Source organism: the organism of the source record quoted next, unplaced genomic scaffold (assembly GCF_019419815.1).
Source record: "Pyrus x bretschneideri cultivar Hongxiangsu unplaced genomic scaffold, Pyrus_bretschneideri_v1 Contig14, whole genome shotgun sequence".
Classification (NCBI taxonomy): Eukaryota; Viridiplantae; Streptophyta; class Magnoliopsida; order Rosales; family Rosaceae; genus Pyrus; species Pyrus x bretschneideri.
Window position 1 is genome coordinate 5,978,506 of NW_025999435.1, and position 71,764 is coordinate 6,050,269.

The 71,764-nt window shown below is 37.5% G+C and overlaps 5 protein-coding genes, 1 long non-coding RNA gene and 1 pseudogene across 9 annotated transcripts in view; 4 read left to right on the forward strand and 3 right to left on the reverse strand.

Annotated features, from left to right (window-relative positions):
- The first annotated feature begins 9,909 nt into the window (after positions 1–9,909).
- Positions 9,910–11,041, forward strand: LOC125475274 (annotated as a pseudogene).
- A 1,425-nt stretch (positions 11,042–12,466) lies between these two features.
- On the reverse strand, positions 12,467–16,175 carry LOC103937243 (E3 ubiquitin-protein ligase At1g12760). Of its 4 annotated transcripts, none has more exons than XM_009347170.3 (5): positions 15,286–16,175; positions 14,605–14,724; positions 14,372–14,504; positions 13,271–13,429; positions 12,467–13,094 (listed from the first exon to the last, which is right to left on the reverse strand). In XM_009347170.3, the coding sequence occupies exons 1-5, from the start codon at positions 15,855–15,857 to the stop codon at positions 12,921–12,923; spliced, it is 1,158 nt and encodes a 385-aa protein (XP_009345445.1). In that variant the 5' UTR covers positions 15,858–16,175; the 3' UTR covers positions 12,467–12,920. The 4 variants fall into 4 exon arrangements, with proteins under 4 accessions (XP_009345445.1, XP_009345443.1, XP_009345446.1 ...); XM_009347168.3 differs by having other exon boundaries at positions 14,605–14,727; positions 15,286–16,168; XM_009347171.3 differs by having other exon boundaries at positions 13,271–13,426; positions 15,286–16,165.
- A 6,446-nt stretch (positions 16,176–22,621) lies between these two features.
- LOC103937241 (replication factor C subunit 2) lies at positions 22,622–26,161 on the forward strand. The gene is made up of 7 exons (XM_009347166.3): positions 22,622–22,924; positions 23,810–23,916; positions 24,007–24,108; positions 24,371–24,566; positions 25,361–25,489; positions 25,572–25,766; positions 25,855–26,161. Exons 1-7 carry the CDS (start codon positions 22,772–22,774, stop codon positions 25,963–25,965), a joined length of 993 nt encoding a protein of 330 aa, XP_009345441.1. The 5' UTR covers positions 22,622–22,771; the 3' UTR covers positions 25,966–26,161.
- Positions 26,162–26,695: 534 nt separating this feature from the next.
- LOC103937240 (60S ribosomal protein L24-1) lies at positions 26,696–28,031 on the forward strand. Its single transcript, XM_009347165.3, has 3 exons — positions 26,696–26,884; positions 27,002–27,150; positions 27,713–28,031. Exons 1-3 carry the CDS (start codon positions 26,696–26,698, stop codon positions 27,864–27,866), a joined length of 492 nt encoding a protein of 163 aa, XP_009345440.1. The 3' UTR covers positions 27,867–28,031.
- A 1,276-nt stretch (positions 28,032–29,307) lies between these two features.
- Positions 29,308–31,173, reverse strand: LOC103937239. The gene is made up of 4 exons (XR_665790.3): positions 31,013–31,173; positions 30,780–30,839; positions 30,308–30,364; positions 29,308–30,175 (listed from the first exon to the last, which is right to left on the reverse strand). It is a non-coding gene; the product is annotated as an uncharacterized LOC103937239 (long non-coding RNA).
- Positions 31,174–54,038: 22,865 nt separating this feature from the next.
- On the forward strand, positions 54,039–56,970 carry LOC103937238 (RHOMBOID-like protein 2). The gene is made up of 5 exons (XM_009347164.3): positions 54,039–54,636; positions 55,568–55,731; positions 55,916–56,079; positions 56,220–56,470; positions 56,618–56,970. The coding sequence occupies exons 1-5, from the start codon at positions 54,356–54,358 to the stop codon at positions 56,727–56,729; spliced, it is 972 nt and encodes a 323-aa protein (XP_009345439.1). The 5' UTR covers positions 54,039–54,355; the 3' UTR covers positions 56,730–56,970.
- Positions 56,971–68,046: 11,076 nt separating this feature from the next.
- Positions 68,047–71,764, reverse strand: part of LOC125475275 (protein IQ-DOMAIN 22) — a 5,131-nt gene continuing 1,413 nt past the window's right edge. Inside the window, exons 2-4 of the mRNA XM_048579946.1 lie at positions 69,835–70,035; positions 69,023–69,100; positions 68,047–68,942 (exon numbers count right to left, since the gene is read on the reverse strand). Coding sequence (XP_048435903.1) covers positions 68,310–68,942; positions 69,023–69,100; positions 69,835–70,035 — 912 coding nt within the window. The 3' untranslated portion in view covers positions 68,047–68,309. The remainder of the gene's footprint in view (positions 68,943–69,022; positions 69,101–69,834; positions 70,036–71,764) is intronic.

Here is a 71,764-nt window from a genome sequence, read left to right on the forward strand (position 1 = left end):
GATTGTGACTAGCAACCTCCACTACTTATGAATATAAGTTCATAATGATTAAGTGAAACTCCCTTATATTCTAGCATCAAATTCATGCATACAAACTAAGCGGGCCCTCTTAGTCAACACACAAGAATAAGTTCTTAATCAAACAGTTAAGTAAATTGTATTCACAATTTATGAAATCACAACTGAAAGTAATCAATTCATATTGCAAATATAATCATGGTTTCAAAGTCTCCTCTAGCTAAAACAAGTTTAGCTTCTCATGTTTGCAAAACAAAGATAATTAAACTTAAACATTAAAAACAAAGATAGAATACACCTAGAAACACTCCAGGTGGCTCCTCCTTCCTTCCTTGCTGCGCACAATGGGGATTTGTGTGAATTTAGGCTCTTGAGGTGTGGCGGATGGTGTGGTGTGAAATTGTGGTAGAGGGTGGTGGTTTATGAGTGTTGCGGCATCATGTATTTATAGGGTGAAGGGAAGGCACGAAATTGGGCTGAAAAGGAGAGGAATTAGGACTCCAAATCACCAAAGAACAAGGACACTTTCAATCAGATTCCAAGGAGGACAAGGAATGGTCCTTGTGGCAGATTCTAGAACTTCTAGAAGGGTTACATGTGGCATAAACTTAGGGCACGAAAATAGAGCTTCTAGAACCTGATATTTGGGTGATTTAATGTGAAAATGAGTCCTCTTTGAAGCTAAAATTAAGGTAGGAAAAGATTAGGATAGGATAAGATAAGATAAGATAAGGTTGGATAAGGTTTGGATAAGATAAGGTAATTTGGATAATATTCCTTCTTTGTGGCTGATTCCTTATCCTCCAAGTCTTTGATTTAATTCTTCCAGATGTTAAGCACATTCCTAGCCTCTTTTGATCTTCAATTTTCGTCCATCCACCTTGCTCCATGCATATGCAATCCATTCCAAGCCCAAAACTGCTCTAAAATGCTCCAAATTGCACTTGTTTGCCAACTTTGTCAATTGAACCTGAAAACACATGAAAATAGCTTAAAACACTCTAACAAGTAGAAATTAGCTATGTAAATGCAAGAAAACAAGTTAACTAAGTCGCATAAATATGCTCCTATCAAATTAATCCTTATCTTTAATGCTTTGACTTTTCCTTGCCAAAGGTAGGTAAGATGTGGGTAGTCGTATTCAGCTGCTGGGACCTTCAGGGGTGTGAGCTGCGCATGGAGGAGCTTGCCCATTTATTGAGGGCAATCTTGTCTTTCTTGGGCAAAAGTCCATGTGTTGCATTTAGAATTTTTGGCATTATTTTAGGCTCCACACCATGCAACCATGCAAATCCCTTCTCTCTCATGTTAAACTGATAATCTTCTAATTTCTACACCATGCTTCGCTTGAGCAAGTCATTATCTAGATCATTCATGTTATCTTCAAGCCATTGATGTTACCGAGGTATTTCCTAAGACAAGCTAACTCTTTCGAGATATTTAGGGCTGAGACAGGACGGAGATTTGGGTTTTTGAACTTATTGGCCTAGCCCATTAGATGTTGTCGTTGGTTGGATTAGGATGGGATAAGGGATATGAAAAAGAGGAGGTTGCGACTGCTGTTTAAAAAAAAAAAAAAAAAAAAAAAGAAAAAAAAGATCAACTGGTAACTTCGACATGGTATATTACTTTTTGGGAGGTCGGGAAGACTTGTATAGGCGTTTCAATTTTTCCTGGACACCATCCTGTGATTTTCTAGCGGCTTGAATCAAACGCAAGACGTACCGTGTAGAATACAGGCCTAAAATTCATCCCCAATCACTGAGCCACGGCTGCTGCTTTTCTCCCCCATTTTTTCATCGGTTTTACTCTTTATTTTAGGGTTTTTGTTCTCTTCATCTATGGAGAACTAATCTTCCTAGCTATGGATGGGAGGGAAATTTATATTGCTATTATGTAGTTTTATTATTTTGATTCTATTCTAGAGTTTCAATGTTAATTTTACATTGTGGATGTTCAATGGAATTTTTTATTTATTCTATTTTGAATATCGGTTATGATTCATAGGTTCAATCATGTTTTTCCTATAGTTTTGTTTTAACATTCATGCTTTTCATGAATTGAATAAATTAGTAGATTGGTACAACTTCGGTGAAGTAATTTCTTAATATTTTGTTGTTATATGTAAAAATTATATTTGTGATTATTCCTATAAGGAATTGAATGGGTGTTTAGTTTTGAATATCTACAATAAAAATTACTTTTCAAGTAGAAATGGAGAAAACTTGACTACCACTCATTGTTTGTATCTCAGTTGAGTTTAAAAAGCAATCAAAATAGTGAAACTGCATGGTTGTATGTAGGTGGAACCATGATGCATTAATGTTTCTTCTAATTGTTGAATGTTTCTTCTATAATTGTTGAATGTTTCTTCTAGAAGCTACATTTCATTTAGTATTGTTCTTTATTTCAATTTCTATAAATTTTGCATTGTTTTTCTACATTCTTTAAAGAATTCGACACTCAGATCCTTCGAGTTTATACAGCTACGAGACACATGCACTTGCCACTTGGGTTAGCAAGCACAACTAAAACAAACGAATAGATTAATCAAGTATGTTGGTACGGCCAACGGTGACACGCCTGAAATGCCATACATTCATTAGAGATAGCCTCGGCCTTCGAATGACACCGAGTCTACCACGATCGTGGGAAAATTATGACTCCAACATGATTTGTTCTTTAAAGTCAGCACATTCTATCGAACACGTCATGTGTGAACGTTTCCTACAAATGTTGCAACTGGGACCAATCTAGTGCTTTTCCTAGTGAACTTCTGTTTTTATTTATTTTATTTTTATTTGGAACCAAGAAAAATTTAGTAAAATTTGGATTTGGATTCCATCCAGAATTTTTTTTTGGGAATCTTAAAAAAAATTACATTTTATCTGTTTATCGTATATCATGCAATTATAAATCATTTTGATATTTTTTATTTAAAATTAAACACAAACAATAAATGACAAAAACTGACCGTACAATATACGATAAACAAATAAAATATGCAAATCTGAAAAGGATCCTTGATATGATTTTTAACATCTACAAAAGTAGGGATAAAAACACATGAAATACTTGCAAGAATACAAGGATGTTGTAGTATAGATGCTCATGCAAGGTCATTCTTCTCAAAGACTATTTGGATAATTTATATATAAAAAAAAAACCTAATTCAATACTTAAAATTAAAAGTTGAGAAAAGAGATTTTAGACTTGAGTAATATTAAAAACGAATTTTAATTAAAAACAAATATGACAAACGAAAAGAGTTTTAAATACCAATTTATAAAAGCACTAGGTTCCACCATCACCTAGCAATCCTATGTATTTTTACCAATTATTTATGAACTACACATGCCACTTTGAAGGTTAGGTTTTCCTAATTTATATTCTACTTGGAACCTTCAACATAGAACGTATATCTAACATGCAACCCGTTTGGACGTTCAGATCAAATCTGAACATGAGAGACTTATTATGCTTTATGAAAACCCTTCGAAAAACCATGCAACCCTTAAGACTTGGTGTTCATCTTAAGTGATATTACAATTATTAATCACAAGAAGCCAGCATCAATTTCAGGGAACCTTCCGACCAAAATTGCATCAAATTACTTTTCTAAATATCCTAATGATGATCAGGCATTAAGATAATTAGATAGTTTTAATCACGGTGATCAATAATTCAAAGTATGCATGCAATCAATCTTAAGCAATTAAATAAAAATTACATATTCATGCTAAGGCTCAAGGCTTCGCCCTAGCAAAAGGAATCAGTTACGCATATTCATAATTAAAATCATAGAAAATATTATTAAGAAAAGGATTGAAAACACCTTAAAGTAGAAAATCTCCAAGAACCCTGACAATCACTCTTTGTCTCCAAAGTAGCATAAAAGAAAGCGTAGTCCCAAACTAGGGCTAACTAAAACCTTAAATATCTCCCTCAAAGCCAGCCACACAAACCCTAGGAACCAAGTCTCTTATTTCTACTAGGAAGCTAACTAATAATAAAATATATTAAAACATAAAGTCCTAATTAAACTAGGAGAAACTGCACAAAAACTGTCCAGCCATGTTTTAGCCTCAAATCTCCTCCAAATCTGCCCCATAATAGCTTATTTTGAAGATCATGATGTTCTGAACACATCTCCAAAAGGTCACGAATCCATCCGAGGTCATCTTGGACTCCAAAAATGCAATTCAAGCCCAAAATGTCACTATTCTAGTACTGCACATTGCTCCTTTATTTTATTGCCAGAAAATAACTGTTGGGTAGAAAAATCTGATATTTTGATATGATCAAGCTAAGTGACTCACGATTGTCCTCCAACTGGAATTACTCCAAAATTCGTCCACTTGACCATGATTTGCTCCAGAAGAAGTTGAAAGTTCTATATTGAAAATATAAATATTAACTAAAACATATTAAAAATAGGGTAAAATATATAATGTAAAACTGACTCATCAATCCTCATATATAATATTTGTAAGAGTTGCTTTCTGACGTGTCTTGTTATTTGTATATTTGTGCCGACCAATAACTTCTACAATTTAGCATGTAATTTTCGTGCACGACCTTAAGTGGATTCGTTAAAAGACTTGGATCAAATAAGTAACACTTGTACCAATTCCAACAATTATTATAACTTTTGAATCTACAATAAATTGTCTATTGATTTTTCTGCAGACTGATATACCTTCCCAGTTCCCACCATGCAATTGCGTTGCAAATTAATTTGCATGGAAAAATGCTCATCTCAGCAGACCAGAGACGGGCAGCTATCTGTAATCACTAATTAATTAAAACAACAAGAATAATGTGTATGACAAAACGACTTTCACACCCCGCCGTATGCTGCTCGACAACTTTGTGGAAAAACAAATCAAAAGAAAAGAAAAAGATTATTCGTAATTAATATTCATATATGTATTTGAGTCTATGAGTCAGGAGTTTTGGAGTATTGACTAAGGGCTAGTTTGGTATTATTGTGCTTTGGAAAAAAAATTACTTCTGTTGTGCTGTGAGAATAAGCAGATGTGAAATAAAGCAGCAGAGTGTTTGGTAAACTTTTTTGTAAAAGTGCTTTTAAAAAAAAAAAAAAACAGTACTATAGTGTTTGATAAACTTTTATGTAAAACATATGTAAAAAAAGCTGGTTTTTCAAAGCTGGGTTTTGCAACTTTGTGTTTTTTGCTTTTTTTCACCCAAAACTGTGAAAAAAAGCTGAAGCTGAATGTTTACCAAACATAAAAAAGCTCCCAGCTTTTTTTGATAGCCACTTTTTTCAAAATCACCTTAGTACCAAACTAGGGCTAAGCCCTTGACTTATTTTTCCTGAGTGCATGAATGCACCAACTGCTGCTAGAGACGTCTGTGCTATGCTTGTAGTGATATTGTGTGTTTGGGATGTTAATTAGACCATCTCCAATCAAAGGGTATTTGGTCAATATTAGCCTTGAAATTGAACAAAATAATCTTCAACCAAAGAGCATTTACAAATGGGCATACTCGAGGCTTAAATCAGCCCCCAAAAGGCCTAAAAAGTGTCACCCCTAAGCACTTAAGCCATCTCCAACTGACCCGGCCAAAGAGCCATAAGGCTAAAAATAACTCGAAATGACACGAAAATGGTCTCCAACAAAGGGCTAGGCCAAAGGGCCATAGGGCTAAAAATAGCTCGAAATGACACAAAAATGGTCTCCAACTGAGGGCTAGGCCAAAGGGCTTGTGGGCCCCACCGGGCCAAAAAACTGAAATCAAGCCAGCATGCTAGCCTCATCTAGCCAACCAGTCAGCCCTCTCCCAGCCCAACAATTCAAATGCAATGGTAACTTGGCATCAGCATGATGCCAGCTAGCAACAGCTAGCTGACGTCATGCTGACACCATGTTACTGTTGCATTTGATTTTTTTTTTTTTTCCAGACAAATTTTTTTCCTATAAATACTCAAGTCATTCCTACACCATTTCTCACATAATTTTCACCATTCCATGCTATCTTACCTCATTTTATTTCAATTCTTCATATTCTATTCTCTTACCTCTTCCAATAATCTTTCCTTCAATTTTTTCAATAATTCTCAAATTTCCACATCTGCAATGAAAGGAAGGGCTTGGACCCGAAAAGAAGATGAAGATCTTTGCAAGGCTTATAGATGGGTCTCAAAAGATAGTGTCAAGTTCTCAAACAAGTGAAGGTGTTTGGACTCGTACGTCCAAAAAGTACTATGAGTTCTACGAAGTCACCACTCCACCGAATCCCCGAAACCACAAGAGTTGTTCTTCAAGATGGAAAAAACATCTTCAAACAAGTTTGAATAAATGGCACCAAGCAGTGTTAAACACCCAAAGCAGACATGAAAGCGAAGCCAATTACTACAACGAAGTAAGTGTTTTCACAAGTTATTTTAAATATTTAATTATATTACATTTAATTTCATAAATTCATTTCGTTTAATTTTTGTAATTATATTTTCTAGATACGCCAAGCGGAGGAATTGTATATGGATGACATGAAAAGAACCCTTTAGTCGTCACGGTTGTTGGAAAATTTGTAAGGGGTAGGTGTTATTTCAAGATCCACCTCAAGAAAGATTTGGTCCTACACTGGTGTTCGGAAATGTTTCCTCAAATGCAGTTGGGAATGTACAAGGATCTCCTATCATTCAAGAAATAAGGTTAGAAAATCCGTCTCTGGATGAATCTTCCATACCTAGGCCTACGGGACAAAACAAGGCCCAAAAATTGAAGGAAAATGGCAAGGCAAAGAATGATTTAGCCTTTTGAGAGGAAATGACGTCCTCATTGCGATTAATTGTGGAGCAAAATGCCCTTGCCACGGAAGAAAGGAAGCATAGGCATGAAGAACGGGCAAAACAAATTCAAGAAGAGATGGATGATAGGAACATGCAAAGGAACACTTCGGAGTACACTCCAATGAGTAAGGCATGTTTTGATAGGAAAAAGAGGGAAATTATGGCCCGACGGGAGTTGTTTATATCCTACTATACTCCTACAGTGGTGGATGAAGATGACGATTATAGTCTTTAAAATGAAGTTGTTGTAGTCTTTAATATTTAAGTTGTAGTTTTTAAATTTAAATTGTTGTACTCTTTAAATTAAACAACATCAAACAACATTAAACAACACAATCTCCACCCTAATATTACTTGGGGGAGTTATTCAAACTTAAACAACATTTAACAACATAAAATTTAAACGCCTACTCCATGGTTCTTTTGGCCCAAAGATGTGCAACAAGATCCTGTTCTAGGTACTTGAATATGGCACGCGAATGTATCATCCCATGGCGCCTCATGTACTCATTTAAAGAGATAATACCAGTTCTTGGATCCAAAGGCAAATTAGGCCCATCATATATTTTCGCACGAGCTTTCATTGACCCATTTAAAGCATCTTGGTCGTCATCAAACTCTCCATCAATATAGCCATCTCACTCATCCTCCACAATCATGTTGTGTAATATGAAGCACGACATCATGATGGAGTTCAATTTATCTCGACTCCACCCTCTTGTTGGTTCCTTAATGATCTTCCACCGTGTTTGTAAAATAACGAAGCTCTCTCAATATATTTCCGGTATGCCTCTTGGTGTAAGTTAAACCACCTTTGGGCGTCATCCACGAGTTTGCAATTGCTTGGACCAGTGTCGCCCACTTTGGATAGATGCCATCTGCTAAGTAATACCACATATTGTACTGACACTCATTGATGTAGTAATCAAGTTGAGGTGATTTACCCTCCGTTAGGTTAGTAAAGAAGGGTGATCGCCTGAGTATTGTAATGTCATTTTGAGATCCTGGGACTCCAAAGAAAACATACTAGATCTATGTGTCAAACGAGGCAACCGCCTCTAACAAAATAGTTGGCTTTCTAGATCTTTTGCTAAATCCTCATTGCCATCCGATGGGACAGTTCTTCCACTGCCAATGCATGCAATCTAATGACGTTATCATGCCTGGAAAGCTACAGTCTTCAGCTTTGCAAATAAGCTGAGGCAGATATGCTTGATTTGGTTCACGGAGGTACTCCTCTTTGTAAATCTGAACAAATATATGACAGAATTCAGCAAAATTATAAGGTATGTAGACTCAAATATACCATATGTATCATCCATCTCATCAGCTGGGGAGGCATAGGCCAGCATTCGAAGTGCAATAGTAACCTTTTGATGAGGTGAAAAACTAGGGCCGCCTGCTATATCCATCTTCTGTCGAAAGTATAAATTGATATGTTGGACATCATGAAGTAAACACTCAAAGACATGACACCTCATCCGGAAGCGACGTCTGAAATCCACTTCTATGTACACTGAGTTGGAGTTGAAGTAGTTATTCATTAGAGTCTCATGCGCCATCTCTCTTTTTCGTGATTTGTAAGAGCGACCAACAATAGAGCCACCCCATTGAGGTTGTTCTTCAGTTTCCTCACACACCATGACCTCAGCCATTGCTGCCATATATGTTGTGTTACGCCATACTTCATCTTCTTCATTGGACTTCTCATATTCTCATCTCATTTGTGCCCATTTATCTTCCAATTTAGAATTGGATAAGGACCCCCAGTTGGAATACGAAGAGGATCCAAAGTTGGAATTCATTGCAAACTTAAATTGAAAAAGATATTGGAGATGGCAAAAATGAAGGTGTGTGAATTCTACCCCAATATCCAGCCAATTTATTAACATTAGAAGCTGAAGATGAGAAATGTCACTTATATAAGAATCCTATCTAAAATTTGCACAACCAATTACATCTCGACACATGGTACTCGAAATCATATTCGAAAAATTATTCAGATTACATAAAGATAAGAAATCTAGAGAGTTACTCACTTTAGTGACATGTGGCACTCGAAATCCTATCCGAAAAATTATTGAGATTACATAAAGATAAGAAATCTAGAGAGTTACTCACGTTAGCGATACATGTCACTCGAAATCCTATCTAAAAAAATTTTAAGATTGTATAAAGATAAGAAATCCGGAGACTTATTCATTTGGTGACAAGTGGCACTCAAAATATGTCCGAAAACCTTATTTTAATATGGTAGTTTAATTTAAGTAACCATATTAATTCAATTGAAATAATAAATTATGTTTAGCCTATGGCCCTTTGGCCCCCTCGGTTGAAGATGGTATAAAATATGGTTTGACACTGTTCATTAAAATATAATTTCTTGCAGAACTACAGGGCTAGAGGAAACCATTTGGCCATCCTTCCATTGGAGATGGCCATAGGCATTTCTTTTTGAGCTTTTTAGTTAATGACATGGTGAAAAGGTAATTGGGCATGCTAAAAAGTAACAAAAATATAGAGAGTAATATTTAGCCAATATGGTTAAAGACGGAAAAAATTAGTTTGTTACTATTCCTAAAAAAATTATATTTGTGAGGCCTATGTGGCCCTCCATAGTTGGAGATTGCCTTAGTAGTGTATATGATTCAAGTTTTCGATATTAGAGTGATAGTGTTTGGTGCTTGGTGTGGAATGTTAGGAGGTTTGGTAAGGCCGGGCAAACAAGGGCATGGAATAAGAACCTCTTGAGGGAGGAAATAGAGGAGAGGTCAAGATTTGAGATGATGCTACTTGAAAGAGCATTTTACCATTCGAAGACCTGAAAAAGATTTAATTGGTCCTCTATAAGAGTCGAATTTAATACATCTTACTTACAAAAAGAAAGAAATACTACTAGCTAGATTGTATTATTAAATGACGTCTTATTTATTATATTTACTAAGGTTGAAAATGTACTTTTTTGTTATGATTGAGTGACGTAAAAACAACGATTAGGACACTTTCGCTATTGACCGCGTGTGTATAGGATGAAAACATCAAAACAAGCACAAAAACCTCTCACTCAAGTTGACTTGACAAGCGGGAAAATTCCGTTGTTTTGCTTTCCTCAGTGTGAGCAAGTCTGAGTCATACATTGCTGCACATGCCTTAAATTTCCATATCTATTTCCCCCACAAGGAAACTGCACTGTAAGAAGCCTTGAAGCTCCCAATAATTCTCTCCTCTTAAATATTTATCCACCTCCCTTATCAAATAAATATATACAGCTTGCTACACACATACCCATATATTATATATAGACACCCTCCAAGTCCAATATATATAAGATCTCAATATATATAACATATATATATATATATATTTATATATTGTATATGTATATGTCACCATGTTGAAGCAGCACAACCACCAGTCACTGATGAAGATGGAGATCACAGTGCTATCAGCCCAAGGTCTGAAGACCCCATCTCCCTCTCTATTCTCCAACAAAATCAGACCCTTCATCACCCTCACCACTCTCCAGCCCACTATTGCTCCGCCATGCACACCCAAAACCAACGGTGATCGCACCCTCCACGTGTACAAAACAAGGGTGGATGACCAAGGAGGCGTCAACCCTACGTGGGGAGACAAATTTCACGTCCCTATTGATACAACTTTCTTCAACAACAGGTATTCTTGCATATGTCTCCAGCTTTTCACCAAGAGGCTCATAATGGGCCGGGTTCAGCTGGGTTGGTGCCAAATCCCGGCGAATGATATTGGGTTCCCGCCGGCCAGTTCGGCACGGTTCTTGAGTTACCGGCTACGGGCTAGGGACGGTTCCAGGACTAATGGGATTGTGAACCTTTCTGTGAAGTTGGAGAATTTGGGTCCGGTCACCGATCACCGGCCCTTAAACTCAATCACTGCAACGGCTTTTGGTATGTGTGGTACAGTCATTGGTACGCCTGTCACAACCCTACCGCCACCATTGGGTGAGTGCTCTGTGAGTCGTCAAGGTCGGAGAGGTCACATGGGTTTTGGTTGTAAAGAGGCAGATGGATGGGACCATGTCAATAATTTGCACTAAAACCACACACTTGGATGAACCCAACACGTCTTTACTTTGGTCGCGTTTAGTTGTTTGGTTTTTTGGGAATGTAACTTTTATGTCTACTTTCTGGAGATGAGATGAGAAATTATTATTACCTTATTTGGAAACGACGAAAAATATGATGAGCTTAATTTATTTATAAATTCACGTAAAATCTTTTTTTTTTTCTTTTTAACTAACAACGAGAAATGAAGATTTGAACTTGGATTACAAGCTAGTTGATAAAACAATGTTGTTTATTTCAAATGTTTTGAAAAAATGCATTCCTATGTTTAGCAAGTGTAAATTGATTTGGTATAAATTTAGTTTCACTTGAAATGAAATTTTGGAAAAATCAAAAGGAGCATGCAATAAAAATATTAGAGTACTAAATCTATTTTGAGAGCTCTATATAAAATTCATATTTCCACAGTATTTCTTAGGTTATAGCGTAAGGATTCCCTTCCTTGAGCTAGCTTATTACTCTAGAATATTACGCTACACCGAGATTCTATATTTGATTTCTCGTTTTCCCAATATTTTTATATTAAAAAGAATCTCACTTTTGACAAACAAATATATTGTTGTGTTTTTTCCTGGTGGAGAAGCTAGGGGTACACATCAAAATGCCCAATGTCGTGAAAAGATTGATACTTGAATCAAATCAATGACGAGAGTGAGGAGAACTTTCTTGCAATTTTCTTTCTAATAAGTAGTAGTGGTCGAGACGTTAGAAAAACAAAAACAGCCACTAGTTGTCTAGTATTTCCAAATGTAAAGATTAAAAGCTCATCAAATCCAATCAATTGACTTTCACTACATTGGCAATTCATCTTGGGCGGTGCAATCCACACTCATTTTTACTTCTTAAATACACTTTTTAATTTTGCTCATAGTATTGAACGAACTGACAAAAAAAAAAAGTTGACAAAAATTAACAAAAGTGTAGAAAAGATAATAAAAAAAAGTGTGAAAATAGCACCACCCTTTATATTTCCTCATTGGATAAGATCCATGACAACTTTACAGATTGGTGGGTTTAACTTACTATCATTTCAATCCCCCAATCCTATCATTTTGTTTAATTGATTTGATTGTGATAGGGCATCTAACTTGCAGTGGACAAACTGGCTGGACGCCCAGTCGGGGCGGGTCCAGAAATTCTATAAAAAAAGGAACGGGGCAGGTTCCGAAAATATCCCCATGTTATTTTGCCTCTCATCAATTTCGGTTTCGGTCTATTCTTACGTGATGAGAGGCAAAAGAATAAAGGGATACATCTTTGTTCAGGTCAAGTTTATTTCATAAACAATTGACTCATGATCATTTTCTTCGTTTCGTTACTCAACAAAACTTGGTTTATACGAACGCGTGTTACGTGTTGCAATATAAACAAACCGAGTAACAACACTACAGTAGTTACGATCACACCAAAAAATTATTCCGTGTTCTGATATAGCAGCCCTTTTTAAGTGCCATACAAAAGTAGACATTGGGATTTATGCCTTGTTACGACCTTGATGTGCACGACTGTAATTTGCAAGCACATGGAATGGTCCGGTCAGTAAATAATCTTACTAACTTGTGATAACACATTTCTACACAATCAAGTGAACTTTCTTTCGAAAGCAGTTTGTTTATATATATATATATATATAATTTACCGTGTAAATGCCCTGGCAACACCCATGTACAGAAGGCACCTTAAGAACGCCAGGGCAACAACGAAAACGATGTGCTGTTGTCATAGTCACTACTACGCCGACAAGATCAATGACAACTGCTATGCCTACTCTACAACAGCAAACAACATCAACAATGACAATATAGAAGACCTGCAGTGTGTCGAGGGCGAAGCTTTGCATTTGGTTACCCTCCAGCAGGACGTCTAAAGCCTGCTTTTGAGTTCAGTGCCAAGCTTTGCATATGATTACACTCAAGTCTGGAGCACGAATTTGTATGTAATTCTGCAGCGTGCCCAAGCATAAGTCTATGACGAGAAGAATTTTAAACTTCCCCTTGATCCTGGCTGCTACTCTTCAAGATATTGTACTTGCAGAGAGGACAGGTAGCGTTGATAAAAAGCCACTTGTCAATGCAGGAACAGTGAAAATGGTGGCCACAAGGAAGTTGCCTCAGTTCCACTCCATCGTCATAAGAAGAAAGGCAGATGCAGCACTCCTGTAAATTGCAATGATCATCTAACTGATGTGAGAAGAATTTTTTGAACAGTCCATTTGTGACACGAATACAAAACAAAACCAACTTTATGACAGCTGACGTAGACAAAATCCTCGTTGCTAAAAGAACGCAAGAGAGTAAACAAGACTATAAGTCAAAAATCAAGAGCAACTTACCGCATCCTCCTGAGAAAGAACATGTTCAATGGGTGAATCTGTACCACATTCAGTCATTACTCCTCCACCTTGTCCATCGCCGGCAACTTTCTCATTACCAACTTTTCCGAATTTGAATTTTGGAAGCTGCTCGATGTCTTCCTTAGATGCTCCATCCTGCTTCAATAGCAGGTCACACAAACATAATACGGGGACAAGAAGAATGCCATTGATATTAATGCTAAGAGCTAACAGCTACACTTCCGTAAATTAATAATTCAAATTACTTCCAAGTTTTAGTTAAGACAAAAATCAAGCACATTCCCATCAAATTTTTGTCAGGCCCAATAAATTTGATGCAACTAAAAGAGAGCCAGAAAATTTACTAAATGAAACAAATTAGTATAATATTAATAAATCTTTCATCCCCAAAGCGCTCCAAGAGAAACTACTATGCATCAAGTTTGGTAAACCTCATATATCAATAGAAGGAAGAGATCTATGAATCTTAATAGTTACATAGGGTGCTTCACGGAGACACCAAGAAATTCAACCATCTATGATTAGTATCAAATTCTAAGAAGGATATACCTGATAATTTCTAAGGTGATGAAAGTTAACAGTTAATGAAAGAAAGGAATGGTTTAATTTAGTGCAAACTGTTTTACCAACACGGGAACTTGCCCGTTATTTTGAGCTGATAAAGGCCATCCGCAAACTTTCTTCTATACAAAACATCAGAACTGAACTTTCCAACCCACCCCACATAAAGTTATGCTAAACCGGAAGCAAGCCCATACAATTGGGTCCCATTTTAGAGTCCAGATTCTCCAACTAAAAATCTTAATACATCAAAATTTCTGTTCACATTAACAAGATTCAACTAATTTTTGTTATTATCAAATATTTGGTAAATAAAGTTTGCTATCGCAGAATTATATAGAACGTGTCAGGTTCCGCTTTCATTTGTCAAGCCTCTAGTCTAGTACTTATAAACCAGTACTACGGCAATATTCACCTAACTTACGGAGTGGCAATGACAGAAAACACCAATAGTTATGAACATGAAAACCAACACAGCCCCACACACAGAAAAGAGAGATAACTGGGCATGAGAACTACCTGATCTGCGACAGCATATAAAAGTGCAATAATGCAGGGAAGACAGCAACAAACCGCGATACCAATGATGCATGCCAGCGCAACACAGAAAACGACAAAAAACACATCAAAACCCAGGAAGATTATACATAGCCTGCAGACAAAGCCACATTGCCATAGTTAAGAGTTTATCCTTGATTTCAAATAAATGGATGAGAGTGGGAGAGTGAGAGAGAGAAAGAGAGAGCCCAAACCAGTAAAGCTGCGGGGAGGCGTTTGCTAAAGATTGACCACCTGCCGATACCCAATAGAACCCAATGATCCACCAGATAAACGAAAACATTGTATTTGCAGATTCCAGGTGTTTAGCAACGCTGCTGAAAGATACAAGCAAAAACAATGAGAAGATATGAAATTACGATAAACGTAACAAATAACAGCATATGTCATCAACTTTTCACACAGTACTGGCTCCAAATATGACAGCATCCTACAATCCCAGTACAAAACCAGTTCAATCATCAATAACCGATTCTAACAGACAGGTAGCATACAAAATTTCAGATTTATAGAGCTTCAAACGAGAGAAAACCGATGCCATCAGCAATCCGTAAACGCAAAAAGGCTCATTTAACTAATTCCCTACTCTACATCATAATTTCGCATAAATACCGATCCCTCTATTGGTTTCAAAGAGATTGGGACCAAGCTACAAGTAAAAGTAACTTTTACTAAGAATCAAATGGCATGAACAACAATGCCAAAGACAGCAAAAACATTATAAAAAATAAAAAATAAAAAATAAAAATATCACCATTATTCCAGCAACATTTGCGCATTCGAATCATAAATTGCAGCAACTAACAGCAACCCACAAACAAACACCACATAAAAGAACAAACATTACAATTGCGAAGCACAGCTAACGTTGTTACCTGGTACCCTCCTCAGTCATATGATCAGCCAACGACACGTACTGCGATGACAAATCCCCCTCTCTCGACCCAGAACCCAAATTCCCAACACTCCCCACCCCTTCCTCCGCAGAATTCACCCCCGAAAACCGGCTTCTCTGCCGGGACTGCCGCCTCCGAAACTCGACGCAAACACAAACCATATGCACAACGCACTGCACAGCGTACCCCACGATCCACAGTCTCAGGGGCACATTCGGCAATTCGTCCCGGCTCAGAACCAGGACCGTCAGCGCCACGACGACGAAGGCGAAGTTCCAGATGATGTCGAGAACCACCACCGGCTTGGAGTACGCCCAATCACTCTGCCTCTCCTCCAATTGCTCTGCCGCGGTCTCGCGGACCAGCATCGACGGCTCGCGCATGAGGCGGCGGCTGCTGGCCTGGCGAAGAAACCGCGCGGCCTGCTGCAGGCTCTGTCGGCGCACCAATCGCTGGCGCCCCGAGTTCGAATCGTCAGACGACCAGCCCGAGTTGGTCAACAACGGCGTCGTGTCGACGATGTTCTCCGCAGATCGGTTTGGCGAGGCCATTTCGGTTTCGAATCAGAATTTGGGGATGTTCAGTTTCTTGCGAGGTCGTCGAATGGAATGCCCTGACTCGGTGAGTTGAATCGGCTCAACCCATGCGGATCTCCGAAACGGTGCGTTTTGAGCGGGAGCTCTGATCGTTCTATGGCGGTGAGAACGATGATGGAGACAAGACAAACGCCAACGATGACGATAACGTCGTTCGAATACGGACACGGCTTTGGAATTTTAACTCCGTTTTCTTGGTTTATTTGACCAGTGCTTGGTAAAATTGATTTGACCATACCGTACACGTTTCGTCTGGTATTTACAGTTTAACTCGAATTATTTCTTTTTTTTTTTTTTTTTGTTTTATTTTTGTAATGGTTCTTTTGTAAAATAACACAATATTTCGATGAGGAAAATAAATTGAGAATTTAAAAAAAATTCATAATTTATGTATTAAGTGGCTGCCACCATCACTATGGATGCCACCACCATCAAATATTGTTGTCTTTCTGTCGCTGCTGTCATCATTCACTATTATAACAATCGTCTCCATAATTAACTTTAAGAAAATAAAATTTCGTCATTTTAATTCTATTATTTTATTATTCTAAGTAATTTTAAAATTTTCATTGGTTATTTTATATTTCCAAGTCATTTCAAATTTTCTCATTGAGACATAATGTAAAAGCATAGGAAGTTACCAAAATGGTTCCACTTCCACCCACATTTAAATTCATGGGTACATAAGTGCATTCTTAAAGGAAAAATGCAAATAAGACTTTCTCAAAACTAAACTCTCCGCAACCTTATGTTTTGGGCACAAGTTTTTATAATGTTGGCACAAAAATTGTGCCAAAAATATAAAGTGACGGAGAGTCCATAAATAATTCTATTTTTTAAAGTCTCCTTAATATTTCTCTTCTTAACGAATAGAGAACTTAACTTACATCCCATCCAAACATGGACAGAGTGCAGAACATTTCATTGTGCAGCACATGCAAAAGTTGATACAACTAAAAAAAAAACCTCCAACATAATCTTCATCATATTCGGTCGGAATGTTTTGATGTCCACTAGGGAATTGATCCTCTCCGGATCTCCTCATTAGGCATCCCAGAAATCAAGTGATACCAACCATTAATCAAAAATTGTATGATCACAATTTTTTCTTTTTTATATTTTTCATGCAAAACTAGGCTGCATTACTGTTGAAAATATAAAAAAGAAAAAAAACTTTGGCCATACAATTTGTGATGAGCGGTTGATGTCACTTGATCCTCAGGATCCCCAGTGAGGAGATCTAAAGAGGATCTAATTCCATCCACTAATAAATATAATGGTGCTAAAAATCATGTGTAACTTAACTCCCTACCGCACAAACAAGCGTGTGAAGTATGGGAGGCGGGTGGGATGCCTCTTGAATGCATGTACTACGCATTGATTAGAGCAGCGGTGATCGGTTGAGGTTTCTTGGACAAGTTGGTGTATGATTTTGATGGAGTTCATGGGATCGGATTGAATATTAATTGTATAATATAGACGAATTAGTTGTGCTGTAAAGTTGTAATTCAGACAATTATTTACTGACTTGATAATTTACAATTTTTATGATTGCAAATATGTTTCATATGGATCTTCAACTTTCTGCGGATTTTGATGTTTCTTTTCTCTATATTAGTAGTTCAATTAACTTACCCAAATCGCCATTACGTTAATTCTTTGGAAGGCGGGCGTCGAGGTCGTGAGGCGTAACAGCGGCTGAGGCGCAGTCCTTGCGAAGAAGATGACCAGTTGCGTTTCGTAATACAACGCTGCGTCTCATTGACACCTCATTACCCTCACATTTCTCTGATAAAATAAAGTCAAAATTTAATTAAAAAAAATAAAATCACGTATGTCTCTACTACCGTATTATTATCACTATCACCACTTCACTACCATCATAACTATCACTGCCACCCCACAACACCACATTCTCATCTATCATCTTTTACACCACTACCCCTACCACCATCGTTGCCACTATCATATTGGCCTCACCATCACGACCATTTTTGACACCATTACCACCCTCAACGTTCACATCTTGATTCTCTTGATTACATTGTTGGTTTTGCAACTAGGTGTACCAAGAAATGTGATTCAATTCATATGCAATTTAATGTGATAATTCTTGAGTGATTGAATTGTTTTTTATTTTATTTTTCTTTTGATTTTCAGTTCAACGATGTCATAGAGAACGAAGGAGACGCCATCAATAGAGTTACAGATTTGGGTGTCTTCAGTAGAACTAATCTTAGTTTTGAACTTTGTATAGTTTTGGACATAAAATGCTACCTGGAATTGCGTACCAACATCTCCGATTCTTGTCATGTAATATATGAATGAAAATAACACTCTTTGGCTATGCCATACCAAAATTTCAATTTTGTTAACTTTTGTTCCTTAAACATAATTTGTAAGGAACATCTAAACACATGGATCAAATATATGTATGTAACACTACTCTCTGCAACATATATTTTTGAGACATTCCACATGTTAAACAAAGTTTCAAACCCCACAACAACATGTTGATACCTAAAAGTATATACTACAACACAATAATCATAATCAAAATACAAAACCATCTCAAAAAGTCAGAACTATCGAATTCGAAACTTATAAATACTCCAATTTCAACCTAATTTATTTTCGAAAGTTTTTAACCAAATTTTTAGGTTTAGAATAAGAAAGTTAGCTTGACTAAAAAAAAAAAAGAGAAAGAATAGGCTGAGGCTTTCTGGAACTCTCTCTCTCTCTTTCTATCATTGTGAGAGACCTTCCTTCTATTTTAGGATGATTCTCACCGATCTGTGTGAGTGGTTTCCAATCAAGTCCAATTCCGGTGCCGCTGATCCTAGCTACGACTGAGATCGATGGGTTTTCTTTTGTTTGTTTCTTTCTTTTTTTCTCTTCTCCTATCCGTTGTTTTTCCCCTAGTTTTCTTAGCTGATTTGCCTTCTTATCTCCCCTTTGATGTCACTTACCCATATTCATCCAATTTTCGAGCTTTAGTCACACTTTGCCGCGATTTGTTGCAGTCTTCCGAGTTGGTGAGTATAGATCTGGTGCTTCCAGTGGGTTGGGTGTTCCTCGCACCACCACATTCTCTTTGTTGTTTGCCTTTGTTAGCAGTGTTGCTTGTGGAATCCCACAAGCTTCTTTCAATTGGTTGCCGGTTCTTTGTTGTTTGTAGCTATGCTAGGAGTGAAGCTTGGGATTAAATGCTGGTATTGATGATGCAAGGCTTAATTAGGCGTAACAATTTATGTGGATCGACATGCACGGCTGCTGTTTTGGTGGTTCTAGCAATGGTTATGACTGAGGATGCAGCGAAACTGGCTGTTTTAAGTTTTCCTTGTTTCGGTCTCAACTTTTGGTTGTTGTGTTTTTTGTTTTTGGGCCTTTTTGTTGTAAATTTTGGTCCTTTGTGATGTAAAGTTTTGTTGTTGGTAATTAGGGGTGGGCATTTGTGCGGGTCAACCAACCAACCCATCTAACATTAATTGGGTTGGGTCGGTTAGAAAGCCCAAAAAATTATTCTCGGGTTTAAACCCGACCACCCGAAGTCATGGCTAATCTTACATGGGTTGCAATATTACAAAGCTGTCAAAACTCGACCACCCGAATATAGATATATGTTAGCCCATTTACATGATTTCTTCTCTCAATTACTCAATCTCCTTTTTTCGTCCAACCCTCAGACATAAGTTCAGAAATCAAGCTGTTGGAAAATCATGCAAGAATCAATTTCATCCCTGATTATTCTCTATGGCCTCTTCGAGATTGATCCCTCATCTTCTCTCAATCTATAAAAACCCTATAATTTTATTGTTTTTCTCTACGCCACTACATCCCTCCACTCATCAGTGCCTCTTCCTCCACTGGTGGATAGTGGTAAGAACAAAAAACCAAGTAGGAAAATGTCCACAGTGTGGGATCACTTCACCAAAGTTGATGGTGGTGAATCTTTTGATCCCAATGACCCTAGAGCTACTTGTAACTACGACAAGAAGAGTTATGCTTGTGATACTAAGAAGTATGAGACCTCTAGTTTGTGGAATCATTTGTCTAACCAATGTAAAAGGTATCCTCATAAGGTTGAGGACAAAAAACAAAAAATCCTTAGCTTTGGGAGAAAGATGGTAGCCTTATGGCAGTTGGCTTTAGTAAGGAAGCTTGTAGGGTTGGGTTAACCAAGATGGTAGTTCTTGACGAGTTACCCTTTAGCTTTGTTGAGAATGAAGGGTTTAAGCTTTTCTGTGGTATTAGTTCCCCAAAATGTACCCATCTCTCACGCAGAACTATTACGAGAGATATGTTTCAATTATATTTGGATGAGATGAGACTTTTGAAAAATGTGTTGACCATAAATGCACAAAGAGTTTGTCTTACCATTGATTGTTGGACATCTGCACAAAACATTAGTTATATGGTTTTAACTGCTCACTTTGTTGATTGTGATTGGAATTTGCATAAGCACATATTGAATTTTTGCCCTGTACCAAATCACAAAGGGGAAACAATTAGGAAACTGATTGAATCCTGTTTGATTGAATGGGAAATAGAAAATGTGTTCACTATAACTGTTGATAATGCTTCAGCAAATGATCAGGATGTTAATTATGTGAAAAGAAACTGAAAAATTGGAAAACTGATGTTCTTGTTCTTGATGGTGTATACATGCATTTATGATGTAGTGCTCATATTATGAATCTGATTGTGTCTGAAGGGTTAAAGGAATTGCATGAATCTATATTGAGAATTCGATTCGCTTTCAGGTATGTGAGGTCTTCGCCTTCAAGGCTAAAGAAGTTTAAGGAATGTGAGGATCGTGTGAAAATAGAGTCTAAAGGTCTTGTGGCTTTAGATGTACCAACAAGGTAGAATTCCACCTATTTAATGTTGGTTGTTGCCCTTAAGTTCCAAAAAGCATTTGAAGGGCTGGAGGAAGATGATGGACATTTTGTTACTTACTTTATACATGGTGAGCAAAAAAAAGGTATATTCCTCCTACAAGTGATGATTGGGATAATGCATCAATTTTTGTTAGGTTTTTGAAAACCTTTTATGATGTGATACTCAAGTTCAGTGGATCTTTAACTGTGACTTCCAATATTGCATTTCATGAGATGTGCTCAATACATCAAGAATTAACAGTCCTTAGTAGCAGTGGTGATCATTTGTTGCAAAAAATGGCCATTAGTATGAAATCCAAGTAAGATAAATATTAGGGTTCTGTGGGAAATGTCAATAAGCTGCTGATTATTTCAATGGTGCTTAATCCAAGATTTAAATCGGATTATGTTTCATTTTGCTTCAGTTTTATATACGGTGCAGATGAAGTGACTAAATTGACTAATGGTATTAAAGATGTGTTAGTGCAACTTTATGACTTTTATTTGAAGTCTAATGAACAAGCTCCCCAAGCTCCTAATGTTGGTTCATCTAGTAGCAGTGCGCCAATGGAAGCTGCTGATAGTAGTTCTATTGAAGATGCAAGGTTGTCTTAATTTCTGAAGATAAGAAAACAGAGAAATAGAGGTGAGTTAAGAAGTGAGGTGGATAGGTTCTTACTGGAACCTCATGAGAATCCAATGGATAAGCAATTTAAATGCTGGAAATGGTGGAAGGTTCACTAGGAAAAATATCTACTTTTAGCTAAGATTGCAAGGGATGTGTTTGCAATACTGGTAATCTGCCTTTAGCACTGAAGGGCGTATTCTTGATGATTATAGGAGTTCCCTGACTCCTAAGATGGTAGAGGCACTGATTTGCACTCAAAACTGATTAAAGTCACCTCTTATCTTTTCAGAAGTTGAATCATCATCCATTGAGGAGATGGAAATCCATGAGCAGATAATATCAGGTAACAAACTATTTAAACTTGTATTTGGTTTTCATTTTTCAATTAAATACTTTCTGACTTGTTTTATTTTAATTTATATATGTTGTGTAGAGCTTTCAGTTGCCTCCACATCTGAAATGGATACTGTTGATTAGTACATGGTCAATTTAAGGTACTTTGCAATTTCTATGAACTAATCAATGTAAACTTCTATCCAAATTCTAATGCTTTGTGTTGTTATTTATGGTTTACTAATGATTTAATGAACATTTGGAATCCATTGTAGGCTTACAACCCCTTTTGAATGCTTTTGACCTTTGACTTTGGGAATAAATTCGTAGTTATTGTCTAATATTGTTGATGGTCGTCAACCTTTGCTGCTCAAAGCTCATGGATACTGCTACTATCTTAAAGCTTTTCATTATGTTTAAGTTTTGAATTTTATTAAGATTATAGAATTGTTAAGTTGATTTTCTTTTATGGTTGAAGTTTGGAACGCGGATTTTAAGTTTAATAATAAAGTATTTGAGATTTCAAGTTCATTTTTGTTAAGGAAATTTAGATTTACCCGATTGAATGATTTTAATGTTTGTTTGTAAAGAATAATAAAATTGTTATTAAAAAAATAGTATGAAGCCCAAACTGATAAACCCGCCTAATCCAACCCGCATAACAATGGGTTGGGTTGGGTTACATGTTTGAATGGCTGAAAATGGATTCTAAAAATCATTATCCGAACCCATTGGGTCAGCCAACGGATTGTGCCAAAAAATAAAATAAAATAAAATAAAAAAGGAAAAAAGAAGAAAGGTGGGGTTGGATATGTAAATATCAAAAGCTCAGGCCCTAGAAACAAATAAATAGGACCTTCTCCAAGCCCTTCGAAATAAACAGCAGAAGGGCAATTTTCCCTCCAAATCGAAGCAATAAGGCAAAAAGAGGGCTGTTCGGGGGAGGGTTTTCAGTTCCAGTCCATCTTCTTCGCGAGCCGCCACGACCTCTCCTTCTCTGTCGCAGCCATCAGCAGACGGCAGCAGCAATGGCGTTGTCTTCTTCTTCGTCAGCCTACGACATGCCGTGGGTGGAGAAGTACAGGCCCACCAAGGTCGCCGACATTGTGGGCAACGAAGACGCCGTGTCCAGAATCCAGGTCATCGCTCGCGACGGCAACATGCCCAACCTCATCTTAGCCGTACGTTTCTTTCTCGCTCATTTCTGCACCCAATCCAACGTTTTCAATTTTACTAAAACCCTAAACCCTAGCGGAATGTCGAATTTGTAGCTTGATTATGTGGATTTATTCTTTGTAATTTTGTGTTGTGGTCTGTGATTTGTGTATTCGTTGAGGCAGTGGTTGCTTTTCGTGGAGGTAAATTCGAATGAGCATTGTAGTTTTGAAGTTTTGGAATATCATCTGGGCTCAGTTTGGTTTTAGGATATGAGGAGAGGAATGGGGCTTTTTTATTTGGTAGACAATTTGATAAATTATGCAACATAATTGGCATTTGTAGACTTGAAGTTGAATAGTTTGAGAGAAGATTGGTTAAAGGCCATTCATTGTGTTGGATGCTTGTGTTCTCAGGTTCCATGGGTATTCATAAGTTTGAAATTGGGGAAATTATTGTCGCCTGTTCAACAAGAACAGTGACGACTTATAGGAATTTGAAATTTCTGTCCGGTTAACTAGAATTTGCATCAATTTGATGAATTGTTAATATTACGCAGAGTGGAAGTGAGGTACATGCTAGAAGCAACTTCAGTTGGGTATCAAATTTTATGTCACTCCATCCCCTTTTGCGTTTTTACCACCATCCTCCTTCACACTCTTCATTTCTCCCTTCTCCTATTACTTTTCCTCTATCTATAGCACAAAAGGTGAACACAAAAAACTTATAACAAAATGGTTATCAAAATGTTCCGTATGGCATTGTGAAAGATTTCCTCAATACTGAGCTATTAAACTTATTTGAGGGGTGGTGTTTTGTGTTTAGGGTTATTGGTGAACTAAGCGGGAAGGTTATAGTTGCTTAAATTTACTTAACCTATGCCTTGACTGATCACTGTTTATTGTTTTCAGGGTCCTCCTGGAACTGGTAAGACCACTAGCATACTGGCTCTTGCACATGAGCTTTTGGGACCAAACTATAAGGAGGCTGTTTTAGAGCTGAATGCATCAGATGACAGGTGAGTATGTAAAATGGTCTTGATGGAATTCAGTTTCTAAACTGTGATTGGGATTTATCATGAACTTTTTTACTGTCGGTTCTTCTTTAGGGGAATCGATGTTGTGAGGAACAAAATTAAAATGTTTGCTCAAAAGAAAGTTACACTGCCTTCCGGACGCCATAAAGTTGTCATATTGGATGAAGCTGACAGGTAACCCTGGTGATATTCTCCATGAAATCAATCTGAAAACTTCAAATTGCTCTTATCCATCTGCCTATGTGTTATAAGTTTTAACTTTTGGTGCATGGCTGTTCATCCTTTTGTCTATTTCTTTCATCACAGAAAAAACATTTATCTCTCTATTTTATTTGATGCTACAACATTGTTATTTGCATTACTTCGTTTAATTATTAATTTTTGGGTTTGGCACTGGTGTCGGAAATACTCTGGGTGTGTATTGTACACAAATCAGCATGACATCTGGAGCACAACAAGCTTTGAGGCGAACAATGGAAATATATTCAAATTCTACTCGTTTCGCTCTTGCGTGCAATACATCTTCCAAAATCATTGAGCCTATTCAGAGTAGATGTGCCCTTGTCCGGTTTTCTAGATTGACTGATGAGGAGATACTTGGTCGCCTAATGATTGTCGTTCAAGCTGAGAAGGTAAAGAAATTTCTTGACATTGTATGTAATGTCATTTCTGCATACTGTCATTATTTATCTTCAAATGTAAAGAAGTATTTGTGCAACTTTACTTAACTATTAGGTTGTATTAATTCTTTTTAATCTATCTACACTAGTTTATTATTGAGAGCATATTATGTTTTCTCTGTCAAAGCTTAGCTTCTGCGGTGATTCCATCTTATTTATTTCCCCATCTATTCAGCTTTATTTCTTTTCCTCACTACGTCTGGAGCTTTAAATGCTAACCTTGCTAAGCTATTTTGTTTATCGGAAGGCTGTTCATTTACTCAATAAAATGACATTTGCATGTCGTCCGTAGTCCTTTCCTCTGTCAGTGTGTCTCACTTGCAGCACAACATGGTAACATGTGTTTTTCAATGCATTTGTGCTATCATTGCCTAGAGATTGAAAAAAAAACCTTGCAACCAGTTTCTTATCTTTCTAATTTCTAGTAGTCTTAATATTGGTTTTTAGGTTGACATTTGAATTAGCCTCTTCAACTCTAGGGTTGCAACCGGTGTTTCAGAAGATATTTAATAATTGTGCCTCCAGATGAAGCTTAATAAGCATCTCTTTGCTTGGGCTTTGATGTTTTAATTTCCTAGGAATTCTACCTACTTCCGAGAACATATACATCACTTGTTGAGATTCACTATAATTTGAGCCTTTCCATCCAATGATCAAAAGTTGTTTCACAATCAACCATTGCCATATATAAATTATATTTGAAATTTGGGTGGTGTATGATTCTTCTGTGTTTTCTGTAAATGAAGGTTCCATATGTTCCAGAAGGTCTTGAAGCCATTATTTTCACCGCTGATGGTGATATGAGGCAGGCACTGAATAACTTGCAAGCTACAAACAGTGGATTCCGGTTTGTGAACCAAGAAAATGTTTTCAAGGTCATACTTACAAAATACCCTCAAATATTCTATTTTTTTGTATGTTCTTTGGTAGTCCTAAAGGATTTGCTTTGGTTTACAGGTCTGTGACCAGCCTCACCCATTGCATGTAAAGAATATGGTGCGCAACATATTGGAAGGGAAATTTGATGATGCTTGTTCGGGTCTCAAGCAGCTCTACGATCTGGGTTACTCCCCAACAGACATAATCACAACCTTTTTCCGTATCATAAAAAACTATGATATGGCTGAGTTTTTGAAATTGGAGTTCATGAAGGTACATATGCACACTATGCAGAGATTTCCCTCTCATTATTTCTGAGATCTTGTGTTTTGACAAGTCTTTTACTCGTGCGAGTTTGCAGGAAACTGGATTTGCTCACATGAGAATCTGTGATGGAGTTGGCTCGTACCTTCAGATGTGTGGTCTTCTGGCTAAGCTTTCCCTAGTTCGTGAAACCGCGAAGGAAACATAAAAACAGAAGGTCGTATTAACTACAAGTAGAACCTGCGACTTTTCGATGGTGAATATTTGTATTGTACTGTGGGTTCGATTCAGAAATCGTTTTGTTTTGTCTGGAGAAATGGATTATGTGCAAGTTCTTTGTGTTTGTCTAGAATTGCCAAGCACACTATTAAGTAATGGAAATTTGAAACATGATATTCAGTTTCCTTCCAAGGTATACATGTTACAAGCTACAAAGTACTTGTTTCTCGTATAATTTAATGAACAAATTCTAGACGAAATGTGAAGTTCAAGAAGCCATTAGTTATTTTTTGGTAGCGGAAGAAATCGAACTTTTGACCTAGCTTAAACCTAATTCGTCCCTTCGCTCACCTCACCAATTGGGCAAGACCCTGAGCCCTGAGGGATTGACTATTGTGTACGTAGAAGCGTGCTAGAGACAGTTGTCTACACGTGTGTGAACTATTGAACCGTCTAATGTCTATGCACGCTTCTACATACGTATGCCGGCTGAGCCTCAAAACTACAAAATTAAAGTTATAAAACAGCCCAGTGCTTCCAAAACGGTGTCGTCTTAGGCGGGGGAAACAGCGAGCGCCTATGGCAGTTGACGTTAAATTGGGTACCCGAGGCATTAGGGTTTTAGAGTTTGGACAGGTCGAAGATTTTAGCAGAGGAGAGCGAGCAGCAGCAGGGGCGGCAGCAGACATCAGCGGCACAGAAGCAGCGGAGGAGCAGCCATGGTTCTGAAGACGGAGCTCTGCCGTTTCAGCGGCGACAAGATTTACCCGGGAAAGGGAATCCGATTCATCCGCTCCGATTCCCAGGTCTTCCTCTTCGCCAATTCCAAATGCAAGAGGTACTTCCACAACCGCCTCAAGCCTTCCAAGCTCACCTGGACGGCCATGTACCGGAAGCAACACAAGAAGGTAGAACCCTAACATCCGTGAAACGTTGCGTTTTGGTTTGAATCGTTGATTTGTTTGATGGATGAATGAGGGATATTATCGTAAGCTCATCTGTCTCTGATGTGATTTTCTGTTTAGGACATTGCTGCTGAATCTGTGAAGAAGAAGCGCCGCTCGACCAAGAAGCCCTATTCGAGGTCCATTGTTGGTGCCACATTGGAAGTTATCCAGAAGCGAAGGACCGAAAAGCCCGAAGTTCGTGACGCTGCCCGTGAGGCTGCTCTTCGGTATGTTTAATTGAATGAATTATTTTGATAAAAATGGATTCTGGGTTTTGTTCAACTTGTCCTTTGTTGGTTCATTCACATCTATGGCTTATATATATATATATAAATTGAATCAAATGATTAAGATTTTGAAAATTAGGGTTTTGTTGTGGTAGGCTAACTATGCGTTATGAATTGAATCAATTGATCAAAGGGCAATTTGGAAATGATTCTGCAAACTTCTGCTCATAAGCACTTCTGCTAGAACCACTTTTGTTAGAAGCATACGAACATTTTAATCACAAATACCAGTGCCAAGAAAAACACCGCATTTAGAACAATAGCACTTTCTGCTAGAGGTGTTTTTGGTATCCAGAAGCGCTTTTTGCCTTACCAAAGCATTCCCAGACACACTCTAAGTTGATCAATTATTGGTTTTGTTCAACATGCACTGTTGCTCTTTCATATTTTTGTGTATTTGTTAAAAATTCAATCAATTGATTAGGACGAGAAATTCAGTTTTGGGTTTTGTTCAACAAGGACACTGTTAGCTCATTTAAATCTGCACGTGTGAATTTGGCAGTGAAATTAAGGAGAGGATTAAGAAGACCAAAGATGAGAAGAAGGCGAAGAAGGCGGAATCGGTGTCCAAGTCAAAGGGCCAGTCCAAGGGAAATGTGCCCAAGGCTGCTGCTCCCAAGGCCGCCAAGCTTGGAGGTGGTGGTGGAAAGCGATGAGTTTTCTTCCTCTTCCTATCTTAACAATTTACTCAACTTGTTTTGCTCTGACAATTTAAGTCTTTTCTGGTTTGCATTTTTGTATGGATCAATATTTGCATTGTTGGCCGCTACAATTTTGGATCTTCCTGTTGGGTTTCAATTGCATCACTGAAAGTTTTGTCATTTTTATTATCATACCTTGAACGTAACAAGTTGTCATTCCAATTAAGTCCTAGATGTCAAACGTAAACCTGCAAACGGGTCGTTTTTATGGGGTTTGGGTCAGTCTCAAACCAAACTGTTAAGTCAACGGGTCGCCCAAACTAACCCGTTAAACTAACGGATCACTCAAACCCAACTCTTAAGCTAATGGGTGGTAGGCATGGGTGGTAACACCTTTCAAGGGATGGAGAGGTTTTTGGCAAAAGTACGGTGGATGAAAGAGGAAGATGAGTTAGTTTGGATAAACGGGTAGGGTACAAATTGTCAGCTCTACTCAAACGAGGCCTTAGAGAAAATATTGTTGCTTTGTTACATGACAATATATTATTGAATTGAAAAAAATGATCAACGTGGCTGCGTTTTGATTAAAACAAATTAAAACAAATTAAAACCTTCATTTACGTCTGAAACCCAAAGTTTACCGACTGGCAATTCTTTGATTCTAGTTAGGGTTGGTTTGGTATTGTTGTGCTTTGAAAAAAGGTTGTTTCTGCTGTGCTGTGAGAATAAGCAGTTGTGAAATAAAACAGCAGAGTGTTTGGTAAACTTTTGTTTGTAAAAGTGCTTTTGGAAAAAAAAAAGCAGTATGAAAGTGTTTGGTAAACTTTTATGTAAAACAACTATGACTGTGTGAAATGACCAAAAAATGTATAATACTAGATGTTCTATTAATTTAATTTTCTTAACAAATAAAGGTAAATTACTAAATATACTTTATTTTTAAAAGAAAAATATTTATAAACTTTATCTTAAATATTAATTAGTATGACAAACTACTTCAATTGAAATATTTTAGACTGAATAGCTAGGATTCATTAGTACAATATTGTTAATGTACTTGAAAATAGTCTAATTAGATGCATTCATCAAACTTGCCGCTATAATTGATTAGAATACCTGGTTCAAGGAGATATGTGACAAAAGCGTCACAAAACACTAAATTCAATAACCTATAAATTTGTCACATATCATATATGTGAGCTATAATTGATTAGGATACCTGGTTCAAGGAGATATGTGACAAAGTAAGCGTCACAAAACACTAAATTCAATAACCTATAAATTCGTCACATATCATATATGTGAGTGACACTGAAATCGTCACTTATTCCTTTGATATGTGGTGTAATGTGCATCACATATGTCAAAATCCAATACCTATTTGCTTCTAGTGTGTGATGAACCAACTACCACATAATCCTTGTTCATAATTTGGAATTAGAACTGATAACAAATGTAATGTAATACTTTAGTTAATCACATTTTCATTAATCAAGAATTTAATCATATAAGTTGAATACATGCACCAAGTGAAGTCTCAAAAATAACATAAACATCCTAGACGCTAACAAGTCGAATACACCTCTAGACACATTGAAAAAGTCTACCCTATGCATTTTGTCTACCCTTGATTTGCAGCTAAAAAAACCTTCAATTGTGGATAACATCTTCGTTCTCCTTTTGCAAACCCATTGAGCTCTCAACTCTCTTGTTCTTCTTCTGCACAAGTCGTACATGACATGCAAAAGAAAAGTTAGTTAAATAGCTGTCCAATTTGGTTTTGAAACATCTCATGCATCAAGTGATGGAAGAAAGATAGTGAAAACACATTCAATTGAGGATGAATAATCAATAAACCATATGGAGAGAGTATGTATACTAGAATGACAGAGGTAGGAGGACTTAACCTTAGGTTCAGATTTCATAAAAGATGAGCTAGTCTTCAGGAATTGGAAGCAACTCGCATGCAGAAGCAGAAGCAAGCCATGCATTGCATGTACAGAAACAAACACTTGCTTTATGCCGTTCTAAATTTCTAAGATCTCCACATTGCAGGAAACAGGTAGTGTGTTTAAGAAACAAACAGAGTACATAAACAAAAATTAAAAATAAAAAAGGGCAGAAAAAGAGGAGGAGATTTGGGTTCTTACAGTTCACCAGAGCAGAGTAGAGAGACGGCAACAGATTGAGATTCAGACTGAGAGAGAGCAGTTCGGATGTTTGTGCTGTATATGAGCTAAATGGTGGGTGGAGAAGGAAGTGTCTTGGGAGTTGGAATGACGAAGCAGCAGCTTTATCTAACAGCCCGTAAGTATTTCAAGTGCCTGTGTCCAAAATTATATTGTGAAAGATTAGAGAAACAGAACAAAGATATATCTAATGAAATGTGAAATCACATATAATTGCATCAAATACAATTGCATTATCGAACATGATATCTGGTTTACTCTGTGCACCTTCAAAGTGGACGAATTGGGGCCAATCAGTGTGTCCCGCCGTTTTACAAATCGTTCCTGCACTCAATAGAAGCATCAAACAAATGTTCACATCATCTTAGTGCTAAAACTCGGCCGCGCACCAAAACGAATTGGGTTCCTTGCTCTTCTGTCGGGCTGATATATCCAGACATATATTTAGAGCAACATCATCACTGCACCAACTCAGGAACACATAATCCAAACAATTAAACTACTTAGATTTAGAGCAACATAATCCTAAATATATAATCCATACATATATTTAGAGCAACACCATCATTGCCAATGAAACCCTAAGAACTGAAATTGCTTCATGGATCTCATGATAATAATTAGAACCTTAATTCAAATCCCAAAACTGAAATTTAGATAATTAATTCAAACACCAAAACTGCAATTGCTTCAACGATGGGAGAGAGAGAGAGAGAGAGAGAGAGAGAGTTATGTTTACCTAATCGATGAGATCGAGCCTATGTTCGCCTTAACTCGTTTGTTGGTTGCCTAATAAACCCTGTTTCAGAAAACCCCAAAAAATTCGGTTCATCATCCATGTTAGCTGCTAGAACCAAACCCTAAATTAAAATTAAACTACAAAATAGAAGCAAACTGAGAAAGCAGCCAAACCCTAACCTAACTAAATTAAATTAATTAATTACAACAAATATATTCAAGTAAATGGAGTACCTGGTTGCTTGGTATGTGGCATTGAGACTGACGGAGAGAGGAAGATGAGCAGCGGCAGGCAACAGAGGGAAGAGGGTGTGCGGAGAGAGTGTTTTGCGAGAGAGAAGAGTCTGAGAGTGTGAGGAATTAGGTGAAATGAGAAAGGAGAAAGGAGGGCAATATTGGCAAATTGAAAAATTCATTAACAAGTTACTGTAGCTCTGTGTTTTTCACTTGTTAAGCCGCTTTTTGCAGCTTCCACTTTTTAGCTTTTTTTTCATCTAAAACTTAAGAAAAAAAACTGATTTGGTGTGTTTACCAAACACCAAAAACTCTTTCAGCTTTTTTTCATAGCACTTTTTTTTAAAATCACCTCAATCCCAAACTGGGACTTAGTAAGAGAGATCTTGAACTAAGAAATAAATTCTACAAACTAAAAAGGCATATCCTGAGCAATTTCAATAATCGTTCATTGATATTCCTATTACAGTAGATGTAGTTATGTAGTCATGGAAATTGGGGATCTAATTAAAGTGGGCCCGAAAGATTAAAAGGAAAAGTCTAGTGGCTTTGCACGTGGAAAGTTCAATTTTTTTTTAATTCAAACCTTCGTTAATTATTGCATTGCGAGATACTTTTGTAAGTAATTGTTTACTCGTGCATAAACGACATGACCATGGCAGTTACTGGTGAAAAAAGTTCTACAGACCTCAGGTTAGGTGGCAAGAAACGCTGGGTTTAAATTTCCGTGTAAGCAACAAAAGCTAGGGTTTGCTGAAAAAAGTAGCAGCTTTGACATGGCATGGCTCGTGGTCGTGGATGAACTATTCTTATCTATAAAATTCTAATTCAATCAAATAAAGCACCCCTTCCCTAACTCCTTAATTAAATACTTTAAATTAACTAGTTAATTACATTTTAATTAACTTGCCAAGCTGAACAAGCAAAAGACACAAGAATGGCAATGCACCGATGGCAAAGAAAACAAAAAACGAATAGCATGTAGCTTCTAAGCAACTGCATGTGTCTAACTTCATCCAACCTCTTCCATATCCAACAACCCAAATTAACTAACATGATACAGCTGTGTGATACAGGTGCACTGTGTGACGTCTTGTGTCAATGAAAAAAAGGACACGTGCATCAATTTACACATATCTTTATTTCATTGACACGAAAGATCACCGTAAAAATGTATGTGTGTGTGTGTATCATATAAGTCAATCTCCCAAAAGCCATCGTTTGGTACAAATTTGGATATACATACACGCATACGGCTGGCATACGCGTAAGTTTTGCTCATGCATTGTTCTCTGTCCAGATGTAATGTCCCCTTCGTTCATGCTCTCATATTCAACACACACCAAAAGCGCACCTTACCTATAATTTATGCCTTCTCCTCATGTCCTTTTCACCACCAAATTCACCATCCACATATTCAGATTCAAGGTGGTTTAAGGAGGGAATTTAATTAGTTAATTACCACATTATTGCATTCTGCATATTTATTGAGAATAAAAATATGTGTGAAGATGTCGTTTGTTAACGTGACTTGAATCTTCATTCTAGGTCAGTCTCTACTCATCTTCCTGGTGTTGATCTTGTGTTTATATTCAGAATGAAATCGTTTTAGAATTGTCAGAGAAACGGGCCAAATGTCCACTTCCAACAATACCAATATTGTCCCCAATTTGGTAATTACCACATACACAATCTATTAAGTGTGAGGTTTTATCACAAAAGGCCTCGGTATTAGTTAGAGTGAGGTTAAGATATTTAAACTCTTATTTTCTCAGAGATTCGGTTGATGTGGAATATTTTAACATGTCCCCTCATGTGAGACCCGATTAGTGGGTCATATGTGGGAGATCCACACTTCGGCAACCACATGAAGCCAAGGGGATTGACTGTACACGCGAGGCTAAGGGACTCACCATCATTGCGTAGGGCCCAGGGGACTCGCCTATCGTGTGGCAATACAGATCTGCTCCCTAACTCTGATACTATGTAGAAATTATCAGAGAGACGGGCCAAAAGTCCACTTCTAACAACTTTGGTAATTATTTTAATTTAAAAAAAAATGAAAATTGAAAACTAAAAAGTAAAAACTCAAAACCAAAATTTGAAAACTAGAGAAAGTAGTTTCACTTCTCTCTCTCTCTCTCTCTCTCTCTCTCTCTTATTTTATTTTATTTTTTTTCAAATAAAAAGTAAAACGAAATGGTTATCAAAAAACTTTTGATCGAATAAATAAAAACCCAAATTTTATGATAATTTGGTAGTCTAATAATCATGTTGATCCATTAATTTGTTGAAATAATATCATTTCTTTGTTTCTTATTTTGATTTTATGATGAAATGGATGTTGCATCGGCAGGTAAGTGGGTAGGTTGTTCTTGTTTAACTGATGCTATGTTGTTGTCATGTTGACTAACTTCTCCAAACAATCAAACAAACTAAGGAATAAACATTTGGCTTTGACATTGTAAACCTTTCTACAACTTGCAATGCAACCAGCTGTTACATATACAGTTGACTTTACTAATTAAGCAACTTGGTTAACAGAATGAGTCATTATTTATAATTAATTCAATAAAAATTATACTAGTGCAGACTCAGCCAACCAAAACGAAATGTTTAATTTTGATTTTGTATTGTGCAAGAAATAGGGTTAGCAATTTCTTACACGACTTGTTAATTCGTCACGACACGAAAATAACAGGTTTTTGATCAACCTATTAACGATTTGGGTCGTTATCGGATAACCCGTTAACGTGTTGGGTTATTATCGGGTTAACCGTTAAGTACCCGACAAAATATTGTGTGCTAGATCGTATGACAATTTCTTGCATGACCTGTTAACTCGACACAAAATTAAATGACATGATCCGTTAACGAATTAGATCATTTTGGGTCACCTATTAAGAACCTAATACCTTATAGGGTTTGACACGACACGACACAACTGGTTAAGATAACGAGTATAACACGAAAGCGACAAGCACGACCCGTTTTCTAGCCTAACAAGAATCCAACCAAAGAATTTCAATATACTTAAAAAACGAACTAGTACACCACGTGTTATAATACAAGTGTCATGACACTCAAAAATATATATTATCTCAACTTATATTATGACACATAATGCACATTCTTGTGCTTCATGTACATTAAAAAAGCTATATATATCTTTTGAATACAACACAATACTAAGATTACAAATATTTTTTTGGCACAAGCAAATACAACTTTAGAAGCTTACGTTTTTTACTTTTTAGTCACATCTAAATTCGTGTTGTTTATTTATAAGAGCAACTCCACCATTACAAAAGCCCCTTAGGGCAAGTCACTATTGAACTGCCTTAATGAACAATAACTATCTTTTGCATCTCGACCCCTACACTGAACAGCCATGGCAATAGGCAATAAAATATTAGTATTTTTTATTTTATAAAATAGTACAAAATAATTTTATTTGTGATTTTGGATAAGATTTTTAATCGTTCTCATTGCGCCACTTGTCATTATCTGAGAAGACAATTTTTGGTGATAGATTTCAATAAGATATTTATCCAATGTTGTCATGCCACGTGTTGTTACCTTTTCAGAATCGTTGAGGATAGATTTCCGATAAGATTTTTAACCAATCACACCGCGCCATGTGTCACAATATCAAGACAATCTTTGAAGATATATTTCGATCAGATTTTTAACGAATGACGGCATGCCACGTGACATTATCTACAACCTAATCATTTCTTTTTCCTCCATATAACCCACCATCGAGAACCATAAATCACACACCCAAATCAAAATCTCTATCATTATTCATAGTTTATGCTTCCTTCTTCACCAAAATCAAAATTTGTATCATTATTCATAGTTTCTGCTTCCTTCATACAATGTCTTCTTCTTCAAGGATGTTTTGGAAAATCGAGGAGCAAGAGAAAGAATTGTTTAAACAAGGGGAAGAAATGTTCAATCTCCAGGTGGCCCAAAATGAGATGGAAGACGAAAAGGATAAGGAGCGTAGAGGGAGAAATGACGAAGCAAGAAGCAAAAGAGCCTCACATTCCCGTCAAGTCATCCAAATTGTGGCTCAGAACTGCAGGCCCAGCCGTTCCACAAACCTTGGTAGAAGCAGGCAACGACGAGGTACGAATCTCTTGGACGATTATTTTGTTCGTAACAGTGCATTCCCTAATACGTACTTTAGACGTCGTTTTAGAATGGAACGACATTTGTTCAACAAAATCATGATTGATGTTTGCAACCATGATTCTTACTTTGTGCACAATAAGGATGCTTTTGGTGTTATAGGTCTCATTCTTGAGCAAAAAATTACTGCTGTCTTTCGGATGCTTGCATATGGAGCCTCTGCAGACCAAGTAGATGAGATAGCGAGGATGGGGAAATCAACCTTTCTTGAGTCCCTGATGAGGTTTTTCTTCGTAATCGAATCTATCTACACCGCAAAGTACCTCCGGAGATCTACTGAGATAGACTTGTAAATGCTTCTGAAAAAAGCCGAGATGCGATGTTTTCCTGGGATGATTGGAAGCATCGACTATATGCACTAGACCAGAAAAAATTGTCCAAGTGCATGGCAAGGAGTTTATGGGGACAGAAAATGATTGGCACTAGCTTGTGCCAAGGCATTTTATAATAATATATTGTTACCTGATCCACTAAATTTTCTCCACTTCAAAGATTAGCACTAGCTTGTGCCAAGACGTCTCTCCAAAGACTAAACGATTGGCTGAGTATTCTCCAACGATTGGACATCGATTCTTTGGTTCTTTTCCCATCAATTTTCTCAAGATAATTGGTATGAATAAGACTCACATTTCTCGCAACTGCATCTCATTACCCGTAATCGGATCATGAGTAACTTCAACCCAGTTAGAACACAACGTAACATCTTCAAGAAGCGTCCAATTCGTACCTGCATCATTAGTCATTTTGTTGGAAAACAATTGGATTGAAACTTTGAGAGAAAGATTGGAATATGGTTGAAAGTATTTGAGAAAATATGAAATTGTGGTTGAAACTTTGAGAAAATATGAAATTGTGGTTGAAATTTTGAGAAAATATGAAATTATGGTTGAAACTTTGAGAAAATATGGTTGAAAGTATTTAAGAGAAAGATTGGAATAAGGTAGAAGATAATGAGAATGTATTTATAGAAAAGTAAAATCAAAATTTTTATTAATTTTTAACATTTTTATTAATTTTTATATTAACTTAATTAATTTCTGTTGTTGGATTAAAAAAATTTTGAAATCCAACCCTCCAGATTGTGCCACATGGCACAACGGTAACTTTTCAGATTTTTTAAATGTTAATTCTTTTTCTTTTAATTTATAAAGGCGAATAACGTGGACCGTTGATCTTAAATCCAACAGCTGAAATTAATGAAGGTTGAATTTTTTTTTTTTACCGTTGGAAATCCAACGGTCCACAAAAAGTAACCGTTGAAATCCAACAGACACGGAGCTGCCACGTGGCCTCCAACGGTAACATTACGCACGCCTGCACCGCGAGCCCCAGCACCTTAAACATGTCTGGGACGCGCCATGCAAGCGTGTTATGCATGCACTTGACTAAAAAAATAATAAAACGTGGCTGATGTCAGCGTTGCATCACCCCCCACATTGGGCTCTCGGGCCAGCGATTCTCACCAGGCCTCTCACTCAGGCCCTCTCCTGCGCAATTGCCCACATGGGCTGGACATGATTATTGGGGCTATTGCCCCTTGTTTTGGAGCCGGTCCATCAGGCTATGGAGCATAGTGGAGTTGCTCTAAGTAAGAAGAGCCTTCTCACTTTACCAGGAATGTTGTGACCAAGTAACATTTTGTCATGTTAAAATTTACATGACTTATATTGTACATGCACAATATGTGAAGAATATCTTCACGAATATAAATTTACATCGAAAACATTAAAAAATAAATTATTATATCTTTTTTATATTGAATGGTTTCATTCTTAATTGCACTGAAGATTTTTGTGATAAAATTCAATATTGATCGGTTTTGCAGGTGGTTAAGTTGAGACAACATTAGTATAATTAGTAGTGAATCATTAATTCAACTTTGAAATCTTGATGAAAAAGTTGAGCCCACTAGTGTCACGCCCCAATCCCAACATACATCCAGAATTGACACGTGACGTCACTAAAAATCCGTATCTATCATATCTCACCTCCGGGATATGGGCAAGCACAACTCAATAAATGAATCACATAGTTATTTTTTCGTATGCTTTATGGCTGCATCTAACCTCCCTGTTAGACTGCCTACGTACCCTAAACAGGGATCAAGTCATTCGTAGTTCGTCATGCACAATAATTGACATCTAACACAGTCCAATTAAGTCGAAAGGTATAACATTTCTCAATCAATCAATAGAACTTGACAAGCATGAAAATACTAGACTCAGGGTTACATAACAACCCATCTGAAAATCATGATTTCCCCTCCATCAATATATAGGCCATTATGTCACAACATGATACCGCAATTCACAACATATATCATTTCAAAGAACCAACGATGTATAATACCATTCTCGAGCCACATTTATCAACAAGTCTAATCATAACAATAACAATGATATCCAACATAACAATCCCACATGACGATTAACATTTCCACTTCATCCATCACATAAATCATCACGTTTCCCACATAAATTCGCGTTTCATAGCGTGTAACATATTTAAGAATTAACAAAGAACATATTATTCTCTAGAAATATTAATCAACTAAAATACTCATGATAACTCCACTCATATCCAACGTCATTCCATAATCACATTAATCAATAATGTCAACCATCACATCATCAATAACACATACAACAAGTCGAAACGCAAGGCTAGAGCAACACAATTTAGTTGAAGACTACATCTTTGGAAAAGGGGATTTTGGACCACCCAACGGACCAAGGCTCCAAAGGAGATTCCGGACCATCACTCAACGGAATCCAAACAGAACTCAGTTCCAATCCACCCAACCGAATTGAACGGAAGTCCAAGAAACATGACAACGGCTCGAAGGAACAAGACATGATTCAAGTTACCCAATTCACAAAACTCAATGAAACGAAGCAATATTGAGCAAAATCCACATCACAATGGGTCATCGGTCAGTTACTAGACCTCACATCTCCCAAGCAATTCAATATGCGTTTCAATCACATGTCACAACCATTTCCAATACACAAGTCAAATCACATTTCACTTCATCATACTAATCACTATACTTCCAAGATTATATTTCAATACATAGTTTGTAACATGTCAAGGAATCATGAAGTACAATATTAACATTTAATTACGTTAATCAATCAGTGAGATAACATATCATTTCACGAATTTAATTAAAGAACTCTACATAATTCCCAATTTGGGTTAAGAATAATAACATGGTAATTCTAATTTATTTTCACAATATCTATTGTGGGTAATTCCCATCTACTCGAATTTAGGATTCTAAATCACCTTACGGAATGAACTAGAGCAAGGATTCCGGACCACTCAACGGAATCCAACAACATTGGGTTCCGGACCACTCAACGGAACCAAAATATCAAATGTTTTTCATAATCTACCCAGACCTATCATATGTAAAGTCAATGCCAATATTATGGAATTGATGCACTAGCAATTCAGGCACTCAGATAAGCTGAGAGGCTCGGGTGAGGGACAATAAAATAAGCATGTGATACAATAATAAACCCAGCCATCAATTATAATTTATAAACCTTGAATATAAATCTTTCATAGGAAATCAATACCAAACTTTTGAAAACTCCGAGGGAGGCACCCAGACATCCAAAAGTTCAATTCAAACGACCATATCATCTCACACCCATATTCACACACACACACAATGAAAGTAGAATTAGGGCGACACTGTTCATCCAAAGCCTACACCTTTGCAACCATCTCAAACTAAACTCAATGAACTAAGGTGGATACAATCCCGGACCATCACTCAACGGGATCACGGAGTAAGAGGGATTCCGGACCATCACTCAACGGAACCCAAACCAAGATATGATTCTTAACCATCACTCGACGGAATCGCGGAGTGGAGTAGGAAGGATTCTGGACCATCACTCAACGGAATCCAAACCAGGATACGATTCCGGACCATCACTCAACGAAATCGCGGAGTACATTGCATAACCACCAATCAATGAAACAACACATGAATCAAGTTACTCAAGTTATAAAGGCTCAACGAAACAAGAGATGAAATAATGAAACAAGCATTGACACATGTTTCAAAGCAACAAACCCCATGACAATGGGTTAACGGTCCACCACTAGCCCTCACCTCATCAAATCAAGCTAATCATACAAAATAAACCATATTTCCAATATGCACGTCAAATCCCACTTCATATAACTATATCATTGGCTAAATATGAAACTTAACAATTTATAGGAAAAAAGATTATAAAACCATTTCATATTCACATAAATTAAAGTCACTCACATTTCATCATCAGTACTCAAGCCAAATCATGTTTGATAAACATAGGTCTATGGCTAAATATATATATATATATATATATATAATCACATTTCAATAGAATCACATTATAAGACCAAGTCAAATTCACAGATGATGCCAGTATAAGAAATCAAGGTAATAACCATATCACACATATTCAAGTCACTCTCTAACCAATGTAGGCCTATTAGACTTCACTGAAGTCTCCCATGGTACTAATTTTATTATTTAGAACAATCTGAGATATGTTGACCATAAATCAACTCTCGGTCAACGATGGGGTCCACAACAATCCGCAAATCAGATTTATAATCCATAACTTCCCAAAGTTCACATTATGCTTCGAGGATAACATACTAAAGTTTCATTATGATCCAATGGTCGAATTGTCGTCAATCACACAAACAAGTGGCGGTCCAAATTGATCACCACACCCAACAATTGAATATTTGGCAACCAAGCTAGACATAGGTTCACATGATCACTAGAAGGTATTTGAAACCTAGACAACACTCGTGAACGATCCCACGCACCGCCACACGTGGTGGAAGTCAAGGTGGAGGGTTTACAAACCCCGAATTTCAACATTAACTAGATGAGCTCAATTTTACGTGGTAGTTAGAGCTCAACAAGGGAAACACTTTTCACAACTAGGCCGACGATCAATTCTAACCGGAAACCGTCCAATTTCACTGGAGAAAACCGGATTTCTAAGGTTCTAAACACCCAACTCTAAAATGAATGCGAAAGCACAAACTAAGCATACCCACTTGAAGATTATGAAGAGTAGATGAAGTTTCATACCTCACTCGAAGGAAATCGTTGCCGGAATCGCCGGAAAAATGATAAATCCGCTGGCAAGGTCGTGGACTTTGCAACCTCGAACTGCAAGATGGGAAAAGAAATGGGAAAATCTAAAATTACAGAGATGTAGGGCTCGTCAAGAGCTTTCCATGGACACCAAGATCATCCAAAACGGAGCTCGGATGAAAAAGATACAAGGGGTCAAGTTTGGTGGGTTTATGGGTCAAATTCTCCCTAAAACGGGTTAGGCAGCACCCATTTTCCATTTTCTGAAAACCCCCCCCCATTTCTGGGGATTTCCCTCCCATTTATAGCATTTTGGTAATATTACCAAAATGCCACCAACTTCAAACGACTTTAACTTCTCCGTTCGGACTCGGAAATAAGATCTGTTTACGCCTACGCGCTCATGGAATCGAACTCTACCTAACCAATTCAAGAGTTGACCTAAAAGGTCGAGAAAATTGGAAATGACTAAAGGACCCCTCACTTCATTTTCTTAAATTTGGAGAAATAAAGAACTAGTTCCAATCAAATCTTCGAAATACGTCAAGAATAAAATAAAATAATAATTTTGTGGACGGGATATCACAACTAGCCTTATTGTTTACTAGTGATCCAATATGACATAAGTGACAGAAGACTATAAATGAATCGAATTCTCAACCACGTAGTGTTCCGGTCCATGGTTTCATGTAAAACTCTCCTTAAATGGGGTTAATATATTGGTCTCTCGAGGGTTTGAAATATTTGTTACAAGATTGCAGTGGTTGTTGATTCACAACTATAAACTCACAATTAGATAAGGTGGGCAATCCAAATATGTGAGTAGTAAAAGTTGCTTCTTTTTTCTCCTTGCATGATGCCCCAAAACAAGATTCTCAAAATAGACTCATAGCGAAGAAATTTGGAGATTGAGTTCAATTAGTAGATGGTTTAAACTTTTTCTTTTTTGGACGTGAGCTGGTTTAACTTATTTATTTCCCAACTTTTAAAAACAAATTTAGGCAGATGATGTTTTATTACAGTGATCGAAAGTAATCATATCTATGTACCTTGATGCGGGTTTGATCCCCATTAATTCTCCTTTCTTTTAGTAATTAATTATTTAACTCACTAACATTATCGCTCTATAAAAAAAATTTAGATTAAATAATAAAATAAGTACTAAAGAAAAGAAATTATGAGACAGCCCGTCCCCAAGGTGTATATCACTTTATCCTTGAGAGTAAGGAAATGACTTAATTGCCCTTGGACGCTAAGATGTGTTGTGTGTAATATGTTTTTGGTTGTGGTACACTTCCTAATTTTCCTATACTTTTGGAACTAGTTAGGACTTAGGTTTTATTTTCTTTTGTTTTTGGTTGGTGACCCACTAAGACCACACACATACACCCAAACCTCTATGTTGACCCTCTCTCTCTCCTTCTCTCGGATTTCATCTGTTGTCCGTACAAGTTGTACGGTCACTCTTCAAACTAGCTTCATCTTACACGGATCAACTTCGAGGAGGTTGCTTTTGTGTTCTTTGTGAGCTCAGGAGCTCATCCATACCCTTAGTTCGACGTGAGAGCTCGTAAAACTCGAAAACCAGATAACCCAGTTTGGGGTTACTATTCATGCAGTCGTGATTGTGGACTTTTCTTCGAGTTTTAAGGTTCTAGGGAGCTTTAGGACATCTTCACGAAGCTCGGGGAGTAATTTTGAAGTGTTTTGGACGTTGGGAAGCTTGAGTTCATCGAGTTGCAGAGGTTGCCGGAGTGTTCGAGGTTTCTTCAGCGAGATCCCGTTGGATTTAAATCCTAAAAGTGGTAAGGTTTTGTTCTACTCATTGTAAGCTTCATTTTGGTGAAATTTTCATAATTTTGGTTAAGAAATGAAGAAGATATCGAAGTTCTAAGTTTTTCCAGTTTCCAGCGACGCAGACGGCGGCTGGTGGCGGCTTCGGCGAAGATCATCGGAGAAGACGAAGAATATTCCGTCAATTTTTATGGAATATACTAACGGTGTTACTAACGGCGTCATGTATATTTAACGGTATATTCCCTAACGCCGTTAGGGTTTCGGTACGTGTGCCAGGCACGTGCCTGCGCGTGGCCGATGTGTGGGTGGTCGGAAAAATTTTCTAAAAATATGGGGATGTTCGTGGTATTGAGTAGATCACGTTGGTATATTCAAACACCCCATTTGAGCAATGTATGAGAAGTTATTAGCTAGTTTCGTTTATGTGCTTTAAGTTAGCGTTTACATAGTTGTTTCGCATATAGGTGAAACCTATCATCAGGACGAGCGCAGTCAATCGAGGCTTGGGGTCTACGACCTTTCCACATACTAGTGAATGGGCTTTTGGTTTTCAGTATATACTTATATACTTGTTATTTTCCCAGAAAATGTGTTAAATGAAATTATGTTTGAAATGCCATGCTTATTGATTTATGCTTAGACTATGAATTTGTATGATATGCGCATATTGTGATTTGACGCGGTGGACGCTCAGGTAAGTACCAGGTGAGTTGTAGATTGTTTATGTGAATTGATGATTATGTGAGATGTGTTGAGAGCTCATAAACCTGCACCTCGGTGTTAGTGCTCTTGCCCGTGGTTAGGGCACAGTCCTTCACGTGATGTTCACCTCCCGCACCATATGCTCACCTTGGATCCAAGTTAGGTGCACAATCCTGTCGTACAGACCACTATAGGTGGTTCCAACTTTTAGGTGACTCGCGATTATTCGCACAATCTTCACGTGATCGTAGCACTTGAGCGTATTTATTTATACCTAGTCATGTCATACAGACCACTTTATGTGGTTTCGACTTGTGTGCAGGTATATTTGTTGAGATGTGGATTTGAGCCGTATAGGTCACGTTAGATGACTCTGGTTGACATATCATTTGCATTGATTATATCACCTGGCTTACATATTTTTATGCTGAGATATTCGACATGGCATATTTGTGAATTTTGCTATTCTGAGTATGGTTGTGGTACAGATATGTACTCTATTTTCTGGGAAATTATACAGGTTTTACGGCGAGGGGTTACTATCTTTGATAACTGAAATGGTTTTGAAAAGCTTTGTTTTTGCCCACTCACACTTTCTGTTTTGCACCCATCCAGGTTCTAGTTTAGAGTGCTTTTTGGTGGCTTGCGAGGAATCCATGGTAGCTCTGATAGATTGTCACCATTGTAGAATTACCTTTGGTGTTGTATAATTAGTATTCGTCCTGCTGGACTGCACTTAGGCTACTTATGCTCTAGTTGTGAATTTACACTTATTTTGTCTTGCACTTATTCTTATTTAGTGCTCTAGTTATTTTGGTTTTTATTTATTCGCATTTTTATATTATTATTGCTTCTACATTGTGCACCTGGTTACGTCACCCTTACGTGACGGCCAACACGCCTTGATTTCAATCGGGGTGTGTCAGTTTGGTATCAGAGTCTAGGTTTGGCAGTCCTGCATATTTTGCGAATATTCTAATTATTTGGTGTCTTCTGTCAGAACTATGTTGCCTTGTAGGGAGTCATGTCGTTCAGCTTAGCCTAGTTTCCCCGATATAGCTCAGTTAAGGGAAGTTATAGCCTATGTGATTCAGTATTTGCTTCGCCCTCCTTAGAGGACTCATCTGGAGACTATGTATAACTTAAAGTTGGATAAGTTTGAGGGTCATGAAGGAGCAGAGCGGTGGCTCGATCATCTTGAAAAGACTTTCCAACTGATGCAAAGTCAAGGGAATCTTCCTTCTGAAAGGTGGTTAGAGACGACTACATGGTTCTTAGGTAAAGAACCAGCATCCTGGTGGGAACATGAGGCTTATCATTTGACCCCAGAGGAAATTGTTGACTGGGAAGTGTTTAAACAATTTTTTCAGAAAAGGTTTATTCCCCCTGAGTATATTGATCATTAGAAGCAAGAATTTACTCAATTGAGATAGGGGAAGATGACGGTGAATGAGTATTATAGGAGATTCACTAACTTGTCTCGTTATCATCTGGATGTTGCTGCTAATCTGGTTAAGATGCTCCGTCGTTTCAGATTGGGTACTAAGAAGAAGTCGTGTTCTATGACGACCACTACTCATTGTGCTTTTTACCAGGAATTCTATGAGATTTTGTTGAGGATTAAGGATTCAGATAATATACCTAGTGAGAGTGAAGAAAAAGAAGAAAATGATGGCAATCAGAAGATAGATGATAAAGGTAAAGGTCAATCATCTTAAGGACCTTGCAAGACTCAAAGCTTTAAGCGAAGTGGAGCTAATTCCAGTTCTTCCAGCAGGGGTTTTAGTGTCACTGGTCAGAGAAAAGGTGGTAGATTTTCTGGGGGTCCTAGATTCCAGAGACAGGAGGATGCTAAGAGAAAGGGCTCCGTTATGCCGCAGATGTAACACTAGACATTTTGGGGAGTGTAGGAGAGGCAGCAGTGGATGTTTTACTTGTGGTCAAATAGGGCATAGAGCTATAAATTGTCCTCAGAATCAGCAGAGGCCCTAACAGCCTTCTTTGCCACTATCAGCGCCGATTCAGCAAGTTCCAGGGTCTAGTAGTTATGCTCAGATGGGTCGTGGTGGTGCTTACCATTATTAAGGTGACGTCATTCCTTATGCTTCAGGGTAGTATCAATATTCCCAAGATCCTTATTATCAGAGTGGGTATCCTCAGTATTCTGGAGGTTATACGCCGTATCCTTCCATTCCAGCTGGTGGATCTCGGTGGTACCAGGGAGGACAACCCCAGCAAGTGGAGATTGCTTCTAGTAGTGCAGAATCTTCGAGGCAACCTGGTTAGCCAAGTCAAGGACGTGGTCTGTAGGGGCGAAATAATCAAGCTAGTAGAGGTCGTGGGGGATGACAACAAGCCCAGGGACGTATTAACAATATCTCTCTGTAGGATGCTCAGAATAATCCGGACTTGATCATGGGTACGTTAAACATTCTTGGTCATTTTGCTAGAGTTTTAATTGATTGTGGTGCCACGCATTCTCTCATTTCTCGTACATTTGCTCAAGTGACGCAACCTCATCCTACACCTCTAGGGTATGATTTAGAGTTTGCTATGCCTAGAGGGGAAATATGTTATGTTGATTGTGTATATCCAGGATGTCCAGTGATGGTGGAGGATATAGTTATGCCAGCTAACCTTATCCCATTAGATATTGTTGATTTTGATGTGATTTTGGGCACATATTGGTTGCATTATAATCGTGCCAATATAGATTGCTACGGGAAAACAGTTACTTTCCATCGTCCTGGATTACCTGAGGTTACTTTTGTGGGTGAGCAAAGCTGGGTGAGGCATGGTGTTATTTCTGCCATAAGAGCAAAAATGTTGTTATCAAAAGGTTGCCAGGGATATTTAGCTCATATGGTGTTGAATGATGTTGCTCCTAGTAGTGTGGAGGATGTAAAAGTAGTCAGGCATTTTCCTTATGTATTCCCTGATGATTTACCTGGATTGCCGCCAGACCGAGATGTGGAATTCACTATTGATTTGCTTCCAGGTACGGATCCTATATCTTTGACTCCTTATTGAATGACTCTTGCTGAATTGAGGGAATTGAAGATTCAGTTGCAGGAATTAGTTGATAAAGGTTTTATTCGGCCTAGTACTTCGCCCTGGGGAGCTCCACTGTTACTTGTGAGGAAGAAAGACGGGACTTTGAGGCTATGCATTGATTATAGGCAATTAAATTGGGTAACAATTAAAAACCGTTATCCATTGCAGAGTATAGATGATTTATTTGATCAGCTTCGAGGTGTCTGCGTATTTTCTAAGATTGATTTGAGGTCTGGTTACCATTAGTTGAAGATTAAAAGTGAGGATGTTCCTAAGACGGCTTTTAGGACTCGATATGGTCATTATGAGTTTCTTGTGATGCCATTCGGATTGACTAATACACCTGCAGCTTTTATGGATTTGATGAATCAAGTATTCCAGCCATATTTAGACAGGTTTATCATTGTCTTTATTGACGATATTCTGGTATACTCTAAGTCTAAATCAGAGTATGTTCGACATCTCACTTTGGTATTGAAGAGATTGAGGGAACACCAATTGTATGCTAAGTTTAGCAAATGCCAATTTTGGTTAGATCAAGTGGCATTTTTGAGACATGTTATATTCGCCTAAGGTATTCTGGTGGACCCTCAAAAGGTAGCAGCCACGAACTGTCACGGAAGTACGGAGTTTCCTTGGTCTAGTAGGTTATTATCGACGGTTTGTTAAAGATTTTTTAGTTATTGCTTTATCACTGACGAGGCTAACTAGGAAGGATGTTAAATTTGAGTGGGATGATAATTGTGAGCAGAGCTTCCAGCAGTTGAAGTATTGTCTCACTCATGCACCTGTTTTGGCGCTCCCATATGATAGTAGTAATTTCGAGATCTACAGTGACGCTTCCTTGAATGGTTTGGGATGTGTGTTGATGCAACATGGGAGGGTGATTGCTTATGCTTCACAACAATTAAAACCGCATGAGATGAATTACCCTACTCATGATCTGGAATTAGTAGCCATTATCTTTGCTTTGAAGATTTAGAGACATTATCTTTATGGTGAAAAATGTAAGATTAATACGGATCATAAAAGTCTCCAGTATCTTTTTACTCAGAGGGATCTTAATCTTCGGCAGCGAATGTGGATTTAGTTGCTAAGTGATTATGATTGCACAATTGAGTATCACCCTGTTTATGCAAATGTGGTGGCTGATGCACTTAGTAGGAAGACTCCAGTTAGACTTATGCTTTATATGCTTGTCATATTCCTCTTCTTGCTGATTTAAGGTCCACTGGAGTGAAGTTAGGGGTGGAAGCTCGAGAAGAAGCTTTACTTGCTAATTTCCAAGTTAGACCAATTTTAATTGATCGTGTGCTTGAGGCTCAGATGAATGATGAAGAAATCCAGGAGTTAATTGAAGCAAGAAGTCAGGGGAAAAAGAAAGATCTTAGAGTTCGGGAGACTGATGGTATGTTTATGCAGGAGAACAGAATGTACGTGCCGAATAATGCGAAATTAAAGAAAGAAATTTTGGATGAAGCGCATTGTTCGGCTTATGCAATGCATCCTAGAGGTACTAAAATGTATCATACCATTCGACCATTTTATTATTGGCTGGGTATGAAAAGAGAAATTGCTGAGTATGTGAGTAGGTGTGCCATTTGTCAGCAGGTTAAAGTTGAAAGGAAAAAGCCTTTTGGGTTGATGCAGCCACTTCCCGTTCCATAGTGGAAATGGGAAAACATTACTATGGATTTTGTGTACCAGCTTCCTCGTACACATAATGGTTATGACGACATTTAGGTGATAGTTGATCGGCTTACTAAGTCAGCACATTTTATTCCAGTGAGGGAGAAGTATTCTTTAAGCCGATTAGCTGAATTATTTATATTGAATATTGTGAAGTATCATGGAGTTCCAGTTAGTATTGTCTCGGATCGTGATCCCAGGTTTACTTCTAAGTTCTGGGTAGCATTCCAAGAAGCTATTGGTTCAAGGTTACTTTACAGTACATCATATCATCCTCAGACAGATGGACAATCAGAAAGGACTATTCAGACGTTAGAGGATATGCTGAGATCTTCAGTTTTACAGTTTGGTGACTCTTGGCATAAGCGGTTGGATTTGATGGATTTTGCCTACAACAACAACTTTCATTCAAGTATTGGTATGTCACCAGTTGAGGCACTTTATGGCATATCTTGTCGTACACCTTTGTGTTGGTCTGAGGTTGGCAAAAGGGTTTTGGAGGGCCCTGAGATAGTGGAGGAGACTACTCAGAATATTCAGGTGATTAAGTCTAACCTGAAAACGGCCCAAGATCGACAGAAGAGCTTAGCAGATAAACATGCCACTGATAGGGTGTATAAAGTAGGTGATTGGGTATTTTTAAAGCTTTCACCGTGGAGAGGTGTGGTACGGTTTGGGAAGAAAGGTAAGCTAAGTCCTAGGTACAACGAACCGTATGTGATCACCGAGAGAGTCGGTGAAGTTGCTTACAGGCTTGAGTTGCCTCCAGAGTTGTCTAAAGTGCATGATGTGTTCCATGTTTCCATGCTTCGTCATTATGTTTCAGATCCGTCGCATGTGATACGTCATCAACCGTTGGAAATTAATCCAAATTTGACTTATGATGAGGAGCCAGTGACTATTCTGGACTGGAAAGATAAAGTTCTGAGGAATAAGACCGTGTGTTTAGTGAAAGTTTTGTGGAGAAATCACTCAGTGGAGGAAGCTACCTGGGAGACAGAAGAGCGTTTGGAAGAGATGTATCCACACTTGTTTTATGATTATTAGAGGTTTGTTTGTTGTTATGTGAATTTCGGGGATGAAATTTTCTTAAGGGGGGTAGGTTGTGACAGCCCGTCTTAAAGGTGTATATTATTTTATCCTTGAGAGTAAGGAAATGACTTAATTGCCCTTGGACGTTGAGATGTATTATGTGTAATATGTTTTTGGTTGTGGTTCAATTCCTCATTTTCCAATACTTTTGGAACTAGTTAGAACTTAGGTTTGATTTTCTTTTGTTTTTGGTTGGTGACCCACTAGGACCACACACATACACCCAAACCTCTCTGTTGACCCTTTCTCTTATTCTCTCGGATTTCATCCGTTGTCCGTACAAGTTGTACGGTCACTCTTCAAACTATCTTCATCTTACACGGATCAACGTCGAGGAGGTTGCTTTTGTGTTCTTTGTGAGCTCAGGAGCCCATCCATACCCTTAGTTCGATGTGAAAGCTCGTAAAACTCAAAAACCAGATAACCTAGTTTTGGGTTACTGTTTATGCAGTCGTGATCGTGGACTTTTCTTTGAGTTTTAAGGTTCCAGGGAGCTTTAGGACGTCTTCATGAAGCTCGGGGAGTAATTTTAAAGTGTTTTAGACATTGGGAAGCTCGAGTTCATCGAGTTGCAGAGGTTGCCAAAGTGTTCAAGGTTTCTTCGATGAGATCCCGTTAGATTTAAGTCCTAAAAGTGGTAAGGTTTTCTTCTACTCATTGTAAGCTTCATTTTGGTGAAATTTTCATGAATTTTGGTTGAGAAATGAAGAAGATATCGAAGTTCTAAGTTTTTCCAATTTTCGGCAACGTAGACGGCAGCTCCGGCGAGGATCACTGGAGAAGACGAAGAATATTCCGTCAACTTTGATGGAATATACTAATGGTGTTACTAACAATGTCAGGTATATTTAACAGTATATTCCATTTTTGGACGGAATATTCCCTAACACGCCGTTAGGGTTTCCGTAGTGTGCCAGGCACGTACCTACGCGTGGCCAACGCGTGGGTGGTCGGAAAATTTTTCTAAAAATATGGAGATGTTCATGGTGTTGAGTAGATCACGTTGATATATTCAAACACCTCATTTGAGCAATGTATGAGAAGTTATTAGCTAGTTTCGTTTATGTGCTTTAAGTTAACGTTTATATAGTTGTTTTGCATATAAGTGAGACCTATCCTCAAGACGAGCGTAGTCAATCGAGGCTTGGGGGCTACAACCCTTCCACATACCAGTGAGTGGGTTTTTGGTTTTCAGTATATACTTATATACTTGCTATTTTCCCATAAACTGTGTTTAAATGAAATTATGTTTGAAATGCCATGCCTATCGATTTATGCTTAGACTATGAATTTGTATGATATGAGCATATTGTGATTTGACGTGGTGGACGAGCTTTAGATTCAGCCGTACAGGTTAGGTGACTTCGGTTGACATATCATTTGCATTGATTATATCACCTGGCTTACATATTTTTATGCTAAGATATTCGACATGGCATATTTGTGAATTTTGCTATTCTGAGCATGGTTGTGGAACATATATGTACTCTATTTTCAGGGAAATTATACAGGTTTTACGGCGAGGGGTTACTATCTTTGATAACTAAAATGGTTTTGAAAAGCTTTGTTTTTGCCCACTCATACTTTCTGTTTTGCGCCCCTCCAGGTTCTAGTTTAGAGTGCTTTTTGGTGACTTGCGAGGAATCCACCGCAGCTCTGACAAATTATCACCATTATAGGATTACCTTTGGTGTTGTATAATTAGTATTCGTCCTGCTGGACTGCACTTAGGCTAGTTATGCTCTGGTTGTGAATTTACACTTATTTCGTCTTGCACTTATTCTTATTTAGTGCTCTAGTTATTTTAGTTTTTATTTATTCTCATTTTTATATTATTATTGCTTCCGCACTGTGCACTTGACTACGTCACCCTCACGTGACGGCCAACACGCTTTGATTTCGGTCGGGGTGTGTCAGATTAGCTTAGAAAAGTTGCATAAATTTTTTTGTAGCCTTTATAGGGAATTATGCTTCATGCTTTATCATCTTTTGAAAAATGCTAAGGAAACTCTCTCAAAAGTATAATTCTTTATGGACAATTTTCATGCAACATTATAAAACATTGTACTAAAAGCATAAGATAGCAGAAAATTTATGACAAGTCACATTTGAGAGAGAGAGTCTCCCTAGCATTCCTCTTACCTTAAGAAAGATGCTGTAATCAAATGTGCATAACCAAATATAAAATTAGGGTTGGATTCTTGAGTAAACATTTAAATAAAAAGAAGGTTTTTAACAAATCAGGTCGTTATTGAGTTACCTGTTAAGAACCTGTTATCTTATCTTAACGGGTTTGACACGATACGATCCGTTAAAATAACGAATATGACACGAAAACAACAAACACGACTTTTTTTTAGCGTAACAAGAATACAACGAGAGATTTTTCAATGTACTTAAAAAACGAACTAGTACACCACATGTTATACAAGTGTCAGAATACTCAAAAATATATATTATCTCTATTTTTATTGTAACACATAGTATACTCCATAAAAATATTCTATCGAATACAACACATTAAGATTACAAAGATTTCCTCGGCACGAGCAATTACAACTTTAGAAGCATGGGTCTTTTACTTTTTAGTCACTATCTAAATTCGTGCTGTTTATCTAAGGAGAGCTTTCTCACGTAATTTGCATGTAGTGTTGTAACCAAGTAATATTTTATCATGTTACAATTTACAAGACTTTATATTGTACATGCACAATACATGATGAATATGTAGACGAATATAGTTCTACATCGAAAACATTACAAAATAAATTATTTTATTTCATTTATATTGAATAGTTCTACTTTTAATTGCATTGAAGACTTTGTCATAGAACTTAATACTGGCCGAATGTGCATGTCGTTAAGTTGAAAAACAACATCGATATAATTAGTAGTGAGTCATTGGTTAAACTCTGAAATCTCAATGAAAAAAATTGAGGCCTCTAACCTTATTGTTTGCTAGCGATCTAATATGACATAAGTGAGAAAAACTATAAATAAAACGAATTCATTGTCATACGATGTTCTCGTCCATCGTTTCACAGAAAACTCTTCATAAATGGGGTTAATGTGGGTTTGAAATATTTGTTATTGATATGATAGTCAAGATTGCAGCGGTTGTTGAGTCACAACTCCAAACTCACAATTAGATAAGGTGGGCGATCCAATTATCTTGATGGTAAAAGTTGCTTCTCTTTTCTCCTTACATGATGCCCAAAAAAGGACTCTGAAATAGACTCATAGGAAGTAAATTTGGAGACTGAGCACAATAAGTAGAGGGTTAAAACTTTTATTTCCGACGTGAGATGGTTTAACTTATTTATTTTTCCTATTTTAAAAAACAAATTTAGGCAAATGGTGTTTTGGTTTAGTGACGGAAAGTAACCATACATATGCACCTTGATGCAGATTCGATTCCCACCAATTCTTACCTTAATAATTAACTATTTAACTCACTGATAATATTGTTTGATTAAAAAAATAAGATTAGATTAAATAATAAAATAAGTAATGAAGAAAAGAAATTAGCTTAGAAAAGTTGCATAAATTTTTTGTTGCCTTTATAGGGAATATGCTTCATGCTTTATTACCTTTTAAGAAAGATGCTGTAATCAAAACGTGCTGAACCAAATGATGAAATTAGGGTTGGAATCTCAAGTAAAAGTTTAAACAAAAAGAAGGTAGGTAATCTAAACTAAAACTATATTTGGTTTAGATTATGTTATTTGTGAATTTTCCCTTTAACTCCATTTGTTCTGTTGCAAGAATTGCTGAGTCATTGCCATTTGGTCGAGAGATTTTTTATTGTGATCGGAATACAGGTAGTATACCACATATATTTATATAAGTAGTAGAAAATTTTAATATTTAAATTATTAACTTTTTAACACATATATCATACTATTTATATAGTGACACGTAATATATCACCTTTTGTTTCGGTGACAAAAAATCTCTCCATATGGCCAAACAAATTTGCAATTCTGATGTGTTGCTGCTTTTGCATTCTACATTTTATTAATACAAACGAAAGCGTTGTTGAGTTAAATATTTAGTCAACAGTTATTAAAGAGAGAAAAATTTATGAAGATCAAATGCGCATCAATACGTATAAACATAATTCTTTTCCGTAACTTCAAGTTTAATAACACGTGGAGGCATTATCCTTTTCACTCATATTTTTTAGATTGGACATCACCATATGGTGTTTTCCATACACAAAATTATTTATTGGGCATGACATTGAGGAATCAATTTAATGGAAGTTCTCTTTCAGTCCCTCTAATCAATTAAGCAAAGACTAAAAGTGTGATTTGGAGTTTTGGACTAATATGACAACTTTTTTTATTCCTTGGCTATTGCCATTTTCTTTTGCCCTTTACATGTTTGGAAATTGGAGTTCACTAGAACTAATAATTTAGTTTAATTTCTTAAAAAAATATTCACATCACTTTTTTATAGGAAAAAGGAAAGTTTTTTTTTTTTGAAAATTTTGACAGTGTGGATTTAAGCAACTGGCCACTGCCTCAATTAATTTTTAGGCGTTTGAAAATTAAGAAATGACGCCTTGTTCGTTTAGCACTCACCTAGATCGTGATTCTCATTTAAATAGAAAATAGATAATTTTCATTTTGCATTTTATTTTTTAATAAATTGTAAAAAACTTGTTTAATACTTGGATGCACTCATTATATGCTTATTCCCATGTTTTCAATATGTTCCAAAACTTATATATTTTTTTTACCAAAAAATTTATAATCTATATGTCATTCTATTTTGCAATTTATGCATCCCAATACAATTATGTATTACTTTTAAGTATTTTTTTAACAAACAATATTATCTACACTAAGGGGAGGGGTTGGGTTAGCCTCACAATGAGCTAGCTACAATATGATTCAAATTCGCCTTTGGCGAAAATCGAACATAAGACCTCTCAGTTTCAAGTGAAGAAGAATATCACTAGACTGTAGTACTAGGTGACGTATCATTTTTGAGTATTAAGTAGACATTTATATTTACATGTTAAATAATAATTAATAATCTGCCTAGGCTCAAGCCTTAGTCTGCCTAAGCGCTAGATCTTAGTCTGACGCCCGACTATCTCAGAGCGCCTTTTAGAACTCCTAAGTCAGAGATGTGGTTTTCTTTTTTTGTTTTTTTTTTTTTTTTTAACTTTTTTTTTAATTATTTTTGTTTGTTTTTTGACGTCTTTATACATATTTAATTAATTTGTTTTTAAAATTCAGTTAATATATAAAGACTTAAAATTGTAATTTAATGGATATTTGGTTGATTTGGAAAGTTAATAGCGGCACCGCCTAACAGATAAATATTTAATAGACGGACAACCCAGAAGAGAGAGAGAGAGAGTGAGGAAGGAGAGAGAAAGCTACCATTTTACATTACTTCGTCCTCTTTCGACTGTTAAATCTACAACCTTCTCTCTCTTCTGCTTCCAATTCCTTTCGCTTCATCGAAAAAACACGTCTTCCCCTCGCTTCCAAGTTACTTCTCAAATCTCTGCTCCCCAATTCCTCCTTCCTCTGAAAATATATACCTCCGAATCCACCCCAAAACGAGACGCCTTCTCACTCTACAAGCCCAAAGTTTCACACTTTCCAGAGAGAGAGAGACAGAAAGGAGAGAGAGAGAGAGAGAGAGAGAGAGACAGAATCTGAATAATCGAAACAATGGCTGATCCAGAACGAGGACCGCCAGCAAAACCCAGACCCACCAATTACAATTACAACTCCAACCAGTACTACGTGGGAACATCCGAAACCCAATGGACATCGTGGCTGATTCCTATGTTCGTGGTGGCCAATGTTGTTGTCTTCATCGTCGCCATGTCCATCAACAACTGCCCAAAACACAATCTTGGTTTCGACGACAAGTGCGTGGCCAAGTTTCTCGGTCGGTTTTCGTTCGAGCCTCTTAGGGAGAACCCGCTGTTCGGTCCTTCTTCTGATACGTGAGCTCTCTGACTTTACCCATCTCTCAATTTCTGATTTTTTTATTCCGAGTTTTTGTTGGTTTTGTGTTTTGACTGCCTTATTGATTTGGGATTCTGGGTTTTTGTGGAATTTGATTAAGATTTGGAAGTGGGCTAATTTTACTGTTTCTTGTTGGATGTGTATGGAGTTATCAGAATTTTACTGTTTTTCCTCAAAATTCTATATTTTCGAACACATTTTCATCGTTATTTTCGTTGAAGGCTAGCGATATCGAAATATTCTTCGATATGTTCATAAATTGGATTTGTCAGTATTATGCAAAGTTCGATTTTTAAAACCTTGGTTATATGTTGTCCAGTATGTTAGTAAGCAATTGTTAGTGCTGTAGTTTTTTGGCTTTTGTTTATTTTTTTGTTTCGTCTTTTAAATTTGTGAGGGGCTATTTTTCAAATCATGCTACGTGCATCCTGATTTGTTGTTTGTTAAATGTTAATGTTGCTTTTAAATGTCAATCCAAATTCGTATTAATGTGGAATTGATCCGGCTCTAATTTATAAATTCTCCTAATTATTTGGTTCATACGTTGGTTGGATTTGTCAACTTCATTTTTTGTATTCTAGCCGTCTTTAGTTTGGTCGTAGGTGAAAAACTGTTGATTAATCCACTAAGTTTGTGTCACGATAATTTATCCTTCAGGACTCGGAAGAATGGCCTTTTTGTGATTTAAAGAAAGAATATTGAACTCATTGAATGTAAAAAGTTCGGAAAGATTAATCTGCGGCGTTATAGTTAAAGGGACCAATAGTGTTTATCTGCATCTTAATTTAGAAGTTTTCTTTTGTGCTTGTTGTACTTTAATGGAAATGGATTTCTGGTGTTTCTCGACGGGCAAATACTATGTCTTTCTTCCTTTTCAGTTTGCATTATCTGAGGCACCTGCTTTTGCAGATTGGAAAAATTGGGAGCTCTTAAATGGTTCAAGGTTGTACATGGGCATCAAGGATGGAGACTTTTCACTTGTATGTGGTTGCATGCTGGTGTCATCCATTTGCTTGCAAACATGCTCAGCTTGGTCTTTATTGGCATCCGTCTTGAGCAGCAGTTTGGGTTTGGTATGCCATTTTTCATCCAAGTCGTCATATACGTGAAATATGGCAAATCATCTATTTGTTCTCTTCCATGTTGATAATTGTCTAGATACTTGTCGGTTTCTTACTAATGTATTTCTTTTTACGTCTTTTCGTGATGTTTTTGTTTCGTTCTGACATAAATTTTATGTTTGAATGATCTGGGCAGTACGCGTGGGGATAATCTACCTGTTGTCTGGATTTGGTGGGAGCATATTATCTGCCCTTTTCATTCAGAACAATATTTCTGTTGGTGCTTCTGGCGCTTTGTTTGGACTTCTTGGAGCAATGTTATCAGAGCTTATTACTAACTGGAGTATATACACAAACAAGGTTTGTCCAAAGTTTTACAGTTCTATCAAGTGAAGTTGATATTCTGTTAAAGGTTTTGATGCTTGTATTTGTGTCATGGCTTCGTGTTAAATTTTGAATGTTTCATAGTCATTGAAATTTCACCTCTCTTCGTCTTCCAGGCTGCGGCACTATTGACGCTTATAGTCATTATCGCCATTAACTTAGCTGTTGGGATTCTTCCTCATGTTGACAACTTCGCCCACATTGGAGGATTCTTGAGTGGCTTTCTCCTTGGCTTTATTTTTCTACTTCGTCCCCAGTTTGGATGGATAGAGTCTCGGAATCTTCCAGCCAATGCTCGTGTTAAATCCAAGCACAAGCCTTACCAATATGTTCTTGTGTTGGTTGCCTCTGCCTTACTGATTGCCGGGTAAGCTTGTTGCCGGAATTTTAATTCATTGTTTGAATTTTCGTATACAATTCATCTTTCTTGTATCGGATGAGTTTAAGTATACGTCTTGGCATACAGGAGGCATCTTTTGAGATGATTAATGATCGATTTTCTTGTTAAACGCAGATTAACTACAGGATTGGTGTTACTGTTCAAAGGAGATAACTTAAACAAGCACTGCAGTTGGTGCCATTACCTAAGCTGCGTGCCAACATCAAAATGGAAATGCGGGAACTGATACGAGGAGTGTCGTCCTGTGTGTCTGACTTGTTCATCTCGTTTCCTATTCTTTTCTTCTTTGTGTGATGATATGTGTTTCTTTCTTTCAATGGGAGCTTTCAGTCCACTAATGTACATGCGTAGAACGACATATGATTATGAGATGCTCTAGCCTTGCTTTGGAACATTGGGATACTAATGTATGTTTGATACAGGTTATGGACGATATCGTGTCCCGTTATATACTGAGATTTGTTTCACGATCGATTTTCTCCTCCTTGTGCGCTTGAGTAGCTTTTTCTTTACCAAATTAATATTCGTCCATTATGGTGTGGATGATTGAGGACTTGTATTTACACAAGAAAGGATTACCAAGTACACTACGGAGGATGGTCTTATTCAAAATTGGAGAAGAGTTTCTCCGAAAAGAAAATAATGGGCAATGTGCTCGGAAATAGTCATTCATACTTCCTCGTCAATTGCAGGGCGATCACACATGCCAACATGTTATAAAAGGTTTGTTTTTAGAAAGCACAAGGTAACGAAAAATAGCTATAGTACTGGTAGGATGAAGTGACAAGGGTAAACACATCCTTTCCTGATAGAACTTGTTCAGTGTGCTTCACTGTCTTTACCTAAATTTGAATCCCATAGTTTAGCCTATTAACACCACCATCTGATTCGGTGAACTTTCATCTACTGTGCTGTCAAATAATGGCATGTGATCAGCACGTGATTCACTTTTGAGGGTAAAATTGCGTCAGTATTTGACGACAAAATAGATAAAATTTCATCAAATCTGAAGGTAAGGGGTTAATTGCCTAATTTTAAATTGTTTAGGGGGTTAACTTATCAAAAATATAATTCATGAGTCAATTTTAACTAGAGTAATGATTCAGGAGGTCAAACGACATGTTATCTTATTTAAAATACCGCTCTACTAGTAAATAAATAAAAATCTGTTCAGATAGGCTTGAACTAGACAATCCATTTTAAGCTCTGTGGATGCAAATTTCTTCCTCCTTGATCTTGGACAAAATTGCACCTACAAACAAATAACACCTTAGGTCAAGGCCAAGAGCCTCAAGCGCCCTTGATATTTTTTTTGGGGGGGGGGGGTGGCTTTGGCCGAAGAACCCCCGATGCCAAAGTTAGAATTTAGAGAGAAAAGTGTTTGAGAGTTTTGGAGAATTTTAACAAGAGTGAAGACCTAGCTTTTTAGAGAAAAATGGGGTTCAATATATAGAGCAAGGTTGGTCCCCTTTGGAGAAAAGGTGGCCGGCCCTTTGGGGTATTTTTGGTGTGTAATGGGTGATTTAATTGGTGATTAATGGATTAATTAGGAAATAAATCCGTTAATTAACCAATTAACCTAATTTTCATGGAATGTTTTGAACGTTATGGAATGATTACTTTGTAGAGAATATGGAATGAGGAAGGATGAAATAATTTTGAATTTGTTACCTTCTTTGGGCACTTTTGACTTAGTTGAGGGATGATTACCTGCTACTCGCGCGTAGGAATCCCAGTATGCATCAAGGGTATTTTTGTCCTCCTTTATCCAAAAATCCATGTGTTCATGAAAGGTGAAAATAAATAGATATCAGACCTAATATAAATTCTTTATCATCAGGTGATTGAAAGAAGGAAACTCTTATCCTTAAAAACACACACATGTTTGCTAAAACAAAGAAAAAAGTAAAATACAACGTAAAAGAAAAGGGAAAGAACAAGAAAAAGAGGAGCAATATTCCTTGACGGAATACTCTAGTCCAAGGTTGGTGTCATTTTCTTACCATGTTTATCATCAAGTATCGTATCACCTCATTCTCCCTCAGTGTGACTATGTTTGCAAGATCGTCTTTTATCGTTACTCCAAGCTTGAAATCCATCGCCCGCTAGGAATGTGAGGATGAAGAGGATCCAAACTAATCTTTTGTGTGTATCTCAAGACCATTTGTATTTTGATGAAGTTTGGTGGCAAAAGTTTGGTCCGTATGACTGGTCCTTTTACCGCAAGGTCGTTTTCGATCCACAAAACAGTGCAGGTCGGGAAGAGACCACGAAGGCCCAATTAAAGTCAAAGCCTAGGGAAGATTAAGAAGTCCAAGGTCCACAGGAGTTTCGAACGATCATCAGTTCAGTCTAACTAGGCTACATAATGTACTTTTTGACTGCCAAGGACACGTGGAAAGGCTGACAGCTTTATGACACAAGATTTTAGGAGTAGGCTTACTCAAACACTAATCAGAGCATGTGTCAATCAACAATCAAAAGCTAAAGTCTAGGATGAGACACAAAGGCGGTTGGGCCATTGTTCGGAGTGACATGGTTAATTAATTGAGGCTGAGCAGGTCACTCGTCATACATTGATCTAAAAGGGCGAGCAATCCTGACTGAGCAAACGTCACTTCACTGCTGAATATCAACTGATGGTTAAAAAAGTTGTCAGCACATTAATCGATGCAGGTGGCACATTAAATGCTAGACGGTGAGATCAAGTGAGCCGAAGGCTGTCTGGGTTCATTGAGGGCCTATATAAAAGGGTGAGAACCTCTTGTAAGGGGTCAGACAACTAAAACTCTTAGCCGAGTGCTACTTGTAACCCTTGAAATCAATTTAATTCGAGCAACACAGTGGAGGTAGCCCAATGCTGAGGGGTGAACTGCTTAAATTTTGAATTCATTTCATTTTAGTTCTATCCCAAGCCCACCAGTGACGGAGCCAGGAATTTAGATTAGGAGGGGCCTTTAAATCATACAAAAAAAAAATTAGACAAAAAATATAGAAATACAACTAATGAGACAAAATTAAAGGTTCCTTTTTTGTGTTGGCATGTAAAATTTTAATCAAACAAGACTAATAGATCTTTAACATGTATGAAAAATTTAGTATTAAAATAATTATATCATAAAAACAAAACTTGTTACAAGATTAACAATAAAGTTAATATTAATTTCAAACAAAAATTTAATATCATGGCTCAATACAATTATTATGAGATTTTTCTTCAACATAAATTAACCTTGTTTTGTATCAACTAACCAAAAAACAATTGCTGATAAAGAACTTACCCCTGACATGCAGGAACACAAAAACCCCTTCAACCACCGAATAGCACATTCTTTAGTTACAAAACCAATACAAAAGGTATATAAACTAATATTTCAAGATAGGCTTGTGCCCATCTTGGTCTCCATGTGGCTCCGCCACTGAAGCCCACCAAGGGTTAATTGTTTTAATTTGTTAACCTGCAAGATTTGAGCGTTAACAGTTTGGCATCGTCTGTGAAAAACGCATACAATTTGGTTATGTTTTCTACCACGCTATCTTAGACACATTTTGAGATCGTACCCAACTGAGCAAAATATATTGGGTTTCTGGGCATATTATTGGGATAAATTTTAGTTGAATATTTAAATATGCAGCAAAAATTAACAAATAACATACAATATGTTATCTCAATTATATATCTGATTAGTTGTAATTGATAAAGCAACAAATTAAGATGTCAGAGGGATTAACTTACTTGAATCTAGTCACGTGCATGCAGCTTGATTGGATCATCCCTATCCTTGCAATTTTCCTCTTCATGATTGATCACGTGATGCTCTCTAAATGTTGAGCCTCTAAGAGTATCCACATTGATAAATCTAACAATGAATGATTGAGTGATTAATTTAAATGTGCTAGCAATATCTCTCACTTAGATCAATATAGAATGGGCGGCACACAAAGTGTATTTGGCTTAAGGGTTTTTCTGTCTTTTCTCTAATAAACAAAATTGAACAACTTTTACATTGTATGTATGAGAAAAACACGAGTATTTTATAGACTCCTTGATGCACCCCTACGCTACACTTCCCCTAGGCTTTGGTGCCTTAGGCTTTATGCCATGTGCCAAGCCCACTCACTTACCCACTATTGGTTTGTGAACTTGGACTCCTTTTAATAAAATAAAGCCTAATGCCTATTTAGTTAAGATAATGTCCAATATGCCCAAATAATTAATACAATATAATTAACAATTCATTATATCTTATCATCATTCATATAATGTTACTAGAACTTATCATGTGTGTGTGACCTCTTAGGTTCTAACTAAAGACCGCATTGAAATTAATTAGTGAATTTATTTAATTTCACAAACCATGAGTGACACCTAGTAGCAAATCATGGCTTTACTCGAATTAGTAGAAGTATACGCGAACAAGTCATGGTCTTTTTTCGAACCTTGATTGTAGTTACAATGCAATTCTGTTCTTCTATCATCTATATCTTGATCAAAATTTATGTGATATGGATTTATGTCAAATCACATTGTAAACACGAAAAATTCCTGAAACAAGAACAACGTGTACAAAAGATATATTGTATTAATTAATGATTTTGGGGTTACAATCTCTTTAGGGTTTATGTCTACACACATGTTGTAATCGATGATCACCATGATGCATCTCATGTTGACGCAATTCTTACAAACATAGCTTGATCAACAAGTACTTTGGCTGAAGATTTTTGAGATGAATCTTCAAATGGCTTCAAGGAATATCTCCTTCTATTGAATAACTACCAGAAGGTAATAGATTTCTTATTGCGCATTCATGTATCTTTATACTCATACACATAAACCCGAATATCACAGTATTGGGCCCTGCGCTGTCATTGAGGGCTTTAAGGTGAAATCAAAGTTCATATCTACAAATATAAGTTACCTATGATGTCTTAGGACTAAGAAGTATTTGCATACTACAACTAGAAACTTTGTAACATTGGACATGTGGTAAGCATCCATACGTTTAAGCTTTTTGGATGGTCAGTGTTCAATGAACTTTACACGGACAAGCACCTGTATATCCATCACGTGTCCAACAAGTGTAGAATAAGACCATGCTAACCTTAATACTATATACACCTGTCTTTCCACACAGTTAATGTCCCGTTGACTATCCTAATGGCTAGGAACTTTATTTAAGAACTAAGTCACTATGAAATACACGTAGCCCTGCCTTAACCTTATTTAGGACATTACTTCCATACCTTAAATCTTATGGACTCATTCATAGAATATTATCTCTATAATATAAAGCTAAACCCATGAATGAATACATCTTGCCCATTTATATATTGATGAATATGAAGTTGCTACTTAATAACTAATATTATGAAATTGGCTTTTAGGGCACAACTCCAACAAAATGACCAGTATGAGGATGAGAGTTAAGACCATTTATAGAAGGCCAAAAGCAACCAGCCACAAAAAAATATAAGAAAAGAAGGCCAGGCTCGCCAGCATGGAAAGAAAGATGAATGATATACTTGCCGGTGTTGGAGAAATGGATGAGGTAAGAAACCTCACCTCATCAATGTTTAAAACGCCTTGCTCCAAGAGAAGCATACTGACCTCCTACAGCAAATTACTTAGACCAACGAAAAGATCAAGAGCACATCCCGACTGGGGGTTGATCTTCCCAAAAACCCAACGAATGCAGGTCCTCCACCACCAGAGGACGTCGAGAATAGAAGTGAAGATGGTTGTGAAGACATAAATAGAAAAGGGTCACAAGCCACTAAGCAGGCAACCAAGGGTCTGACCGAGAATCTACATGACCGCTATGACTTGAGGAACACCTTAAAAGGAAGGCATGATTGAGGAGATGAAAAGTGTTTGGGACCAACTGGGAGACCTAGAAATGACGTCTAAGACCAAAAACTCCGACTACTCCGAGAATGAGGTTCCTCTGCCATTCTCTAAGGACTTGCTAGACGAGCCGACAAGTGGCGATACTTGAGCGCTCAAAATGCAACGCTACGAGGGACTTTCCTATCCGTGCAACCATCTTAATGGAATTATGTAAGCAGTTAAAGGTTGACGGAACAATGACGCCACCAAATATAGGTTATTCATGGCCACCCTTAGAGGAACGGCCAGAGATTGGTTCAAATAGATAGCCCTAGGATCAATCACTTCATTCTATAGGCTTAGGCAAGTTTTCCTTGACACGTATATGATTATATCTAAGAGACAGAACACGTCGACCGACCTCACCTCGGTGCACCAAGGCCTAAACGAGTTTTTGAGAGATTACATATCCCGATTCAACAACGAACATGCAAGGTGCGATAAGGCAATAGCCCACAATGGCTCATGAGGGGATTTTCCAAGGGAAACTTATATTTCCATCTGACAAGGAATCCTTTCAAAACCTCCAAGGACTTGCTCCGCAAGGCAACCAATTACTCCCGAGCCGACCAATTAAATAAGACCATAATGCAGATCGTTGCTACAGTAGTAAAGACTGATCACCTGAGCATTCCGGCTAAGGGAAAACATGATGCGGATTACTGGCCACGTACCACCTCATGTGGCGGCCGATAGCCAAACTTCACTGAAATGCGGCCAATACTAAAATAAGCTCAAATTATACCAAAATGAAGCTTGTGAATAATAACGTAATGTTTGTACTTTCGCTAGGGTGAAAAACTGGTTGGAGATAGTTGAAATTCCCCAAAAATAGTAGGATTACACAAAATGGCTCACCCTCGTTGGAGCTCCGATGACTACTACAAGCCATGGGTTTTGTAGCCAGGTTCATGATGAGTCGATTGTTGGTGGTGGTTGGTGTTGGGAAGCACAGAAGAAGACATTGTTGCTGGATAATCTTGAAAAACCCCGAGCTTCGCACCGTCGCGACAAGTGGCCAAACAGGGAGGTTCTTGGGTGGAAAAGGATGCTGGGATGTCACTAATTTGATTTGTGGTGTAGATAAATCCATTGTCACTGGAATTCACCGGAAAAAAAAATGTCAAAAACCAAAAAACTACCCAGAAATGGGTATGTTTTCGCAGATCGTGAAGGAGCAATTCGGGTCAACACGGATCGACACTTTTTATTGGTCGAGGTCACTCCAGCAAAGCTGGAATTGCTATATATAGAGGTGCCAATTATAAAAAATGCCATTGACTTTACACGCTTATTTCTCATTCGTTATAACTCTGATTCACAAACGGTTTTTGCACACGCGTTTTTAGGATCAAGCTCTATTCGAAATACTAATTGTGAACCTGAAAGTTCTACGAGTTTTAAGGGTAATTACGAAAAGTCAAATTTTGTAACTAACAAGATTTAACGAAAATAAATAAATTTGAGGGAATGAAATTTCACATGTACCCCTGGATTTCAGCAGTCAGCTTTGGAGAAATCTACTAGAATCTTGGCCACTGGCAGTGGTGAAGCCATGTGGGAGCGATGAGTGGCGGCCGCCACTCCCCTCGCCGGAAAAATACGCCTGGAGGGCTAGTTCAGCCCCTCCCCTCGTCAAAAACTCTACTGGTTTTCACCCCCTCTTTGTTCCGGTGGTTTGGTTCTGCTACTGTGCAGCAGAGCTGGATCCTTTAAAAAAAAAAAACATCCAAGCCAAAACGACGTCGTTTTGGACCTGGTTAAAATAAAAATAAATAAAAACAAAACGGCCCCGTTTTGATAAGTTTGAAAATGAAAACAAAAATATGGGGGGACCGCATGTCCCCCTTCTCTCCTCAGAACCATGCCTCAGTGCATGTCCCTCTTTTCATTTTGAACTTTGCCTTTGCCAATCAAAGAGCAAAGCCTGCCCCCCAAATTCCTAGTAGTTACACAACAACTTGGCAGACAACGAACAGAAAACCAACCACTTTCCAAGCTCCAGCCACCGCCAGCCACTCTAGTCAGTCCCCCGCCACTCTCTTACCGCAGCTTGCAGCCTTCAAAGCCATTCTTTAGGTCAAATTTTTAATTCCCAAATTTATAATCCCTAACCCTAATAAATTATTTAATATGAATGAGTTTTAATTGGTATAGAATCATATGGTAATGCACTAATATTGTTATTGGTTATTGATTATTGATATGATTCTATGATTATTGATATGAGATTATGAAATTATTTTTTAGGGTGAAAATTAAAATTTGAATTCTTGATTCTTGATTAATTAATTGAATTATTCCATAATGTATACAATTATTCTTATTCATATGCTTAGTTGAATTGAATTTTTATTTATTGAATAATTTGTATGCTTATTGAGTTATTGGTATTGATTAATTGAATTGTTGGTTGGATTAGTTATTACGCATATTAGGGGTAATTATTTGGAGCTTATGCAATTGGTTGGATTGGTTGAATTGTTGGTTGGATTAGTTATTATGCATATTAGTATAGTGTACTCTAGGATTAAGAGTCTGAGAAATTTTTTTTCTTTCTATTTTACAATTACGTAATGGAACGATATTATAAGAAACAATGCTTAAGTTCGCCCATCCCCCCATTTTTTTTTCTTTCCATTTTTCTTTAACCTTTAACTCTTTTAAGTTCGCTCCTCCCCCTGAGAAATCCTAGCTTCGCCATTGGCCACTGGTTCTCTAGTACTACTTGTACGACTTATCTTTTCATTTGAGTTTGAGGCTAGGGCTCTTAGGATATTGAACTGCAAGCTGAATAAATAGCTAGGCTTATGTATTTTAGATTCTTTTTTAAATGCTCATTTGTTTTTCTTCATGCACTTTAGATTAGTTTAAAGTAGAACTATGCTCGTATACAAAAGAAATCCCCATTAGCAGCTCAATTGGACTCTGCAATTTGCATTTGTATATTACTAAGAAATCCTTGAGCACATATGTTTAAGTGCATAAATTGTTTATGTCACATCCCAGCCCGGGGCGGATCACTTCCCGAGCTCGCTCCACCACTGTAGCACAATATTGTCCGCTTTGGGCCCCGACCACCCTCACGGTTTTGTTTCGGGGAACTCACACGAGAACTTCCCGATGGGTCACCCATCCTGGGAATGCTCTCGCACGCTACTCGCTTAACTTCGAAGTTCCCATGGAACCCGAAGCCAGTGAGTTCCCAAAAGGCCTCGTGCTAAGTAGGGATGAGAATATACATTTAAGGATTACTCCCCTGGGCGATGTGGTTGAATTCACTTCCCATTTCAATTCTTCCATATTCTTGACTTATGGTTTCGTGACGTACCCGTTTCAAGTAAGTAGATGGCATTGGAAGAGTGTGAAAGAGGAAGAGAATGAGAAATTGATTCAAGCACTTCATACTAGTATTTAAATTGCTTTGAGAACTTGACCTAAACATCACTTATATAAAATTCATGAGAAGAAATGTGATTTACAAGTATGTCTGAAAGATGAAGGAGCAGGTAATCTGTGACATCCCACATCGCCTAGGGAAGTGATCCTTAAATGTATGTTCCCATCCCTACTTAGCACGAGACCTTTTGGGAGCTCACTAGCTTCGGGTTCCATGGGAACTCTGAAGTTAAGCGAGTAGCGTGCAAGAGCATTCCCAGTATGGGTAACCCATCGGGAAGTTCTCGTGTGAGTTCCTAGAAACAAAACCGTGAGGGCGTGGTCGGGGCCCAAAGCAGACAATATCGTGCTACGGTGGTGGAGTGGGCCCGGGAAGTGATCCGCCCCCGGTCGGGATGTGACAAATTGGTATCAGAGCCTAACCTTGGTCGCGTGTGTGCCGATGAGGACGTCAGGCCCCTAAGGGGGGTGGATTGTGACATCCCACATCGTCCAGGGGAAAAGCCAGTGAGCTCCTAAAAGGCCTCGTACTAAGTAGGGATGGGAATATACATATAAGGATTACTCCCTTGGGCGATGTAGGATGTCACAATCCACCCCCCTTAGGGGCCCGACGTCCTCGTCGACACACACGCGACCAAGGTTAGGCTCTGATACCAAATTGTCACATCCCCGCCCGGGGCGGATCACTTCCCGGGCCCACTCCACCACCGTAGCACAATATTGTCCGCTTTGGGCCCCGACCACGCCCTCACGGTTTTGTTTCTGGGAACTCACACGAGAACTTCCCGATGGGTCACCCATACTGGGAATGCTCTCGCACGCTACTCGCTTAACTTCGAAGTTCCCATGGAACCCGAAGCCAATAAGCTCCCAAAAGGCCTCGTGCTAAGTAGGGATGGGAACATACATTTAAGGATCACTTCCTTGGGCGATGTGGGATGTCACAGATTACCTGCTCCTTCATCTTTCAGACATACTTGTAAATCACGTTTCTTCTCATGAATTTTATATAAGTGATGTTTAGGTCAAGTTCTCAAAGCAATTTAAATACTAGTATGAAGTGTTTGAATCAATTTCTCACTCTCTTCCTCTTTCACACTCTTCCAATGCCATCTACTTACTTGAAACGGGTACGTCACGAAACCATAAGTCAAGAATATGGAAGAATTATGAAATGGGAAGTGAATTCAACCAATCTTATTCTCCTCTTGCATACCTTTGTTTGTTTCTAGCATTTGAATTAAATGAATTAAAAAAATTCAAACAATCGAGAGTGCAGAATGAGAAAAAGCATACGGATATCATTTCCTCTGGGAAAACTCATTTAAGTAAAGTAATGCCCATAAGCTTATAGAAAATCAGAGAATACTAATTTTAAATAAATTATATAACACAACCTTTTTCTTTCAATAATTTCATCGCATGAAATTTCATGTTCATACATTCGATTTGCTTCCCCTTCTGAGAACTTAATTTTACAACTGACTCACAAAATGGCACTTATAGGAAGCTATTATTTTTGCCCTAAAAGAATTGAGATCTGCAAATACATAGGGATGGGCATAAAAACCACCAAACCGGAAAACCGAATCGAACCGTGACAAAAAAAAACTGTAAAAAACCGTGTTGACCAAAAAAAGTCAAAACGGGAACAAAAACTGAACCGAACCGTTTCAAACGGTTTCGGTTCCGATTTGGAAATATTAAGAACCGGACCGAACCACTTTTAATATAAATTATTGTTTTATTATTATTTTTATATAAATAAGACATTTTTCCAAGAAGACCATGTGCATAAGCCTAATATTTTTCTTCACTTCTCTCCCCCTCCTTTGTTGTTTTATCACTTTTCTCTCCCTACATTATTTTTCTCCATTCTTTTCCAGTATATTATGCATTATGTACATCTTATTTTGAGTTTAAGATCCACACTTTGGTCTTGATATGAGCTTTTCTATCTTTTGATTTATATTTATATGCACACTTTCTATCATCTGATCACAAATCTTGTAGATCTAATAGTGAAAACTCAAATTTACTTATTTGTGATTGAAAAATGTGTTTGATATTGGAAGTAGAAAATTAGAAAAAAAAACATATACATAATTTTGATTAAAACTGTAAACCGATCTGAACCGAACCAGAATGTGATTGAAATATGTGTTTGATATTAGAAGTAGATAATTAGAAAAAACATATATATAATTTTGGTTAGAATTGTAAACCGACATGAACCAAACCCAAACCGTCATGAACCAAACTGTATGATTTTAGTAATAAATTAAACGAAAACACACCAAACCGAACCGTTAAAATTTTCCTGTTTTGGTTCCATTTTGAGGGTGGTACCAGGCCAAACCAAACCGTGCCCACCCTACAAATACATATGCCCTGCGCTAATACAACTCTAAACATTCCTCGGACATTAAAAGTAGTTTACTACTACATCAGTTAGCCAAATTAGATTCAAAATTACAATGGATGGCGAAAGACCCCCGCCCGAAGAGTGCCATATCAGTATCTGTAACCTACCGGCATCCCAAGCTTGTCCAAGCGACCAGATCCCGGGTAGGCTTTATTTGCAAAGTTAGCGTGCAAGGCAGATGTCCGTTGTGTAATTGATCTCGACTCACCAAAGCCGTGAATGGAGTACCTCTTTGTTGAGCTAGACCTATCATAGTGAGGCCTCTGCTTTGGAGCACTGAGAGACCTCAACTTAGCCTTTGATGATTCAGTGCACGCCATGTAACTTGGGTAATCGGAATAGCCACTTAGGTAACTTTTTGAGCCATCACTCCTCGTAGGAGTGAAGGGGCTTCTCTTCGAAGTAGCTCCCTGCGATGAAGCAGAATACAACTGCGGACTACAGTTGGCAGTGCAGAAAGAGTCTTCCTCAACCTCTCGAGAGAGCTTCAATGGGCTAAAAGACTGTAACTCACAAGACGATGGACTGGGAAGTGTGTGATGGCTTGTGGAGTCTTTTGAAGTGGTAAAGCTATGGCTGTATTGGTCTGAGGCCACAGCAAGATGAGTAGAGTGAAAAAGATTTCTCCGTTTAGGTGCAATGTATGATTTCCCAGTATCGATTTCGAGGACCCTGTCATTCTTTTCATCATCAGTAGTTCCATTGGACTTGGAGCTATTTTTCTGCAGGATGTAATAGGCATGAGAATCTTATGTAAGTAGCACACATGGAAATCCAGAGGAAAGACAGGATTTGAGCATACCCGGAGTGTTGAGAACTGCTCATGCTTTGTACTCCTTGATCGGATAGGATGTTCAAATTTTTCAGGGGTTGCTGGATCCTGCATGTACATGAAAATTTTCTTGTTTAATGAATAAACAAACATTGGGTAAACACAGATGACAATTTGGTCACGAGGACTCGTAAAATACACAAATCAAATGCAAATACACATTCAATTTAAAGAGTATTTCCCTTATATTGTCCTCAACCAACAATCACACAGAATGAGAAACAAATTATGTACTGCAGATTACAAAACGTAGTGATTTACACGTAAACAGTTAAAATTAGACAGCTAAGTAGCAAGTAGCTAACTCAATTCATTTCAATAACTAAATTCATATTGTTTTACCAAGATAAAACCATACAAGCAGTGCTAGTACACGGTTAAATTGATGCGAATGATCAGTGGGACAAGGTAAATCTATGTAGTAGTAGCTTGTAAACCATCAATGTGTCCCCTCTACCATGTTATATACCTCCCAAGTATGATAATGTACATTAACTGTTATACGTATCATGCCACTTGTCAATCTGCCACTCTCATTTATTCGACTGTGAAAGTGGTGTCCACACAAATAAAGCATGTAACTACACATGAATGCATCATGGAGCTTTTATAATTTCCACCAAACAACACTTCATCACAACATTATATGTCTGTACTGAGAAGTACTTGCCGGAATCCAAAAGCTTAAAAACAATTGGTCCCCCCCACTCGAAAGTGCACGATTTCAATTTTTTAAATCTATTTGAAAAAACTCAAATTGGAGGGACATAAATTTTCCTTACAGGTTGGTGAAACTGAGATGATTTGATCCTTGAGTGGGAGAGCTCAGAAATCTGGGCCCGCCGTGCTTGAGCTCGTGCCTGCGCTCGCAATATGGCTTGCAGCCGCTGCAACCGGTCAGCATAAAACTTCCTCACAATATGACCTCTAACCAACGCCTGAAGTCGCACCAGTCCCTTTAACGCTCGCAATGCTCTCCTTGCCTTCAAAATGTCCATTCAATAAAGTAAGTTGACTTGTGAAAACCCAATTCAACTCAGCGGAGACGATACTAATCACAACTAAAGTAACAACGAAAAGCGTTTCACAAACGTGGTTTCCATAATAATCGAATCATAACAAATTGACAACAAAACCAAGATATGTGGTTTCTTTTCGTCAAGGCATCAGTAAACAGATTCATAATCTCATTCATTGAAGAGCTTAAATTCAATGACACTTGAAATTACGGCGCCAAGGAGACCAACATAGAATTTTGAATCAAACAGGCGCCTAAAAGAAAGTAATTTTAGGCCAGTGATAGCAAATAAATCTATGGCCCTGACATGGCAATGAGCAAACAACGACATTTCACTACCAGCCCTGCAAAAAGGTAAAAAAGTATTGTCCACTGTTTGACTGGGATCTATCAACATATTAATACGAAATTGAAGAACCCAACCTACACAACACCCGGGAAAGACTTCCTGTTACCTACACCCCCCAGGATCCACCGTGGCGTCCCAGACAATGTGGGGAAGTTAAAGCACATGACACTGTATCATTGGTCCAGGACGTGACGGTGGCATCCCTGAAGGAAAGTATCTCTCCCCCCTCCCCTCCTACAAAAGTCAATTAGGAAAATTCTTTTTTAGGAACCCACCAAACTTTAAGTGAGCAGGACCCAACAGGCAAAAACGTCAACAAGCATGGAGTTGAACTTTTAGCCATCCATCCACTCACTTAAATGCATATAACTACAAAGGGATTGTTAAAACAACTTGATTACATTCAGAAAGTCCCATCCTACTAACTGCTCCCCCACCCCACATGACCAATTTATATTAAATTAGCCTAGGAAAGATCAAACATTTTAAAAAATGCATTTGTGCAAAAAAAGCTAAAAGCTTTAAGAAATCACTGAAAGCCCATATTGATTGGAGAACCTAAAGGAGCAGTAAAAAAAAGAAAAAAAAAAAAAAAAAAAAAGCCAAAAGCCAAAAGCAATAAGAAATCACTTAAAAAAACCAATTGAAATGGCAAACATTGTAGTAATTAAAACCCCCAAGTGCACAGTAAAAACAGAAAAGCCAAAAGCTTCAAGAAATCATATAAAAAAAGAAAATTAAATAAAATAATTTGAAAATTTTGAGGTTTAACTGTAAAGACAAAATATAAGATAAAATAATATAAGAATTGAGTTTTTAGTGTAAAAATATGATTTTTCATTAAAATAAACAATTGTTAAAATTCCCTATAAAAAAAACCTAAATGTACATAAAAAATAATAAGGATTCCCTCACATCCATTCATCGTATATTGTGTAGCAAATTTTCGTTACGTACTATTTATATTTAATTTTAAATAAAAAAATTTACAATAATTTTTTATATGAACGATGTACTATCTACAAATATAATTGAAAGATCCTAAGATCCCTAAAAAAAAAATACGGAGAGGATCCTCATTTCTTAAAAAAAAAAAAAAAAAACCCTAATTTGCAGTAAAAGAATAGAAAAGTCAAAAGCTTTAAGAAATCACTTTAGAATAAACCCAATTGATTAAATGAAGTAAGTGTTAGGTAGGAAATTAAAGAGCCTCAGAAGCCTCAGTAAATCCATGACACTAACATTTAGACAAATACGTCACAGGCAAAACCAATTCATCCACATTTATCTCCAAAAACCACCTACAAAATGCAGAAAACTAAAATAATTCACCCTAAAAAAAGAA

Excerpts from the sequence above, each read along its gene's own strand:
- LOC103937238 (XM_009347164.3), top strand. The coding sequence starts at position 54,356 with ATGGCTGATCCAGAACGAGGACCGCCAGCAAAACCCAGACCCACCAAT. Across the intron at positions 56,080-56,219 it reads GGAGTATATACACAAACAAG|GCTGCGGCACTATTGACGCT; the intron begins GTTTGTCCAAAG and ends TTCGTCTTCCAG. Across the intron at positions 56,471-56,617 it reads TCTGCCTTACTGATTGCCGG|ATTAACTACAGGATTGGTGT; the intron begins GTAAGCTTGTTG and ends TGTTAAACGCAG.
- LOC103937241 (XM_009347166.3), top strand. The coding sequence starts at position 22,772 with ATGGCGTTGTCTTCTTCTTCGTCAGCCTACGACATGCCGTGGGTGGAG. Across the intron at positions 23,917-24,006 it reads CTGAATGCATCAGATGACAG|GGGAATCGATGTTGTGAGGA; the intron begins GTGAGTATGTAA and ends GTTCTTCTTTAG. Across the intron at positions 25,767-25,854 it reads TGAAATTGGAGTTCATGAAG|GAAACTGGATTTGCTCACAT; the intron begins GTACATATGCAC and ends GCGAGTTTGCAG.
- LOC103937243 (XM_009347168.3), bottom strand. The coding sequence starts at position 15,857 with ATGGCCTCGCCAAACCGATCTGCGGAGAACATCGTCGACACGACGCCG. Across the intron at positions 14,505-14,604 it reads GCCTCCCCGCAGCTTTACTG|GCTATGTATAATCTTCCTGG; the intron begins GTTTGGGCTCTC and ends CTTTGTCTGCAG. Across the intron at positions 13,095-13,270 it reads TTCTTTCTCAGGAGGATGCG|GAGTGCTGCATCTGCCTTTC; the intron begins GTAAGTTGCTCT and ends TGCAATTTACAG.
- LOC103937240 (XM_009347165.3), top strand. The coding sequence starts at position 26,696 with ATGGTTCTGAAGACGGAGCTCTGCCGTTTCAGCGGCGACAAGATTTAC. Across the intron at positions 26,885-27,001 it reads ACCGGAAGCAACACAAGAAG|GACATTGCTGCTGAATCTGT; the intron begins GTAGAACCCTAA and ends TTTTCTGTTTAG. Across the intron at positions 27,151-27,712 it reads GCCCGTGAGGCTGCTCTTCG|TGAAATTAAGGAGAGGATTA; the intron begins GTATGTTTAATT and ends TGAATTTGGCAG.